We start from the raw sequence: 60,949 nt of genomic DNA on the forward strand, positions 1-60,949 counted from the left end.
GGGCTCCATTCAACCTGGACACTGCTTGAACTCGGCTTCTGTTGTGGCAGTACACATCACTCCCTGAGTGGGGCTGAGTTGTGTCAGGTGATCTCATTAACCTATCCTGGCTCTCCTGCAGGTACTTTAGTAGCTTAGCCCTCTAGCCAGACGCATTAGTGTCAAGGTCCTAATCTTGTGCTAAAGAGCTTGCTTACCACTCCTGTTCCTGACTTCGTGCTTCGTTCCTGGACTTCGTTTATCGCCTATCCTAGCCTGCCTGCATTGCCTCTCCTGTTGCCGACCTGGATTGTCTGACCTTGCTCCTGTGCTGCCTAACTTAACCCTTTGCTCGTCCTGACTATGTCTCTGCATCATCCTCCGGTTCCTGTCTTGTTGCTCCTGGTCACCACCCTGCCTGGTTTACTACGTCTGTACTTTCGGCACCTTCACAGGTACCGCCTGGTCTGCCTGGACCAGCTGTCACTGACTGTTTTACGTTCCAGAGTAGCCCCTGGCAACTACCGACGGTCAAGCCTATCCTCACCATCTGAGGCTCTAGTGAAATCCGGGTAGTTGCTTAGTTATGCCCCTCTGGAGTATGGCTAGTCAGTGGCACAGTGGGTTCACATCCACTGTTCCATGATACTGCCACATCACTACTCTGTGGTCTCCTCATGCTGCTGCCACATCACTACTCTGTGGTCTCCTCATGCTGCTACTACCTCAACACTATGTCAATGGGCTACCCTGTAGTCTCCTCATGCTGCTGCCACATCACTACTCTGTGGTCTCCTCATGCTGCTGCCACTTCATTACTATGTCACTGGGCCACTCTGTGGTCTCCTCATGCTGCTTCCACCTCACCACTAGGTCATTGGGCCACTCTGTGGAGTTCTCATGCTGTTCCCACCCTTCTACTCCATGACTGGGGCACTATTTTTAGCCTTTTTGGCCTGGTTGACATCATCATTTATTTGACCCTTCTTCTCATCTGTCAGAAGGAAGGAAAAATGAGACTCGCAACGGATCCTGTCTATGTAGCAGCTGTAAGACCTGTATGACATGGTCCCTATTTTGCATCAAAATTTGTTTATGATTTGGTAGCCAAAAGCAGGAGTGGGTACAAAACATGCAAATATTCTATTCACGTGTCATCTCTGTTTTGGATCCACTCCTGTTTTTTTGGGGGGCTTTAGCAATATTGATGGAAGGCGGATGCTCAACAGACAGGATTCATTATTTTTTTTTCTTTTGGGGGGGGAGGTTATAGTTCTAAAGGATCAGAAGAAGGGCAAAATAATCAGTGACATCAACACAAACTTACTGCTGACACCCTCTTCACTCTGTCGGGGGGCTCTACTTGTATAAGTGTTTAATAAAACAGGTTCTGTAGACATCTATGTGGAATCAGCTGATGACGGTGTAAAAGGAGTGCGCTTCTTCTTGACGCTAACATCGACCTGTAAGGCTCTGTTTACACTTGAGTTACTTGGTCAGTTTAGGCCCCATAACTGCGCAAATAAGTGAAGTGTGCAGTGATGCTAAGAGCGACGCATGTTATCTGTGTCATACTGACTCACAGTATTGTTTCTCTACCACAACAGACTCCCTATGCGTGTTACTGCAAGGCACTGTGTTCTACACCAATATACAGGCTCTCTGCAGCCAGGAAATAGCAAGCAAATAAATTCGGATCCAAACTTTTCGGAAAACACTCTCATAGAAAATGCCTCTTCTTGTCCGCAATTGCGGAACGGAAGTGCGGATCCGCAAATGCGGATGTGGACAGCACATTCCAGCCCCATTGAAAATGAATGGGTCTGCACCTGTTCCGCAAAATTGCGGAACGGATGCTTACCCATTTTGCGGACGTGTGAATGGACCCTCAGATTGTATTTCATTACAGTAAGTTAACCAAATCATATTTAAGCTACTCGGACCTATACTTGTGTAAATGCAAGACCAAGGGAAAACTGTTCCACATATGCCTCAAGTTTTGGAACTATTTTCTAAAATTTAATGAGTGCATACCCCTCCATTACCAGAGCTAGCTGTACTTGATCTGTCAATAGATAGGATCCCGTATGGATATAGATAGGTTGTTAATAGATTTCTCGCTAGCGCTTGACTAAAAACCAAATCAAGTCAGAAGTCAAGTTAGATCCTAATGGTGGACAGTGTTATCTCAAAAATGAATCAATATTACAAACTATGTATGTGGTATTACAAACTATATGTGGGTCCACCATAATACAGACTTATTCCTGCTTCACCAGCATCTTTGCTTCTTTTTCTTCCCCCCTCCTTTCTGATCTATGGAATCTGTGTTGCATGCTGGGCATGGGAACATGACATGTCATGAATAAGAAAGAAGTGAAAAAGAAGGTTACATAAACCTATTACGGTATAATATAGGCATTTACTTAAAAATGAAAAATCAATAAAAAAAGAATATCTGTCTTCATTATATTGATTATCCACAGATTTTAATGGCCAATATGTAAGGCCTAAGTAGTAAGGCTCATGTTCACGACTGTGGTTTGGGCCTGCATCCTCTCCACATCGTTTGCGGGTCGGATGCGGACCCATTCACTCTGTGCTATTCATTCCGCATGTCCGTTCTTTGTTGTCCCCAAATTTATAGAACATCTATTCTTGTCCACATTACGGACAAGTATAGGACTGTTCTATTAGGGGCCAGCCATTCTGTTTAGCAAAATGCTGAATGCACACAGCCGGTATCCTTGTTTTGCAGACCGCAAAACAGGCAACAGTAATGTGCATGGGCCCTTATTCAGATTACAGCTGATCACAGAGGATCCCAGCAGGATCAGCTGAATGTCATGGGGCAATTCTTAGGATACGACCACAGTGGTCGTGTGAACTGGTTGGTGAATTAGGTGGGTGTAATAAATAGGTGCGATCTAATTATTCAAGCATGTATAGGAAATATTAATGACTGGATTGATTCTCCTTTGCCCTGGATTAGCTGTAAGAGACTACATCTGGATAAGCATGGGACAGGGATCAAGGCCAGTTTTCCTCCACAAATTGTTTTTAGTGGAAAAAGAACAATTTGTTTTGTGAACGGAAAGAAATCATGTTTGCCTTGAACAGTGCAACCGCAGAGAGATTATATAAATACACCGGCTATGTTTGGCAGTGGGCTTAAGAAACCCGTGAAAATAGCATATCAGCGTTGTGTAACTATGGCCAGCCTTAAACCTGCGATGGGAGAGACAGTGTCTATAAAAAGTATTCATACCCCTTGAACTTTTCCACTTTTTTTTTCACGTTACATCTACAAAGGGGTTATCTGATGCCCCCCATATGCCTGGGGGAATCGCAAGTGACGTCACTGCCTGCAATTGGCTGACCCCCCCCCCCCAACACCGGATGTTATCATCCGCGCACGGGACCAGGAGCAACACGGGTGCTGCGGAGCAAATTAAGTATATTGTGTGTGAGGGGCCCCGGCATACGGAGGGGCATTTCAGGGGTCGGATAACCCCTTTAAATGTATTTTATTACTATTTTATGTGATAGACCAACACAAAATATCAAGTATGTGTGAAGTGAAAATAAAATGATACATGGTTTTCAACATTTTTTATAAATAAAAATCTAAAAAGAGTAGCGTGCATTTGTAGTAAGCCCCCTGTATGCTGATACCCCTAAATAAAATCCAGTGTGACTAATTGCTTCAGAAGTCACCTAATTAGTAAATAGAGTCCACCTGTGTGTAATTTATTCTCGGTATAACGTCCGCTATTCTGTGAAGGCCTCAGAGGTTGGTTAACATTAATGACCAAAGGGCATCATGAAAGCCAAGGAACACACAAGGGTCAGGGATAAAGTTGAGAAGTGTAAAGCAGGGCTAAGTTATAAAAACTCCCAAGCTCTGAACATCTAGCGGAGCACTGTTAGGGCAAGGAGAGCACTAATTAGATAAACAGCCAAGAGGTCTATGGACACTCTAGAGCAGTGTTTCCCAACCAGTGTGCCTCCAGCTGTTGCAAAACTACAACTCCCAGCATGCCTGGACAGCCTTTGGCTGTGCGGGCATGCTGGGAGTTGTAGTTTTGCAACAGCTGGAGGCACACTGGTTGGGAAACACTGCTCTAGAGGAGCTGCAGAGATCCACAGCTCCAGTGGGAGAATCTGTCCACAGGACAACTATTAGGCCCCTTTCACACGGGCGTTGCGGATTGGGGCCGAATGCGTTCAGAGTGCGTTCAGTGAAACTCGCACTATTTTGCAAGCAAGTTCAGTCAGTTTTGTCTGCAATTGCGTTTAGTTGTTCAGTTTTATCCGCGCGGGTGCAATGCGTTTTGATGCGTTTTTCACGCGCGTGATAAAAACTGAAGGTTTACAAACAAGATCTCTTAGCAACCATCAGTGAAAAACGCATCGCACTTGCACTTGCTTGCGGATGCAATGCGTTTTTCACGCAGCCCCATTCACTTCTATGGGGCCAGGGCTGCGTGAAAAACGCAGAATATAGAACATGCTGTGATTTTCACGCAACGCAGAACTGATGCGTGAAAAACAACGCTCACGTACACAGCCCCATTGAAATTAATGGGTCAGGATTCAGTGCGGGCGCTATGCGTTCACGTCACGCATTGCACCCGCGCGGAAAACTCGCTCGTGTGAAAGGGGCCTTAGTTGTGTACTCCACAAATTGGCCTTTATGGAAGAGTGGCAAGAAGAAAGCCATTTTTTAAAGCAGGCCATAACCCGTTTGCCATTTGCCACAAGCCATGCAGGGGACACAGCAAATGTGAAAGAAGGTGCTGTGGTCATATGAGACCAAAGTTGAACCTTTTGGCCTAAATGCAAAATGTTATGCGTGGCAGAAAACTATCACTGCTCATCACCCTGAACACACCATGCCCACTGTGAAAAACAGTGGTGGCAGCATCATGCTGTGGGGATGCTTTTTTTCAGCAGGGACAGGGAAGCTGGTCAGAGTTGATGGGAAGATGGATGGAGCTAAATACAGGGCAACCTTGGAGCAAAACTTGATAGAGACTGCATGGGCAGCACGGTTGCAGTTTCGAATCCGACCAAGGATAAAATCTGCATGGAGTTTTTATGTTCTCCCCGTGTTTGCGTTGGTTTCCTCCGGGTGCTCCGGTTTCCTCCCACACTCCAAAGACATACTGATAGGGACCTTAGATTGTGAGCCCCATTGGGGTCAGTGTGATTCCAATGTCTGTAAAGAGCTGCGGTATATAGTACCGCTATATAAGTGCATTAAATAAATAAATAATCAAAGACTTGAGACTGGGGCGGAGGTTCACCTTCCAGCAGGACAATTACCCTAAACATACAGCCAGACCTAAATCCCATTGAGAATCCATGACAAGACTTGAAAATTGCTGTTCACAGACGCTCTCCATCCAAACTGACTGAGGTTGAGACATTTTGCAAACAAAAATGTTAGCCTTTAGATGTGCAAAGCTGGTAGAGACATATACCAGAAGACTTGATGCTGTAATTGCAGTGAAAGGTGGTCTTACAAAGTATTGACTCAGGGGGCTGAATACAACTGCACACTACTCTTTTCAGATTTTTATTTATTAAAAATTTTGAAAACCATGTATCATTTTCTTTTCACTTTACAAATACTTTCTACTTTGTGTTGGTTTATCACATAAAATCCCAATTAAATACATTTAGGTTTGTGGGTGTAGCGTGAAAAAATGTTGAAAAGTTCAAGGGGTATGAATACTTTTTCAAGACACTGTAAGTGTGAATGTCCTTATAACAATTTCAGCCACAGCGTAGCCCAAGGATAACACCAAGAACAACAAAGCCAAGATATTGTCAGCCACAGTGTCATATTTGTTAAAGAAGCCATTAATATCAGGTCGGTGGGGGTCCAACTCCTGACATCCCCACTGATCAGCTGACTAAAGCTCACTGCTGCTCCATTTCATTCAACACAATGGAACTGAGCTGCAACGAGTCACAGCCACTATAAACTATATGGCGCTGTGCCTAGCAGATAATGAAGTGACTCTTCATTTACTGTGACCCCTTCATTCAGCTGATCGACAGGTATCCAGGAAGTTGGACCACCACCAGTCTTATATTGGTGTGATAACCTAATGGTTGACATATTTTAAAGAAGTAGTCCCATCTGGGACACTGATGGCATATACTAGCAATATGCCATCAATGTCATACAAGTGTAGGTCCCACGTCGGGACTCGCTTCTATCTTCAGAATGGGACCCCTCAAAATGGGGAGAGCACATTGCGCGTGAGCAGCTTGTTTTCTATTCAGTGCTAAGGTGCCTCCAAAAATAGCAGATCGGCTATTTTCAGAGGTCCCACAGCAGAGAAGGTCCACGCATGCATAACCACCTCAACATTCAGGGGCATAGCTAAAGGTTCATAAGCACAAGAGTTCAGCTTGGGCCCCCCTTCCCTCAGCGCTTTGTGGCCAGGGGGCAGGAAAGCACATAGCCTTCGTGCTGGTCTAATAATGGCACATCCAGAGACCACATTAGGACTAAAGGATTGACTGGTGTTAATAAATGAGATTCAAGGACTACCCACTGGGGAGGATTAGGGAAGACATAGATCCACTAATTGTTACAGTCGGGCTGCTAAGTAGTATTTATATAGATGGAGTACAGTCCCACCACTTACGAAGACGCATAATAGACCAGGATATACAAGGGCGTTTATATGCCCAGATAAACCGGAAGATCTTGTTTTTGAAAGGGTTTATGGGAAGAGCCCGGGATAGGGACAGGAAGTGATCAAATAGTACAGTTGAGGTAATGTGACCATTTTAACAGTGTGGATTCTTCCCATCCAGGATAGGGTATGGAAATTCCAGGTGGTCAATTCCTGGCGTAACTTTATACAACTTTATATAATTTGGGAAATGTGATATTTGTTGTGATCTAAATACTCTCCAGCTGAAGAGGAATCATTTAGAATGTACCAGGATATGGCCCCATGCCAAAATTATATATAAAATGAGACCCCTAACCATTCATAGCAACACACTGGGCTAAAAGGGTTGTGCAGTGGTGTAATATTGATGACCTATCTTCAGGATAGTTTATTCACTCAGACAGCAAGGTTATAGCAACGTTTCGACCATGGATGGTTTTTATCAAGCAATCAAGCTTGATGAAGACCAACCATGGTCGAAACGTCGCTATAACCTTGCTGTCTGAGTGAATAAATCACCATTTTACATCAACTACTGGCGAGTGCTGCGGATTATTGAAGCTTCTGGATGAGTCGGGACCCCCAGCCAGGATCCCTATCTGCGTGCACCACCCGGCTTGAAGCCTGTCTACAGGTCCGTACCCAAGTGTGTGGGATAAGTAGTGCTGCCAATCCCTGAGGTTTTTTATCTTCGGGATAGGTCGTCAGCATCAGATTGACGGGGGGCCGACTCCCGGCACCCCCATCGACCAGCTGTTAAAAGGGGTTGCTGTTCTCATACGAGGTCTGCATCCTCTTCAATGTATAACTGCACATTGTCTCCCTTGTAAACGGGCTGTAATTACAACTACAATGTAGACAGCGGACAGGTAAGTATTGAACAGGATGTAGTGCTCACGTGAGAGCCACAACCCCTTTAAAAAGCTGATTGGCAGGGTTGCTGGGAGTCGTACCCCTGCTGATCTGATATTGATGACCTATCCCGAGGAGAGGTCATCAATATACCACTGCACAACCACTTTAACTTGAGCAGGTCCTAAATTATCCACCAGAGCTCACAAGTTCTACTGCCAACTGCAGCCAGGCCAGGTTTCCATGCTGAGGTAGCAGAACATTGCCGTAACCGTAAGCACAGGTTGTAAGTGAGGTTTTTCAAATAGCGCCACTAATAGCAGCTTTAACGGTGAATCCACGTGGCCATCATATTGATGCCAAGCTGTTTTGTGGGTAAAACTGCAGAATTACTAGCAAAGTGGTATGGCTGATTAACACTCTATTAGAAAATCCCACCCACAATTTGTGGTTCTGGTTTAAAAAATGGAAACCTAGTCTAAAAAATATTTTTGAAATTAAGGCTGTATTAAATATTATCCATGTCCTGCGATCTGCGGACATAAGCTCTGTATTTCCACATAGGACATAGGCCTGGTAACCTCTTGAGACCATTGCCTCCAATGTTCTCCTGGTCACAATGGATAGCACACTTATGAACAATATGGTTATTGAATCAGGCCTAGCAGTAAGGAACTTTTTCCCCAGACATATGAAAGGTTAGCATGATTGCTTGTTACTTAACGCAGCCAGCAGAGGGCAGCACTAATTAAATCCAGTTTTAAAGTCAAAGCCTTGAATTACCCATTTTGAACTTGTCATTTATAGATATTTTCTCTGAGAAAATACGTTTCAGGCTACTTTCACACCTGCGCTTTCCCTTTCCACTATTGAGATCCGTCATAGGATTGCAATAGCGGTGGAAAGCGCTTCTGTTTTGTCCCCATTCATTGTCAATGGGGGAAAAAAACTGACCTAGAGGGAACGGAATGCATTCCATTCCGTTTAGTTGCAAGGCGCGTTTTTGAGTGCGTCCTGGGATGTAAAGCAAGATGGATCTGTCATGACTTTACAACGTAAGTCAATGGTGACAGATCTGTTTTCTCTGACACTAAAGAAAACTGATCCGTCACCCATTGACTTGCAATGGTTTTAGAGGTGTCTTGGCTGTTACTGGATCCGTTCACAACTAATGCAGACGGTTGTTGTATTATCATGATGGAAGCGTTTTCGCTGATCCATGACGGATCCATAAAAAAACGCAGATGTGAAAATAGCCTGAAATTATCAGAAACAGGTGAGCAAATCAGCAACAAAGTCAGCATTTTTTTTCACAGCATGTAAATGGGTTCTGTAAAGATCCTTTTGAAGAATTGTACTTTGCTTTGGAATCCACACCAAAAATCTTTTGCAAACACACCATGAACATTGCATAAAGTATACGAGGGCTATCAGATGCCCTTAGGAGTCCAATGAGAAATGAACGCATATTTTAGTTGAATGTATACTGTATTTTTCGCCCCATAAAACGCACCCCCCCCCCCCAAAATGGGGGAAAAATGCCCCTGCGTTTTATGGGGTGAATGCTAACATTTTTACATCGCTGGCTGCGATGTATGAGCGAGCGGGGAGGGACTGGGAGGAAGAGCTGGGGGCCGGCAATAGCGGCGGGGCGGTGCAGTCAGTGTAGTCCACCCCCGCCGCTCCAGTGCTGCACTATACAAATATAAAATGTCTCATTCAATTAAAAGTGATTACACATGCCCCCCCCCCACTCCTAATATTTCCGTACATCCGCAAGCCGGGCGGGCGGCAGCGTAACTTCCTGATGTCATGTGCCTGCGCCGCCTACTTTATGAATGAAGCTGGCGGCGCAGGCAAGAGACGTCAGTGAGTGACGCGCCAGCCGTCCGGCTTGCCTGCCTGCGTTGTACAGTCACTTTTAATTGAATAAGACATTTTATTAACAGTGTCTGTCATCCACAGATCCCCCCATAACTGTGCGTCATCCACAGATCCCCCCATGAGTGTCCTTCACAGATCCCCCCCATAACAGTGCCATCCACAGAAACCCAGTAATAGTGCCATCCACAAACCACCATTAGTTCCAAACCCACCAAAAGCACACCTTTTGGTAAAAAATTTTTTTTTCTTATTTTCCTCCCCAAAAAATAGGTGCGTCTTATGGGCCGGTGCGTCTTATATAGCGAAAAATACGGTATATTAGGGCTCATTCAAACGACCTTTTCCATTTTTGTGGTCCGCAAATTGCGGATCTGAAAAACACGGACACCGGCCGTGTGCGTCCTGCATTTTGTGGAATGGAACAGCCAACCCTATAATAGAAATGCCTATTCTTGTCCGCACTTGTTCTTGTTCACACATGTTCTATCTTTTTTGCATGGCCACGGAACAGAAGTACGGATACGGACAGCACACAGTGTGCTGTTCGCATCTTTTGCTGCCCTATTGAAACAAATGGGTCCACATCTGCAAATTGCGGAACAGATGCAGACACAAATATACGGTCGTGTGAATGGGCCCTAAATGTGAGGTGGGACTCACATCTATCAGACATTTATGGCATATCCTGTGGATATGAACAAATGTGGGAGAAAAGAATACCCCTTTTGGTGGGTTGAATATACAGTATATACTTTATAGGAGCCCATTTACCTGATGTCCTGCATACCCTTTTTCAACAATACTGAAAAGCATAGTTGACATTGACTGGCATATGCACCAAACGCATTGCGAATAGAGCCTTAAAGAGGACCTTTCACCGATCCTAACATTGTGAACTAAGAATACAGACATGTAGAGCGGCACCCGGGGATCTCACTGCACTTACTATTATCCCTGGGCGCCTCTCCGTTCTCCTGCTATGCCCTCCGGTATTTCCGGCCACTAAGTTATAGTACGCGGAGATTTCAGTCACTAAGTTATAGTAGGAGGAGTCTGCCCTTGTTCTGCTGTACGGCTGGTCAATCGCAGTGCAGAGCTCACAGCCTGGGAGGTTATTTTCTCCCAGGCTGTGAGCTCTGCGATGCGATTGGCCAGCGCTACACAGCAGAACAAGGGCAGACTCCGCCTACTATAACTTAGTGGCCGGAGATACCGGAGGGCATAGCGGGAGAACGGAGCGGCGCCCAGGGATAGTAGTAAGTGCAGTGAGATCCCCGGGCGCCGCTCTCCATGTCTGTATACTTAGTTCACAATGTCAGGATCGGTGAAAGGTCCTCTTTAACCGCTACCCGACCGCCTAGCGCAGGATTGTGCCCTGCGGGCGGCCGGGTCATTCCTCTCTGACGTGCCGGCGTGTCATCTCGCGTGAGGCGAGATTTCCTGTGAAAGCGCGCACACAGGAGCGCGCGTTCACAGGATCCGAAGGTAAACGAGTTCATCTACGACCTGCCAGCGGCGATCATTCGCTGGCGGCTGTAGATGCGATTTTTTTTAACCCTTGAAAAGTATATCAGACGCTGTTTTGTTAACAGCGTCTGATATACCTGCTACCTGGTCCTCTGGTGGTCCCTTTTGCTTGGATTGACCACCAGAGGGCACAGGCAGCTCTGTAAAGTAGCACCAAACACCACTACACTACACCCCCCACCCCCCTGTCACTTATTAACCCCTGATCACCCCCCTGCCATTGATTACCCCCCCCCCCCCCCCCGTAAGGCTCCATTCAGACGTCCGTATGAGTTGAATCCGTGGATCCGCAAAACACCAACACCGCGGATCTGCAAAACACGGACACCGGCATTTTGGGGATCCGCACATTGCCAGAACTATATACAGGGAGTGCAGAATTATTAGGCAAGTTGTATTTTTGAGGATTAATTTTATTATTGAACAACAACCATGTTCTCAATGAACCCAAAAAACTCATTAATATCAAAGCTGAATATTTTTGGAAGTAGTTTTTAGTTTGTTTTTAGTTTTAGCTATTTTAGGGGGATATCTGTGTGTGCAGGTGACTATTACTGTACATAATTATTAGGCAACTTAACAAAAAACAAATATATACCCATTTCAATTATTTATTTTTACCAGTGAAACCAATATAACATCTCAACATTCACAAATATACATTTCTGACATTCAAAAACAAAACAAAAACAAATCAGTGACCAATATAGCCACCTTTTTTTGCAAGGACACTCAAAAGCCTGCCATCCATGGATTCTGTCAGTGTTTTGATCTGTTCACCATCAACATTGCGTGCAGCAGCAACCACAGCCTCCCAGACACTGTTCAGAGAGGTGTACTGTTTTCCCTCCTTGTAAATCTCACATTTGATGATGGACCACAGGTTCTCAATGGGGTTCAGATCAGGTGAACAAGGAGGCCATGTCATTAGATTTTCTTCTTTTATACCCTTTCTTGCCAGCCACGTTGTGGAGTACTTGGACGCGTGTGATGGAGCATTGTCCTGCATGAAAATCATGTTTTTCTTGAAGGATGCAGACTTCTTCCTGTACCACTGCTTGAAGAACGTGTCTTCCAGAAACTGGCAGTAGGACTGGGAGTTGAGCTTGACTCCATCCTCAACCCGAAAAGGCCCCACAAGCTCATCTTTGATGATACCAGCCCAAACCAGTACTCCACCTCCACCTTGCTGGCGTCTGAGTCGGACTGGAGCTCTCTGCCCTTTACCAATCGAGCCACGGGCCCATCCATCTGGCCCATCAAGACTCACTCTCATTTCATCAGTCCATAAAACCTTAGAAAAATTAGTCTTGAGATATTTCTTGGCCCAGTCTTGACGTTTCAGCTTGTGTGTCTTGTTCAGTGGTGGTCGTCTTTCAGCCTTTCTTACCTTGGCCATGTCTCTGAGTATTGCACACCTTGTGCTTTTGGGCACTCCAGTGATGTTGCAGCTCTGAAATATGGCCAAACTGGTGGCAAGTGGCATCTTGGCAGCTGCACGCTTGACTTTTCTCAGTTCATGGGCAGTTATTTTGCGCCTTGGTTTTTCCACACGCTTCTTGCGACCCTGTTGACTATTTTGAATGAAACGCTTGATTGTTCGATGATCACGCTTTAGAAGCTTTGCAATTTTAAGAGTGCTGCATCCCTCTGCAAGATATCTCACTATATTTGACTTTTCTGAGCCTGTCAAGTCCTTCTTTTGACCCATTTTGCCAAAGGAAAGGAAGTTGCCTAATAATTATGCACACCTGATATAGGGTGTTGATGTCATTAGACCACACCCCTTCTCATTACAGAGATGCACATCACCTAATATTCTTAATTGGTAGTAGGCTTTCGAGCCTATACAGCTTGGACTAAGACAACATGCATAAAGAGGATGATGTGGTCAAAATACTCATTTGCCTAATAATTCTGCACGTAGTGTAGAAAATGCCTTTTCTTGTCCGCAATTGCTGTGTTCACATCAGGGTTTTGTCCCACGTTTAATGTAAACACATGATGTATATAGCATGTTAAACGTACATTCAGTGGCATCCATCACCATGGGGTTTGAATATAGTAAAAGTATCCATTTTACATATACGTATTTTTGCTGGACTGGATGGAGATATGTTAAATGTGGGACAAAAAACCTGATGTGAACACAGATGTGCACGACTGTATGTTTGGTCCGTATCCGATCCGCATTTTTTGCGGATTGGATGCAGACCCGTTAATTTTTATGGGTCCGCAAAAGATGCGGACAGCACACTGTGTGCTATCCGCATCTGCATGTCTGTTATGTGGCCCCACAAAAAAGATAGAACATATCTGTTCTACAGAAGTTAAAAAAATAACTTGTGGCATGCACTAGCTAGGATCCGTGTTTTGTGGATCCATGATTTACAGAAAACGCTTACAGCTGTGTGCATGAGGCCTAATCATCCTGTTCTGGACACACGCATGAGCCAAGCTTGTCTGTGTATAAAGAGGTCAGGAGAGACTGTCGGAAAACGGCACCGCTGCTATCTTATGTACTCTTTATGGCTGGTTTACTTGGCAAGATCCTGCCTGGGCGGGAGCTCATAAGGATGTCCAGTGTATTGAACGGATCCCTGTCATAGGCCTCTTTCACACAAGTGAGTTTTCCGCGCGGCTTTAATGCGTGACGTGAACGCATAGCACCCGCACTGAATCCTGACCCCCTCATTTCAATGGGTCTGTGTACATGAGTGGGTTTTTTCACGCATTAGTTCTGCGTTGCGTGAAAAACGCAGCATGTTCTATATTCTGCGTTATTCACGCAGCCCTGGCCCCATAGAAGTGAATGGGCTTCAGTGAAAAACGCATCGCATCTGCAAGCAAGTGCGAGTGCGATGCGTTTTTCACTGATGGTTGCTAAGAGATGTTGTTTGTAAACCTTTAGTTTTTTATCACGCAAGTGAAAAACGCATCAAAACGCATTGCACCCGCGCGGAAAAAACTGAACCCAAACACAGACAAAACTGACTGAACTTGCTTGCAAAATGGTGCGAGTTTCACTGAACGCATCCGGAGCCAATCCGTCACGCTCGTGTGAAAGAGGCCATAGGCTCGTGCTGGGACTACTTAGCAGTGATTTCGGCAAAACAATTGGGTCAATTCAAGAAAGTGACCTAACGTTTTGCTCAGTTTGTCATTTACTTAAAACTTTTACATTTTGAAGCACCACTAAATGAATATGTCTCAGACACCTGTCACTTTAATGCAATATTCGCTGGCGAAGACAAAACCCAGCAGGATATCTGAACAAGTGTCAAGACTCCTGCCACCGCCTGATCAAACCAGAGCAGCTTAGGACGCGGGTAATCCACCTTAATCTGGGTATTTCTGGATCTGAGCAGTGAAACTGCTAGAAAATGTATGTGTAAGAAAGGAAGCCACACATTTAAAACCCGTCAAGCTGTCACTAGCAAGACAATTATTTGCAGAAGGGCTATATAAATAAGACGCAACATAATGCGGCCATTCAGTAAAAGAGGACTGACTGATAAGAAGAGCTACATTACCCTTCTTCCTATTGTAATATCTAAATTGACTCCGAAATTAACTCCAATACCCCACTCTGTCATGTCATCCTGAGAGGGGTACAGAGACGTGAGATGTGCAGTTGTTTGAGAGGGGTCTTCACTATCGAGAGCTGGATTCAACTGATCGTACGGGTGACCAGCTTTCAGTATAGTCCATTATAGCAATACCAATGATTAAAGCCAAACAACACTTTATATCTCAGCTTCTCGGAACTTTATTAGGGTGAGATTCTGTTAGGCTTTAAAAGAGTTTTTCACATAAGTAACATGTATCACATACCCATAGTATAGGTTGATCATGTATGATCCCTGGGGGGCAGAAATCTGTGGTCGCCAACGATCACAAGAAGGAGGGTCCCCGACTCCTCTATTTGAATGCAACAGTGTTCGCTCCTATGGAACTGTCAGAGAGAGCCAAGCGCTGTCCCAAAGACAGTGAATGCAACGGTGGTCACGCACATGGACCACTGCTTCACTCACTCAGGGGACCCAGGAACCACCGTTCCTGTGATGAGTGGTGAATTCATAACCACATGAGAATGCATTTACTAGGATCTTGAACGTGGGTGTAGTTATAAATTGCACAGAGGCAGGTCACAAAGACCCTTCTGCTACATAAGAAGACCCCAGTATTATAAGTGGCACATGGGGGTTTCGATGCATTAGGGCTGAGGAACTTGAGGAGTTTCTTAGCCTCTTGTCAAAGTAAACTTTTCACTTAAAGGGAACCTGTCACCGGGATTTTGTGTATAGAGCTGAGGACATGGGCAGTATGATGGCCGCTAGTAGAGCCGCAATATCCAGTCCCCATAGCTCTGTGTGCTTTTATTGTGTAAAAAAAACGATTTGATACATATGCAAATTAACCTGAGATGAGTCCTTTATGTGAGATGATCCGGGGACAGGACTCATCTCAGGTTAATTTGCATATGTATCAAATGGTTTTTTTTACACAATAAAAGCACACAGAGCTATGGGGACTGGGTATTGCGGATGTGCTAGCGGTCATCTAGCAACCCATGTCCTCAGCTCTATACACAAAATCCCGTTGACAGGTTCTCTTTAAATCCTTGATGAAAGCTGGAGGTGAAGGGACCTTGGTCGTCACAAGTTGTTTGTTTTTCCTTATTACGCAGGTTGGCGAGGATGCCTAGCGATATGGAGATTAAAGAGCTCACTTATGTAAATGTTACAATGACATCTTTATCTAGTTTTAGGGTATAAATAATAGTTAACTCATTATGCATAGTAAGCGGCTGTGAGTCCTTTTGTCTTATTGTCTGTGAAGGTTCTTATTTATCCAGGTCATGGTATATCTGTAAAGAATAAATCAAGACAACTGGACGTACTGTAGATTTCTTGAAAACCTTTCACTCGTTCTTCCGAGTGAACAAGCTACAGTACGTCCAGTTGTCTAGATTTATTCTTTACAGCTTTTGTCTTATTGCTTCTAGTAAACACTATGGAACAATGGGGGAGAATTACCAAAATGGTGTAAAGTAGAACTAGACTTAGTTGCCCATAGCAACCAATCAGATTCCACCTTTCATTTTCCAAAGGAGCTGTGAAAAATGAAAGGTGGAATCTGATTGGTTGCTATGGGCAACTAAGCCAGTTCTCCCCCAATGTTTTTATGTATTGGGTGTATGTACCACCTCTCTATGTACACATAGCATCAGGCTTATTTCACATGAGAGATACGGAATCAGGGTCTGTTCAGGGAAAAACTGATGGTTTTGGATGCAAGTTGAGTTTTGTCTGCCATTACATTGATTGTTTCAGTTTTTTTCCACGTCGATGCAATCAGTTTTTGATGCATTTTTCACGCATGTAAAAAAAAAAACCTGAAGAATAACACTCAACATTCCTAGCAACCATCAGTGAAAAACGCATTGCAACCGGGTGCCTTCCATTTTTCACGCAAGCCCTATTAATTTTTATGGGGCCAGGGCTGCATGTTGAAATTCTTCCTGAACGCATAGATGAGCCATGAAAAACAATTGTCATGTGCATAGACCCACGGAAATGAATGAGTCAGGATTCAGTCCGGATGCTATCCGTTCACAAGACACATCTCATCAGGACGGAAAATTCACCCATGTGAAAGAAGCCTTATTCAGGTACTGCTGGCCCCTGCACCAACATCTTATACCACTGTATGGTGGCTTTGTAGGGTCTATTCTATTTCCATGGAGTGCCCCATACTTTTGGGATACCTAGAATAATTTCTATCTCTTCTGCAGTTCCGCTCATCTCATGGTCATATTGCACAGTTCATTTTTACATGATTTTTTTTTTAGGCACTAATGGAAAAGCAAAAGTGCAAACAGTTCATCATACAGGAATTTAAAGGGAAACTAAAGCCAGAATTTAAAAACACAAAAAGAACAACCAACTCAACTTACATAATCTCCTCCTTATGTGTCTTTATTTGCCCTTGTTTCATCAGATATAATTACAGACCATGAAAAATAAACTAGAAAAGCAGTGCATTGTTCTCTCTGGCTACAGCCATGTTCTCTCCCCCTCCTTTGCCCCCTCTCATGCTAGTGCACATAAGGCAGAAAGTATAGGAGGAGGGGGCTGGGTTTAGTTCGAATAATTTCTGTCTATGCAGTGAGTGTGTCTATTTTGTTGATAGGAATCTCCTAGTTACTAATAGTACATAATAGATTTGGTTACCACCATGTTAAGCTGTAATAGACTAGAGAGTACTAAATTTACCAAGATAAATCCTCCTCCTCATTCCTAAATAGTGTCATAGTTAAGCAGATTTGCCTTTCAGGATGCTGGAAAGCTGTTTTACAACCATGTGGAGCTATAATACAGACTACAGAATAGTAAATCCACCAAGATAAATCCCCCTTCCAACTCTAACATATACAAATATAACCCAGACAAGGGTTTGTAGTGACAGTCAGGGACAGAAAATGCCTGTTCTGACTGAAACCTTCCCAATCTGTGAGAAATCTTTTAGAGAAACAGTAAGGCACTCCAGCTCACCTACCGCTCGGGATCAATCCAGTGCACGGAATGTGTCCAATTTCTGACCTCAATAACTTGAAGAAGCAAAATCCAGCACCAATAAAATCCAATTGTAGCTTTATTCCATATTTGTAGCAATACAAGTACAGGGGACACGACACTCCGAAATCTATTAGCATTTCATCTCTAGTGACAGTCGTTATTACTCAGCATGTATGGTGGTGGTTTTGTTCCATGGCATTTTCTCACGTGGCATATGCGTTAAACGGCTGCTTCAGACGGATGTCAAAGAGTTGCTAGAAAAATGGACTGTTGTCAAGCGCTGCTGGAAATAAAGAGTCTGAATGTGTGGTTGTTTTTTGTTTGTTTTTTAAAAAGAGGACACAACTACAACTTCCAACATCTACGGATTATTATAGGGCATCAGTGGACATTATAGGGAGAGGGGTATAAGAGGACAGAAATGCAACTCCCAACATGTCCAGACTGTTATTATAGGGCATCAGTGGACATTATAGGGAGAGGGGTATAAGAGGACAGAAATGCAACTCCCAACATGTCCAGACTGTTATTATAGGGCATCAGTGGACATTATAGGGAGAGGGGTATAAGAGGACAAAGCTACAACTCCAATCATGACCAGACTCAGGGGAGTGGGAGAGAAAGTGGCTGTGGGGACCAAAGGCAGGGACTCCTAAAGCAATTCAAACAGTGTGGTTAAGCCCCATAGGACGGCGTAAAAACTTTTTTTGACTGTAATATCTCTTCTAAACTGTTTATGACAGCAGTTTGGGGGCATCTTGTAGACATAGCTCTGTGTGCGCTATAGACTAAATATATTTGTGTGATTTGTTTTTTCAGGGTTTAGTTCCTCTTTGGGGTGAATTACGAGCATTTTACACTAGTTTTTAGTGTAAAAGTCACAAGACCCCTTTTTGAGACTTTTTAAACACCGATGCAACAACAGTATGCTGCCCTCAGCATTTGGGAGAGGCTGGGGCCGGGACTTTGGCTCTTGCAAATATACTATCATTTACCCCTGAAAACAGGCATAAGAGGAGTAAAATCTACTCCAGTTGGGGGCTGGTGTAGTTTTCACTCTACGCTCATGGGCTGCCAGAGGCACATGCCTCGTCATCAATACGGTAAGTTGAATCCTCTGGCAGAGCATGGGAAAAACAAAGACCAGATTAAAAAGCCAGTCTTTGTTAATTACCCCCTATTGCTTCTTGTGTTTACATGGCATTTCCTAAAGTGTTGGTTTCTTGTTTGATGGTGAACCTGCTCCAACCTGTTAGATTATTACAGGAACAAACTAGTTGAGAAGTTTCTACAATCTGAGTCATGGCCTCTAGCTTTCAGTATACAGAGCGCCAGGAAGGATAGGCATCCTACATGATAGATACTGTACAACAATTACCTAATTTGTGAACCTAGTGATTGGGGTAAAACATCCAACACTCCCTGAGTTCATGATAGATACAACAAAGAAAACTGGTTTATCCAACAAAGAGTGTTTGACAAATCACCAACCTGAATAGAATTAAATGAGTTCCGCATCCTCTATATAGTATCATAATTCCCTGTAGTGCTGTATGTGCACAGATTGTATACGCTCAGCAGGCGGATAATGGACCCACATCACTGGCATTGTGTATTCGGGCTGGTGTCATACCAAAGTAGCCAGTGGGAATTATGGGGGTCATATATTAAGCCCCTGCGCTGGAGACGGATCACCGAAGTTATGAAAAGGCGCCGGCTTTACCATAACTTCGGCACACCCAGCACTGCTTCTAAATGTAAGCCAGCTTCCTAGCTGGCTTACATTTAGACCATTTTCTACACCTAAACGGTAAATAAGACAAGTCTCCCGGCCTGTCCCTTCCCCACCACGCATACTTTTTTAGACCTGGTGGGGAAAAGTTGCAGATTGCGAACCGTTACGCTGCAATCTGCGCCTGAAATATGCCTAATATAGGCATATTTCAGATTGATAAATAGCCTCCTATGTGTGAAGGATTTTTGGTTCTTCAGTTTAAAAGGTTGCATCTTTGATAGAAATAGTTGTCTCCAAGCAGATAGAAATCCCAGTGTGATACCAAAATAAATAGGTTTCGTACAACTAATCTCTTCCTATCAGGGATGGTGTAGTACTTACAATGTGAGGAAGAGGCACAGGGCAGGCTATGGTCAATTGGCAAAGTCAGGGACAGATTCGACATTTCTGGGGCTCTAAGCAAAGCTATGTCTGTCAGCTCTTGTTACAACACTAAGCTCTGCCCACATCCTCGTCAGCTTGTTAGGCCCTATTCTCAGTTTAGGCCGGGTTCACATCACCATTCTTTTATGTTGTTCTGATTTGTCAAAAGATCATAAAAATTAAATAAAATTAGATCCTTTATTGTGAGCATCCGTTGTGCTAATTTTGCATCTCTTTTTCCAGTTCCGTCAGAGATCCATAATTTTTGACGGGAGAAAAAGTCTGGGCAACCTGGGCACTTCTGCTACTACTCTACAGCTGGGAATGGCCCCTCCCTCACTGGGACCCTGTGCATCTGAAACATCTGCACAGGCGGTATGTTTGTTTGCACCTGGTTTGGTAATCTTTTTTTTAACCAGCAGGGAGCCCCCAAAGCTCTGGGGCCCCAAACATTTTTTGGGTTTGTATGGATGGTGGTAAAGTCCGCCCCTGTGTATAGTCAAGGCCGGTCCTAGTCAGAACCAAAGAAACTTAAAGGGGTTCTACTACAAAAGATAATGAGGACCTATCCTCAGGATAGGTCCCCATTATCACATCACTGGGGGTCCTTCTCCTAGCACCCCCACGATCAGCTGTTTCAGAGCTGCTCCGCTCACTGGAGCTCTGGTGAGCAAACCAGGCTCATGGCAGCTTTCCAAGCATAGTGCCATACATCGTATGCGTCTGTGCTTAGTGTTGCAGCTCAGACCCATTGACTTAAAGGGAACCTGTCATGTGGATATTTGATTATAATCTAACTAATTATATACAATCATTAACTACTAAACAGTACCTTAGATGTATTCACTTACTGGTGTGACAGATGGTTACCTCATAATATACACACAAAGATGCCGCATACTAATGAGCTGATTCGAGTCCGGCGTGATGTCATTGAGTCCGGCGTATATTTAATTCAGAGCTATAGCCACTCCCCTGCCCACCTGCTGCTGATTCATATGGAAAATAACTGTCATTCAGCAGCAGGTGGGCGGGGAGACTCAGGAGCTCATGAATATTCAGGACTAGGGATGAGCGAACTCGAACTGTATAGTTCGGGTTCGTACCGAATTTTGGGGTGTCCGTGACACGGACCCGAACCCGGACATTTTCGTAAAAGTCCGGGTTCGGGTTCGGTGTTCGTCGCTTTCTTGGCGCTTTTGTGACGCTTTCTTGGCGCTTTTTGAAAGGCTGCAAAGCAGCCAATCAACAAGCGTCATACTACTTGCCCCAAGAGGCCATCACAGCCATGCCTACTATTGGCATGGCTGTGATTGGCCAGAGCACCATGTGACCCAGCCTCTATTTAAGCTGGAGTCACATAGCGCCGCCCGTCACTCTGCTCTGATTAGCGTAGGGAGAGGTTGCGGCTGCGACAGTAGGGCGAGATTAGGCAGATTAACTCCTCCAAAGGACTTGATTAACTGATCGATCTGCAGCTGTGGATCATTGAGCTGCTGATCCTCAATTGCTCACTGTTTTTAGGCTGCCCAGACCGTTTGTCAGTCACATTTTTCTGGGGTGATCGGCGGCCATTTTGTGTCTTGTGGTGCGCCAGCACAAGCTGCGACCAAGTGCATTTAACCCTCAATGGTGTGGTTGTTTTTTGGCTAAAGCCTACATCAGGGTGAAGCTGTCACACCAAGTGCATTTAACCAGCAATAGTCTGTTCATTTTTTGGCCATATACAAAATCAGGGGCAAGCTGCGCCTGTCACCAAGTGCATTTAACCCTCAATGGTGTGGTTGTTTTTTGGCTAAAGCCTACATCAGGGTGAAGCTGTCACACCAAGTGCATTTAACCAGCAATAGTCTGTTCATTTTTTGGCCATATACAAAATCAGGGGCAAGCTGCGCCTGTCACCAAGTGCATTTAACCCTCAATGGTGTGGTTGTTTTTTGGCTAAAGCCTACATCAGGGTGAAGCTGTCACACCAAGTGCATTTAACCAGCAATAGTCTGTTCATTTTTTGGCCATATACAAAATCAGGGGCAAGCTGCGCCTGTCACCAAGTGCATTTAACCCTCAATGGTGTGGTTGTTTTTTGGCTAAAGCCTACATCAGGGTGAAGCTGTCACACCAAGTGCATTTAACCAGCAATAGTCTGTTCATTTTTTGGCCATATACAAAATCAGGGGCAAGCTGCGCCTGTCACCAAGTGCATTTAACCCTCAATGGTGTGGTTGTTTTCTGGCTAAAGCCTACATCAGGGTGAAGCTGTCACACCAAGTGCATTTAACCAGCAATAGTCTGTTTATTTTTTGGCCATATACTACATCAGGGGCAAGCTGCGCCCGTCACCAAGTGCATTTAACCCTCAGTAGTGTGGTTGGTCAAGCTGTGACACCAAGTGCATTTAACCAGCAATAGTCTGTTCATTTTTTGGCCATATACTACATCAGGGGCAAGCTGCGCCCGTCACCAAGTGCATTTAACCAGCAATAGTGTGGTTATTTTTTGGCCATATCCCAGTCTAATTCTGTCACTAAATCCATACCGGTCACCCAGCGCCTAAATACTAGGCCTCAAATTTATATCCCGCTAAATCTCTCGTTACCGCTGTCCTGTTGTAGCTGGGAAAGTTATTTAGTGTCCGTCAAAGCACATTTTTTGTTCTGGGTTGAAGTACAATTCCCAATTTAGCAATTTCATAATTTAGTGGTTTCTGCTATATCAGAGCTATTTGAAATCTATCCCTAAAAGGGTATATAATATTCAAGGTGCACATTGGGTCATTCAGAATAACTTCACACACACCCGCTACTGTGTATTTTCAAGTCTAATTCTGTCACTAAACCCATACCTGTCACCCAGCGCCTAAATACTAGGCCTCAAATTTATATCCTGCTAAATCTCTCGTTACCGCTGTCCTGTTGTAGCTGGGAAAGTTATTTAGTGTCCGTCAAAGCACATTTTTTGTTCTGGGTTGAAGTACAATTCCCAATTTAGCAATTTCATAATTTAGTGGTTTCTGCTATATCAGAGCTATTTGAAATCTATCCCTAAAAGGGTATATAATATTCAAGGTGCACATTGGGTCATTCAGAATAACTTCACACACACCCGCTACTGTGTATTTTCAAGTCTAATTCTGTCACTAAACCCATACCTGTCACCCAGCGCCTAAATACTAGGCCTCAAATTTATATCCTGCTAAATCTCTCGTTACCGCTGTCCTGTTGTAGCTGGGAAAGTTATTTAGTGTCCGTCAAAGCACATTTTTTGTTCTGGGTTGAAATACAATTCCCAATTTAGCAATTTCATAATTTAGTGGTTTCTGCTATATCAGAGCTATTTGAAATCTATCCCTAAAAGGGTAGATCATATTGAAGGTGCACATAGGGTCATTCAGAATAACTTCACACACACCCGCTACTGTGTATTTCCAAGTCTAATTCTGTCACTAAACCCATACCTGTCACCCAGCGCCTAAATACTAGGCCTCAAATTTATATCCCGCTAAATCTCTCGTTACCGCTGTCCTGTTGTAGCTGGGAAAGTTATTTAGTGTCCGTCAAAGCACATTTTTTGTTCTGGGTTGAAGTACAATTCCCAATTTAGCAATTTCATAATTTAGTGGTTTCTGCTATATCAGAGCTATTTGAAATCTATCCCTAAAAGGGTATATAATATTCAAGGTGCACATTGGGTCATTCAGAATAACTTCACACACACCCGCTACTGTGTATTTCCAAGTCTAATTCTGTCACTAAACCCATACCTGTCACCCAGCGCCTAAATACTAGGCCTCAAATTTATATCCTGCTAAATCTCTCGTTACCGCTGTACTGTTGTTGCTTGGAAAGATATTTAGTGTCCGTCAAAGCACATTTTTTGTTCTGGGTTGAAGTACAATTCCCAATTTAGCAATTTCATAATTTAGTGGTTTCTGCTATATCAGAGCTATTTGAAATCTATCCCTAAAAGGGTATATAATATTCAAGGTGCACATTGGGTCATTCAGAATAACTTCACACACACCCGCTACTGTGTATTTTCAAGTCTAATTCTGTCACTAAACCCATACCTGTCACCCAGCGCCTAAATACTAGGCCTCAAATTTATATCCTGCTAAATCTCTCGTTACCGCTGTCCTGTTGTAGCTGGGAAAGTTATTTAGTGTCCGTCAAAGCACATTTTTTCTTCTGGGTTGAAATACAATTCCCAATTTAGCAATTTCATAATTTAGTGGTTTCTGCTATATCAGAGCTATTTGAAATCTATCCCTAAAAGGGTAGATCATATTGAAGGTGCACATAGGGTCATTCAGAATAACTTCACACACACCCGCTACTGTGTATTTCCAAGTCTAATTCTGTCACTAAACCCATACCTGTCACCCAGCGCCTAAATACTAGGCCTCAAATTTATATCCCGCTAAATCTCTCGTTACCGCTGTCCTGTTGTAGCTGGGAAAGTTATTTAGTGTCCGTCAAAGCACATTTTTTGTTCTGGGTTGAAGTACAATTCCCAATTTAGCAATTTCATAATTTAGTGGTTTCTGCTATATCAGAGCTATTTGAAATCTATCCCTAAAAGGGTATATAATATTCAAGGTGCACATTGGGTCATTCAGAATAACTTCACACACACCCGCTACTGTGTATTTCCAAGTCTAATTCTGTCACTAAACCCATACCTGTCACCCAGCGCCTAAATACTAGGCCTCAAATTTATATCCTGCTAAATCTCTCGTTACCGCTGTACTGTTGTTGCTTGGAAAGATATTTAGTGTCCGTCAAAGCACATTTTTTGTTCTGGGTTGAAGTACAATTCCCAATTTAGCAATTTCATAATTTAGTGGTTTCTGCTATATCAGAGCTATTTGAAATCTATCCCTAAAAGGGTATATAATATTCAAGGTGCACATTGGGTCATTCAGAATAACTTCACACACACCCGCTACTGTGTATTTTCAAGTCTAATTCTGTCACTAAACCCATACCTGTCACCCAGCGCCTAAATACTAGGCCTCAAATTTATATCCTGCTAAATCTCTCGTTACCGCTGTACTGTTGTTGCTGGGCAAGATATTTAGTGTCCGTCAAAGCACATTTTTTGTTCTGGGTTGAAGTACAATTCCCAATTTAGCAATTTCATAATTTAGTGGTTTCTGCTATATCAGAGCTATTTGAAATCTATCCCTAAAAGGGTATATAATATTCAAGGTGCACATTGGGTCATTCAGAATAACTTCACACACACCCGCTACTGTGTATTTCCAAGTCTAATTCTGTCACTAAACCCATACCTGTCACCCAGCGCCTAAATACTAGGCCTCAAATTTATATCCTGCTAAATCTCTCGTTACCGCTGTACTGTTGTTGCTGGGCAAGATATTTAGTGTCCGTCAAAGCACATTTTTTGTTCTGGGTTGAAATACAATTCCCAATTTAGCAATTTCATAATTTAGTGGTTCCTGCTATATCAGAGCTATTTGAAATCTATCCCAAAAAGGGTATATAATATTCAAGGTGCACATAGGGTCATTCAGAATAACTTCACACACACGCTTCTGTGCATTTCCAAGTCTAATTCTGTCACTAAATCCATACCGGTCACCCAGCGCCTAAATACTAGGCCTCAAATTTATATCCCGCTGAATTTGAATACAATACATTGGGCCAAATAATATATTTGTTGTTGTGGTGAACCATAACAATGAGAAAAACATCTAGTAAGGGACGCGGACGTGGACATGGTCGTGGTGGTGTTAGTGGACCCTCTGGTGCTGGGAGAGGACGTGGCCGTTCTGCCACATCCACACGTCCTAGTGTACCAACTACCTCAGGTCCCAGTAGCCGCCAGAATTTACAGCGATATATGGTGGGGCCCAATGCCGTTCTAAGGATGGTAAGGCCTGAGCAGGTACAGGCATTAGTCAATTGGGTGGCCGACAGTGGATCCAGCACGTTCACATTATCTCCCACCCAGTCTTCTGCAGAAAGCGCACAGATGGCGCCTGAAAACCAACCCCATCAGTCTGTCACATCACCCCCATGCATACCAGGGAAACTGTCTCAGCCTCAAGTTATGCAGCAGTCTCTTATGCTGTTTGAAGACTCCGCTGGCAGGGTTTCCCAAGGGCATCCACCTAGCCCTTCCCCAGCGGTGAAAGACATAGAATGCACTGACGCACAACCACTTATGTTTCCTGATGATGAGGACATGGGAATACCACCTCAGCATGTCTCTGATGATGACGAAACACAGGTGCCAACTGCTGCGTCTTTCTGCAGTGTGCAGACTGAACAGGAGGTCAGGGATCAAGACTGGGTGGAAGACGATGCAGGGGACGATGAGGTCCTAGACCCCACATGGAATGAAGGTCGTGCCACTGACTTTCACAGTTCGGAGGAAGAGGCAGTGGTGAGACCGAGCCAACAGCGTAGCAAAAGAGGGAGCAGTGGGCAAAAGCAGAACACCCGCCGCCAAGAGACTCCGCCTGCTACTGACCGCCGCCATCTGGGACCGAGCACCCCAAAGGCAGCTTCAAGGAGTTCCCTGGCATGGCACTTCTTCAAACAATGTGCTGACGACAAGACCCGAGTGGTTTGCACGCTGTGCCATCAGAGCCTGAAGCGAGGCATTAACGTTCTGAACCTGAGCACAACCTGCATGACCAGGCACCTGCATGCAAAGCATGAACTGCAGTGGAGTAAACACCTTAAAACCAAGGAAGTCACTCAGGCTCCCCCTGCTACCTCTTCTGCTGCTGCCGCCTCGGCCTATTCTGCTGCTGCCGCCTCGGCCTCTTCCTCCGCCTCTGGAGGAACGTTGGCACCTGCCGCCCAGCAAACAGGGGATGTACCACCAACACCACCACCACCACCTCCGTCACCAAGCGTCTCAACCATGTCACACGCCAGCGTTCAGCTCTCCATCTCACAAACATTTGATAGAAAGCGTAAATTCCCACCTAGCCACCCTCGATCCCTGGCCCTGAATGCCAGCATTTCTAAACTACTGGCCTATGAAATGCTGTCATTTAGGCTGGTGGACACAGACAGCTTCAAACAGCTCATGTCGCTTGCTGTCCCACAGTATGTTGTTCCCAGCCGGCACTACTTCTCCAAGAGAGCCGTGCCTTCCCTGCACAACCAAGTATCCGATAAAATCAAGTGTGCACTGCGCAACGCCATCTGTAGCAAGGTCCACCTAACCACAGATACGTGGACCAGTAAGCACGGCCAGGGACGCTATATCTCCCTAACTGCACACTGGGTAAATGTAGTGGCAGCTGGGCCCCAGGCGGAGAGCTGTTTGGCGCACGTCCTTCCGCCGCCAAGGATCGCAGGGCAACATTCTTTGCCTCCTGTTGCCACCTCCTCCTTCTCGGCTTCCTCCTCCTCTTCTTCCACCTGCTCATCCAGTCAGCCACACACCTTCACCACCAACTTCAGCACAGCCCGGGGTAAACGTCAGCAGGCCATTCTGAAACTCATATGTTTGGGGGACAGGCCCCACACCGCACAGGAGTTGTGGCGGGGTATTGAACAACAGACCGACGAGTGGTTGCTGCCGGTGAGCCTCAAGCCCGGCCTGGTGGTGTGTGATAATGGGCGAAATCTCGTTGCAGCTCTGGGACTAGCCAATTTGACGCACATCCCTTGCTTGGCGCATGTGCTGAATTTGGTGGTGCAGAAGTTCATTCACAACTACCCCGACATGTCAGAGCTGCTGCATAAAGTGCGGGCCGTCTGTTCGCGCTTCCGGCGTTCACATCCTGCCGCTGCTCGCCTGTCTGCGCTACAGCGTAACTTCGGCCTTCCCGCTCACCGCCTCATATGCGACGTGCCCACCAGGTGGAACTCCACCTTGCACATGCTGGACAGACTGTGCGAGCAGCAGCAGGCCATAGTGGAGTTTCAGCTGCAGCACGCACGGGTCAGTCGCACTACAGAACAGCACCACTTCACCACCAATGACTGGGCCTCCATGCGAGACCTGTGTGCCCTGTTGCACTGTTTCGAGTACTCCACCAACATGGCCAGTGGCGATGACACCGTTATCAGCGTTACAATACCACTTCTATGTCTCCTTGAGAAAACACTTAGGGCGATGATGGAAGAGGAGGTGGCCCAGGAGGAGGAGGAGGAGGAGGAGGAAGAGGGGTCATTTTTAGCACTTTCAGGCCAGTCTCTTCGAAGTGACTCAGAGGGAGGTTTTTGGCAACAGCAGAGGCCAGGTACAAATGTGGCCAGCCAGGGCCCACTACTGGAGGACGAGGAGGACGAGGATGAGGAGGAGGTGGAGGAGGATGAGGATGAAGCATGGTCACAGCGGGGTGGCACCCAACGCAGCTCGGGTCCATCACTGGTGCGTGGCTGGGGGGAAAGGCAGGACGATGACGATACGCCTCCCACAGAGGACAGCTTGTCCTTACCCCTGGGCAGCCTGGCACACATGAGCGACTACATGCTGCAGTGCCTGCGCAACGACAGCAGAGTTGCCCACATTTTAACCTGTGCGGACTACTGGGTTGCCACCCTGCTGGATCCACGCTACAAAGACAATGTGCCCACCTTACTTCCTGCACTGGAGCGTGATAGGAAGATGCGCGAGTACAAGCGCACGTTGGTAGACGCGCTACTGAGAGCATTCCCAAATGTCACAGGGGAACAAGTGGAAGCCCAAGGCCAAGGCAGAGGAGGAGCAAGAGGTCGCCAAGGCAGCTGTGTCACGGCCAGCTCCTCTGAGGGCAGGGTTAGCATGGCAGAGATGTGGAAAACTTTTGTCAACACGCCACAGCTAACTGCACCACCACCTGATACGCAACGTGTTAGCAGGAGGCAACATTTCACTAACATGGTGGAACAGTACGTGTGCACACCCCTCCACGTACTGACTGATGGTTCGGCCCCATTCAACTTCTGGGTCTCTAAATTGTCCACGTGGCCAGAGCTAGCCTTTTATGCCTTGGAGGTGCTGGCCTGCCCGGCAGCCAGCGTTTTGTCTGAACGTGTATTCAGCACGGCAGGGGGCGTCATTACAGACAAACGCAGCCGCCTGTCTACAGCCAATGTGGACAAGCTGACGTTCATAAAAATGAACCAGGCATGGATCCCACAGGACCTGTCCGTCCCTTGTCCAGATTAGACATTAACTACCTCCCCATAACCATATATTATTGGACTCCAGGGCACTTCCTCATTCAATCCTATTTTTATTTTCATTTTACCATTATATTGCAAGGCTACCCAAAGTTGAATGAACCTCTCCTCTGCCTGTGTGCTAGGCCTAAATATATGCCAATGGATTGTTGCAGTGGTGGCTGACGTGAAGCCTCATTCTCTGCTATGACATGCAGACTGATTCTCTGGTGACATGAAGCCAGATTGTCTGTTACGGGACCTCTCTCCTCTGCCTGGGTGCTGGGCCTGAATTTATGACAATGGACTGTTGCAGTGGTGGCTGACGTGAAGCCTGATTCTCTGCTATGACATGCAGACTGATTCTCTGCTGACATGAAGCCAGATCCTCTGTTGCGGGACCTCTCTCCTCTGCCTGGGTGCTGGGCCTAAATTTATGAAAATGGACTGTTGCAGTGGTGGGTGACGTGAAGCCTCATTCTCTGCTATGACATGCAGACTGATTCTCTGCTGACATGAAGCCAGATCGTCTGTTACGGGACCTCTCTCCTCTGCCTGGGTGCTGGGCCTAAATTTATGAAAATGGACTCTTACAGTGGTGGGTGACGTGAAGCCTGATTCTCTGCTATGACATGAAGACTGATTCTCTGCTGACATGAAGCCAGATCCTCTGTTACGGGACCTCTCTCCTCTGCCTGGGTGCTGGGCCTAAATATCTGACAATGGACTGTTGCATTGGTGGCTGACGTGAAGCCTGATTCTCTGCTATGATATGAAGACTGATTCTCTGCTGACATGAAGCCAGATTGTCTGTTACGGGACCTCTCTCCTCTGCCTGTGTGCTAGGCCTAAATATATGCCAATGGATTGTTGCAGTGGTGGCTGACGTGAAGCCTGATTCTCTGCTATGACATGCAGACTGATTCTCTGGTGACATGAAGCCAGATCCTCTGTTACGGGACCTCTCTCCTCTGCCTGGGTGCTGGGCCTAAATTTATGAAAATGGACTGTTGCAGTGGTGGGTGACGTGAAGCCTGATTCTCTGCTATGACATGCAGACTGATTCTCTGGTGACATGAAGCCAGATCCTCTGTTACGGGACCTCTCTCCTCTGCCTGGGTGCTGGGCCTAAATTTATGAAAATGGACTGTTGCAGTGGTGGGTGACGTGAAGCCTCATTCTCTGCTATGACATGCAGACTGATTCTCTGCTGACATGAAGCCAGATTGTCTGTTACGGGACCTCTCTCCTCTGCCTGGGTGCTGGGCCTGAATTTATGACAATGGACTGTTGCAGTGGTGGCTGACGTGAAGCCTGATTCTCTGCTATGATATGAAGACTGATTCTCTGCTGACATGAAGCCAGATTGTCTGTTACGGGACCTCTCTCCTCTGCCTGGGTGCCGGGGCCTAAATATCTGAGAATGGACTGTTCCAGTGGTGGGTAACGGGAAGCCAGATTCTCTGCTATGATATGAAGACTGATTCTCTGCTGACATGAAGCCAGATTGTCTGTTACGGGACCTCTCTCCTCTGCCTGGGTGCTGGGCCTAAATTTATGAAAATGGACTCTTACAGTGGTGGGTGACGTGAAGCCTGATTCTCTGCTATGACATGAAGACTGATTCTCTGCTGACATGAAGCCAGATTGTCTGTTACGGGACCTCTCTCCTCTGCCTGGGTGCCGGGGCCTAAATATCTGAGAATGGACTGTTCCAGTGGTGGGTGACGGGAAGCCAGATTCTCTGCTATGGAACCTCTCTCCAATTGATTTTGGTTAATTTTTATTTATTTAATTTTTATTTTAATTAATTTCCCTATCCACATTTGTTTGCAGGGGATTTACCTACATGTTGCTGCCTTTTGCAGCCCTCTAGCCCTTTCCTGGGCTGTTTTACAGCCGTTTTAGTGCCGAAAAGTTCGGGTCCCCATTGACTTCAATGGGGTTCGGGTTCGGGACGAAGTTCGGATCGGGTTCGGATCCCGAACCCGAACATTTCCGGGATGTTCGGCCGAACTTCTCGAACCCGAACATCCAGGTGTTCGCTCAACTCTATTCAGGACTCATCATTATCAGCTGGAGCTTTTCAATACAAGATGTTGGCAGATTGACTGGGTCAATTAAAGAAAGTGACCCAGCATTTTGCTAAGAGAATCAGTCACTTATTTATGTTGCCCTTAGTTAGGACACCATAAAACTGGTGACAGGTTCCCTTTAAATGGGGCTGTGCTGCAACTGGTCGATGTGACCAATGTACAGTGATGTCACGGTCTAGAAAGAGGCTGTGGTGCTCATAGAGTGGCCGGCCTCTTATAACAGCTGATGGGTGGAGGTCCTGAGGGTAGGTCATCAATATCTTTTCCCGGATAACCCCTTTAAAGAAAGTTACAAAGGTAAGCAGTCAGCAGCATGTTTAACAAAGTAGTAGTGCTCATTCATAGGCTGGGCAGAAATCACCTGGTGCACACTGGTCTCATTAGAAAGCAGTGGGGCAGTACGAGTGTGACTATAGTGATAAGGTGCCTATTATATATAACATATCCGTTTCTGTTCCCAGTGGGAGTCCATTATATTATACACATCAAATAGACGGGTATGAATGATACCCCTAACAAAACACGCCAGACAGCATTGGCCATTACACTTTTAGGACTTTCGGATATACTGCCTCAGACAACTACTGTTCATACACATTTACCTGCACAAACAAATGAATCACGTATGATTGTCTGACAACGTCATACACATGCCATTGCAGATGACAAGCAGCCCATAAAATGTGCCCATCCAACTTTTCATCGGATGTCTGATAGGTGATGTGGCAAATGATCTGTCACCTAATATTTCTCCAGAACCATCAGAAGTCGAATTAATTAGGCAGCACCATTTTTATAGGAAGCCCCTTTAAGGCGTTACCCCACAAAAAGTATTACTATCTAATGAATAGGGCATTTTAAAATAAGTTTTATTGCAATAAACATATACTTTTTTTTAATAAACATTACATTTTTCTTTCTGGTAGCGCCCCCTGCTGTTTGTCCTTATGGTCCACCTTCACCTGCATTCAGAGGTGTGAAAGAGGCCTAACCCTGGGTTCACACCTGAGCGTTTTACAGCGCGTTCAAACGCGCTGTAAAACGCTTAAGACATGAAAACCAATGCTTCCCTATGGGAAGGGTTCACACCTGGGCGTTTTACAGCGCGTACGAACGCGCTGTAAAACGCCCGACGCTCAAACAAGTACTTGAGCTTCTTTGGGGCGTTTTGACGCGCGTTTGTGGCCATAGGACACTGCAGTCAATGACACAAACGCGCGTCAAACGCGCGTTTACTATTACAAAAAACGCGCATAAAAACGCGCGACTAAAACGCGCGTTTGAGGAACGCTCAGGTGTGAACCCAGGGTAAGGCTTTAGCAGAGTGGAGCGGGTGCAGGCACCCTGCCAGTACAGCACTCACTGCGGCCCCACAGCAGCATCCATATGCCTGTACACCGCTGACATATCATCTGTGTATGGATTCCAAGCGCTATAGACACCAGAACTAGGGTGCCTAATTTGGAAGTAAAACAGAGGAAAAAAAGTTCATAAAAAAAAATTATATGCCATTTAGATTAGTTTATAATAAAATTATTCAAAAGGTTAGGTAGAGAAGATACTAGTGCCAAAATGCTGGACACTACTATACAGAGGTGTCACACACCTGTCTCCCATAGACTTTTTGCCAACTACTTAATGACAGATTGCCCGGATATTAAAGGGAACCTGTCAACGGGATTTTGGGTATAGAGCTGAGGACATGCGTCGCAATACCCAGTCCCCATAGCTCTGTGTGCTTTTATTGTGTAAAAAAAACGATTTGATACATATGCAAATTAACCTGAGATGAGTCAGAGCTTGAAAATACAACTCTTCTCTGGTCACACAAGTAAGATATGACTCTTTTATGTTAATTTGCATATGTATCAATATTTTTTTTTTTTACAAAATAAAAGTACACAGAGCTATGGGGACTGGATATTGCAGATGTGCTAGCGGCCATCTAGCAACCCATGTCCTCAGCTCTATACCCAAAATCCCGGTGACAGGTTCCCTTTAAGTCTCCTGACCTCAGCAAATAGTTGTAATTCTTGGTGATGCTAATAAATTATGCCAGAACACACCCATAGCTGCTGCCTCCAGATTGACCTGGGTCACATATATCAGTATCTCAGAGAATCTCCTGGATTAGATTACATAACCCCCTGTGTCCTAAAGCACAGACATCAAGCCAGATAAATCTGCCTTCTGTTCCCTCAGTTCCTGTTACAGCAAGGTTGGCCGGATTATCAATGTCTCTAAAGCAACCTCAACAGTGTAAATCTATTCCCCCTCCCATAGAGCCCAACCCCACGCTCTTCACCCTACTAATTAGGGTATATCTAATGATTTCTATTTCAAGATTTGGGCACATTCCCATCCTTTGGCTCCTTGTCATGTCAGCATAACTCAGAACACCCCTCGTGCAAATTCTTGCTGACCTTTTAATGTCCACTCAGGAGCACAGTTCATTCATGTGCTCTCAGTTTGAGATCAGAACATTCCTTGGAAGAAGTGCCAGGGGTGTTACCGCCTGCAGTCTGTACTAGACTCCTGCCAGAACTAACTTGTCTCTCCTGCCAGAACACTACACTGCAGAATAATTGTCAGACTGATCATCTTTTTCCTCCATGATTAATATTATTCATTGAAACTTAGTACAAAACACAGACGCCCAATGGTCAGATTTTCCCCTAAGCAGTCATAGCTACGTTCATTCACTGCTCTGTCCCATGTATCTATTTACCCAGGTCAAGGCAGGAAGCGGCACCCTTTGGAGATAACGTGTTATAATCGGAATACACCTTTAATGTATTTAAAGGGAGTCTGTCACCACATGTCTTCCAATGAAACCTCCTTCTGCTTCTCCATCTGTCCTGTACTGCGTGTGCGCTGAACGCACAGCTGTAAGACTTTAGGGCCAGCCACCATTACAAATACAATGTCTGGCCCTATCAGTCAACAGTCAGTCCCTGGCAAGGAAAAGAATCTGAACTCCTGGGTGTAACAGCAACACCTTCGTTGCACCAAGGGGCTCTTTAATATAAACTAAAAACAGTTATTTATCTAAGGGCTCATGCACATGAATGTATGTGCCCCGTGCCCGTGGATTGCAAATTGTGGTCCCCAATGCAAGGGCACCTTGTGCTCGCTGTTTGGGTCCGCAAGAGATGGTCCACACCACAAATAAAATAGAGCATGTGGTACAGAGGCACGGACCAAAATCCCACAGAAGTGCTTCGTAGTGCTTCTTTAGGCATTCAATCCGTGCCCCCAATCCGTATCTTGCAGATTGTGGACCCATTCAAGTATGGAGTGCACAGTGCCAGTGCCCGTATACTGCGGACCCGCTGTATGCAGGCCACACATGTTCGTGTGCATGAGCCCTAAATAGGGGCTATGGATCAAGATGGCACAAAGTGTATTGGAATCGGCCGAGAAGCACACATCTATACAGGAGTGTTTCGTTGGAAGGTATTTGGTAAATTCCCTTTAACAGTTTTCTGTATTAGAATGCCTTGTGGAAATTGTACATTAGGATTCATGCACGTGGCCATATTCATCCGCTGTATAGATCCATTAGAAAGCTACAGGTCTATAATTTCCCTCATACTGTGTGTTGGAAATAAAATCATGGTATGCTCTACCAAGTCATTTTTTTTTTTTGGGCTAGTTACATTCCTTATAGTGCGATATATGAAAATATAATGGTGTTACTTTCATTCAGCCGTTTCTTATAAAAAGGAAGTTTTATAATATGTAAATTTGGTCTCTACCAGCAAGTAGGGCGTCTACTTGCTGGTAGCCGCCGCAAAAAACCGCCCCCTCGTCGTGTTGATTGACAGGGCCAGCCGCGATCTCCTCCTCCGGCCGGCCCTGTCAGCATTTTAAAAATCACGCGCCTCTGTTCATTCGGCCTGCGCCGATGACGTCTTCTCTTTCGGTGATGTCATCGGCGCAGGCGCACTGAGAGAGTTCTGAGGAGACGAGCCTCCTCATCTCAGAGCCCCTGCGCCGAATGAACAGAGGCGCGCGATTTTTAAAATGCTGACAGGGCCGGCTGGAGGAGGAGATCGCGGCTGGCCCTGTCAATCAACAAGAGGAGGGGGCGGTTTTTTGCGGCGGCTACCAGCAAGTAGACGCCCTACTTGCTGGTAGAGACCGGATTTGCATATTATAAAACTTCGTTTTTTATAAGAAACGGCCGAATGAAAGTAAGTAACACCATTATATTCTCATATATCGCACTATAAGGAATGTAACTAGCCCCAAAAAAAAAAAATGACTTTAGTGGGGTGACAGAAGCCCTTTAAGCAAGATTTAAAAAACAAACAATAATAAATAAAAAAAACTTTGCATAGTTCTGTTAGGCCTTCTTTGTTTACATGCTGTGGGGGGCTTATAACAACAATCACTGAGCTCTCCCTCATGAATATTTTTGGGTGTGAGCAATCTACTCAGCCCCTCTCCCCCTGCACTGCAAATGCAAATAGATGTGTGTGTGTGTGTGTGTGTATATATATATATATATATATATATATATATATGAGAAAAATGGCGGCACTGGCTATAATCAGAAAAAATTGGGTGCACGTTCCCGGGGAATCGACTTCTTACCCCACCAATGTATCCAGAAACGGGAGCCGAAACGTTGCACCGGATGGTTGAATAAAGGAATCACTTAATTTCATCAAACTGGAGTGCCGTCCATTTTCTGGATATATATATATATACACACATCTAATATATATATATATATATATATATATATATATTCTTATATGCACATAGAATTACCTATATGCGTCTGATCATGGGGGCTTATGGGGTGGATCACTTGTGACAGAACCGCTGTTTTGAAAGGGCTGCCGCCGCACTGGTGAGAGATCACGTGTGCGCAATTCCTCATAGGAGCCGGCTGGCAGCAAAATGCTGAGGGGGCGGACATAGAGGCTCTGACGTTTTGTGTACAGAGCGGGCCACTCCCTTAGGCAGGGATAAGCCTGTACACGAAACGTCACCAAAGGAGCCTGGTAGATGACGTCGAGAGTCACGTGACACGCAGAGCTGCGAGTGAAACAGGACCACAAGAAAATAATAAAGTAATTTACAAAATGACAACCCCTTTAAGGCCTTTTTACATGGACAGATTATCAGGAACAAATTCTCATTCCCGATAATTGCCCTATGTAAAGGCTGATGCGGCAATCGATTGTCGGGAAGGAAGTGTTCCCTCCTGGAAATCACTTACTCACTAGCAGAGGAGACTGCTGCTATTATATGCAGCGATCTCCTCTGCAGCATGAAGAGCAGCGATCGCTATGCAATAGCTCGTCACCATGCTGTCTAGTGGTTTGCCGGTGGCAGATCACTATTAGACAGCGCGATCAGCCGCCGGCAAGCGCTGATGTTTAAATATGCTTAAAAAAGAAAAATCTGAATTGTCAGATGAACAAGCGTTTGCGCATTCATCGGGCAATTGGCAGCAGTATTAGGCCTTATGCTCACGGCCAATGTGTGGCCGTTCCGTGCCGTGGGGACCGCAATTGCAGTCCCCAATGCACTGGCAATATCAGTGCAGCGGGCCAGACTCATTCAACTTGAATGGGTCCGTGGTATGTCCGCACCGCAAAAAAAAAAAATACATGGCATTTTTTTGCAGTGCAGAACCACGGAAAGAAACACCACGGAAGCACTCCGTAGTGCTTCAGGTGTTCCGCATCTCTGGAATTGCGGAACCCTTTTAAGGCTACTTTCACACTAGCGTTCGGGGCTCCGCTTGGGAGTTCCGTTCAAAGGCTCTCACAAGCGGCCCCGAACGGATCCGTCCAGTCCTAATGCATTCTGAGTGGATGCGGATCCGCTCAGAATGCATCAGTCTGGCAGCGTTCAGCCTCCGCTCAGCAGGCGGACACCCGAACACAGCTTGCAGCATTCGGGTGTCCGCCTGGCCGTGCGGAGGCAAACGGATCCGTCCAGACTTACAATGTAAGTCAATGGGGACGGATCCGTTTGAATATGACACACTGTGGCTCAATTTTCAAACGGATCCGTCCCCCATTGACTTTCAATGTAAAGTCTGGACGGATTCGTCTGAGGCTACTTTGACACTTAGAATTTTTTACAATATAATGCAGACGGATCCGTTCTGAACGGATCCACCGTCTGCATTATATGAGCGGATCCGTCTCAGACGGATCCGCTCTGAACGCAAGTGTGAAAGTAGCCTAAGTGAATAGGTCCGCATCCATGATGCAGGGTGCACACAGCCGGCGGCCGTGGATTGCCGACCTGCCGTTTGCATGAGGCCTTACACCGCAAGATGATCACTAATGAGTGCTCATGTGAACGCTGAAATATCAGCCAATTACCTGATGAACAAACAAATGCTCCTTCACTGGGTGAAAGAATCTGATGTGGAAACCAAAATCATGGTTTCTGAGCAGCAGAATGTCCCATGTTTACAGGGATCTACTGCCCAGAAACAATGAATCTGGAGGGGGATGTAAATGCAGCCATCACCTCAGGTAATTATCAGGAACGTTTGGTTCATTCCTGAAAATTACCTGTGAATCAGTACAAGTAAAAAAGCCTTTACACATTGATCTCTGTGGACATTGTGCACCAAGGCAACCTGCTAAACAACAGGCACCTCAGTGGTGCTAATGACCTAGTTGACGTGCTTATCTGTCTTCTCCCTGAATAAGCAATCACCTTGTTTTTTGTGCTAGTTCACATGTATTTTTTAGGTTACACTAAGGAAGTGCCCATATAATAGCAGATCCTAATTGAGTCACTCATCACTACACCCTCCATAGAAATGAAACCTGCATCCCAAGCTATATACCAGTATTTGATTTTTCTATTAGTCATTTCTCAGAAGTTCTCTTCCTTTAAGAAAAATGCATGCATGCCCAGGACATATGACTGCATTATTGGGGCTGTAATAGGGCACACAGAGGAACTTTATTTCCTCTGCACCTCTAATACTGCAATTTTGTCTTCCGTACAGATCCAAAAAGGTACAGAAGAGAGAGCACTAATGTGTCTCATTGGTTTAATAGGGCTTCCAATAATCAAAAATGTTGTACATCCACCGAGTTATTCATTAAAATGTATTTGTATAGAGCCACCTGCTGTTTGTTCTTTCTTATTTCTTTGTCCTGCTCACCGAAAAGGCCGCACATGCTCCGTTTCATCCTTTAACTGCCTCCTGAGCTGTAATAGCTCAGGGGGCGTGTCCATGCTCTCCCTATCATCGCTCAGGGGGCGTGTCCATGCTCTCCCTATGATAGGGAGAGCATGGACACGCCCCCTGAGCTGCAGCAGAACAGACACTCCCCTTGAGCTGTCAGCTTGATATAAATCTAGCAGAACAATGAATGGGGAGATCCCTGGATCCATGTGAGGTACAGGGCTGGTTCTAGCTTTGCTAGAAAGAGATGGTCATCTACTACAGTATATGATGTCTGATATTCATTTTTTTCATTAATAATGGTATATACCCTTAAATTGGACTGAGCTGCACAAAGGCCAAGGAAGAGGCTGCAACCCCTTCTAAAGGGTCCATTCACACGTCTGTAGGTGTTTTGCGGCTCCACAAAACATGGATACCGGCAATGTAAGTTTCACATTTCGGAGGACCACACATCGCTATAATAGAAAATTCCTTTTCTTGCCCGCAAGCTGCAGGAAGCCATTAATATATTTGACAGAAAACCTTTAAAAAGGGGTTCTCTTGGAATTTACATATCAATATCAGTTCACGAGTGCCCACGGCCTCTTCCTAGACCACCACCATTAATAGGAAATGGGTTTGACAGCATTTTAACTATTTAACGGTGGTTTTTACCTCCATTGTGGCAACCTATGTTAATAAAATTAACTTTCACAGATTACTTCATGTGATTACTTATCTCTTTATAAAATTATTGCATTGGTGTTCTATCCTCAGGATAGGTTATCATCATCAATTCCTGGACAACCCCTTTAAAAAGGAAAAAACTAATTGCATTACACCCATAAAAAAAAAAACAAGCCATGTGCTGATTTAACTATTAATATATACATTTTTATTTTGCTTAGATTATAAAAATCAAAATTCCCTAAAACATATACATATATCATTGTGCTATTGGAAAGGCAGTAAAATACACTGCTATCACACAGTAGATAAAAATAAGTATTCAATATTTAGACAGTACAAGGTTAATAATTTATTACATCAATAACTGCACAATATTAAATAAGTTCCTTTGTTGTAAATAAGTTAATTATGTATGAGCGTCCCATTTAAATAGATATAAATAAAGAGGGGTTTGTGCAAAGTCTTGATGTGGTCCGATTTGAAGGTGCATATTTCTGGTGCTCCGATCCATAGGACCGATGATATCAGTGGAAAGTCCATGTATGCGTTACTGCACAGCTCGACGCTTAGCTGCCCGTAATGAGACGTCCTGCTGTCCATATGTTCTGGCTGCTTGGTTTTCAAATGCTGTGACCATCTGCTTGGCTACCTCATCGAAAAAGACAGTGGCCAAATGAGAATGGAGAAGAGATTTGAATTCAAATGACACCTGAAAGATAAAATATAAAAACAAAATTGTAAACCTGGTGGAGAAATCGGTTTGCAGGCTATGGTGGGTGTTGTAGTTTGCATACTACTGTAAAGTGGCAAAAGCTTGTACATAGTGTCATAGCAAACCCCTAGGGGCCTTACTTCCTTTGATTTTGGTCAACAGATCAGATTAACACCAGAAACCACACTGAATTTATATATGGCCTTTTTCACATCATATTCGTGAGGTCTGCTCTCCTGTAATCTTTTTAATTAAGAAGGGGCTCGCCTCTCGTCAGAGTTGAGATCCGATTCCCTTTTGATAAGAAAAGACACCTATGGGGGAAAGTAGATCTCCTAATATGTATGGGTACCCCAACACCAAAGAAGACTAATCCTAAGAGCAGGACATTTGTATACCCAGGGCCACAAATCTGATTGTGTTTCATAGTGGGTGCAAAGTAGGGCTACACGACAATAAGTTGCGCGACACATAGGGGCACAACTACACTGCAACAATTTTTATGCTAGTCTATGGTGTCGCATCTTAGATGGATTTTTTGCTACTGTAGTGTCGCAGCGCGACATCATAGACTATTAAAAAAATTGTCACACGACACGCCGTCGTGTAGCCCTAGCCTTATACATTTTTACGTCAGATATTGTATAATCACTTACAAAGAAGTCAAGTGTGCAAGTGTCCGGTCGTCCAGGTAATCCTGGCCCAAATCTCCACACCGTCTCAAGGTGACTAAACAGCTTCCCATCACTGCAGACAGCCTGTGCCAAGAACAACGGAATATTAAATACAGCACGGAAAAATGTAGACAGTATTCACACATTTATGTAATCTAGGAAATGGGTGTGGGAGCTTTGTTTTATGGAGTTTCACCAAGATACTAAAGACTCATTTAAAAAAAAAAAAGAAAAAAAAAAAAAAAAAAAAAAAAGTTCACTGACTCCTGAAGCTCTCTCCAACAGACAGGAATTATGAAGAACAAAGGTCGCACCACATGGCAGACCAGGAACGGTTGGCAGTAAAAAGTCCAACTACACAGAAAGACAGCCTGTTCTCCGGAATCTTACATCATCACCTGCCTTTCACCTCAATGCTATTAAGGGCGTTTATGCCAATGAAAAGGCACAGGCTAAGATAAGGGTGCCATGGAATAAAGAAGGGCCTCAGACTAATTTTCTATTAACCCTGGGCAAAGTAGGTAACAAAGATATACATCAGAAGAATAACTCACTCGAATTTGATGGTTGGGTTTTACGAATATCTCAGATATGTAGCGTTCCACGATGGGTGGGAAGCCCACCTCTAGCTCAGCGCGGGTCACTCCATTGCGGCAGGACAAGACCTTCGAACTGTTGCACCAAGGTACAAACATCTTGTAGTCTTTCACATTTGCAACAATGTCAAACATCTGATCTATTGAATACCTGCGGAAAGCAAGACGTTCATTTTAGAGATAAGCCCGTCATGTACTTGGGAAAAACACAACTACATATTTTGTTCAGCAGAGTTGTGGCTTCTAAATGGAGGACATCTATCAAGACACAGATGTACTTTTCTACGCCTCTTTCTAGAAAGCTCTGGCGGCAGATTATCTTCCGTAAGAACTAAGGATCAGGCATGTTAAAAAGCCATAGTCTGATAAATTTAGTAGACAGGCCTGAGTGCAAGTGAAGCAGATATAAAAGATTACTATAACACAGCCTGACTTTCTGAACATGATTTTATGACTATAGTACTTTTCAGGTACTTTTTAGTTCTTCTTAGGCTACTTTCACACTCTCGTTTTGTGCGGACCCGTCATGGATGGATCCGTTCAGATAATACAACAGTCTGCATCCGTTCAGAAAGGATCCATTTGTATTATCTATAACATAGCCAAGACTAATCCGTCTAGAACACCATTGAACGTCAATGGAGGACGGATCCGTTTTCTATTGTGCCAGAGAAAACGGATCCGTCCCCATTGACTTACATTGTGTGCCAGGACAGATTAGTTTGGCTAAGTTTCATCAGACTGACACCAAAACGCTGCGTTTGGTGTCCGTCTCCAAAGCGGAATGGACACTGAACTGATGCATTCTGAGCGGATCCTTTTCCATTCAGAACGCAAACTGATCCGTTTTGGACCGCTTGTGAGAGCCCATGACAAATCTCACAAACGGAAAGCCAAAACGCAACTGTGAAAGAAGACTTCTAGGGCTTGATTCTCAGTTGATGGGATGATTCAGGATCAAATCAAAATTGGCATAACCCATGATGGGTGTGGAACTCTCTGGTATCGGTTTATTGCCTCCACAGATCCACTGTATTTGATTATATCATGACTCAAACACTTACCCTAAGACTTTGGACTCTGTATAGTCTATCCTTTTGCTCCCCAATATGGGTGCCACAAGGTTAAGGAAGGACCTGGTCTGCACATGGACTGGAGATGGTAGAGGTAGTCGTGTACATTGTGAAGCGAGAATTCCACAGGAGTTCAAGTGTCTGAAATGAAGAAAGAGATAAAGGACGTCAGAGAAAAACCCTGTAGAGCTCACAGGTCAGTCTTAAGAATGTGCTTTGGTAAAAATACCTTAGATACCTCCATCATGAGGATAGAATTTCATTAGCATTAACAGCATGGCTCATAGCGTTTAACAGCCTGCTGCTCTGGACAGACTCGTTTCTCCTCGAAATTGGTGAAGTTCCACTACCTCCCCCCTCAGAACCCCTAGCTCACAGAATGGCTCCTTCACACCCTATTTATGACATTTGTTACTCTCTACTCTGCCAATTAAACCAACATTGCTACACCGAAAGTCTGCATCCTGTGAAGCCACAACTCCTAGCTGCAGTTGGTTAGCACATGCTGGGAGTTGTGGTTTCACAACAGTTGGAGTGCTGCAGGATGCAGACCCCCGGTCAATACATCAAGCTCAATGCTTGCAGTTACAGAGTCTGGCACTGTAGTCATTTACTCTGCATAAAAGGCATTTCCCTGTACAGAAGGCATTGTTCTCTCTTTCTGTATGAGTCACCACGTCCGGACAGAGAAGAACGCATTTCCCTTCCAGGAAAAGGTTAACACCTTATCATCCAATAGACCAGGCTCTGAATGTGTCTGTCCATCCCCTGGAAAGTGCTAGATATCCAATAACAAAATGGCATAAAAATATAAGTTCTCATGCACGTTTTTGCGGATCAGATGCAGACCCATTCATCTTAATGGGGCCTAAAAAGATGCGGTCAGGACACCCGTGTGCCTGGACTCCGTAACTCCATTCCACGGCCCCGCAAGAAAATTGTACATGTCCTATTCTTGTCCATATTGCAGACAAGGATAAGACATTTCTAAAGGAGTAAAAATACCGGCTGAATCTCAGCCGGTAACTGTGCTTTACGGATCTGCAGACCGCAAAAACGGCTACGGCCGTATACTTTAGTCCTAATGGAAAGATTTGAGCCTGTTCTGTGTTATGGACTCATAATCACTGAAGCCTTGTTCACGTTTCCGTTTTTCACTGAAGTGCGCTGTCCGCATTTTCCTCAGACAGCACACATGCGCATTTGTTTAAATGAGTCTGTTCACAGTTCAGTATTTTTTTTACTGACTGGGCAAGAAAAAAAATAAAAAAATCACGGGGACATGCACTACTTAGATCCTTAATGCGAACCAAGCAAACCCATTGAAGTCTATGGGTTAGTGAAAAATCACTGGCACAACACGGACGACATCTGTGTTGTGTCCGTTTTTCACTGAAGACTAATAGATTCTTTGGAAATTAATTTTCAGCTGAGCAACTAACATGAATTACGAATGTCCGTTTTTATCATCCGTGTGTTAGACTGACTAACCACGGACGAAACATGTACGCTTTTATTTCACGGACGTGACACTGACACAAATGTGAACGAGGCCCGACTGTGTGAAAGCGGCCTTAAACAATAAAAAAAAAAAATTTTTTTTTTTTAATTGTTAATTTCAGTAGAGTAGTTTATCAAAACTGTTAGAATTTAGCTAAATTTTCCCACTGAAACAAAAAAGGGGCAGGGAGAGAGTTGTAGTAAAACTTCCCCGGCAGTGGCCTCATCACATGAGAATCACGGGTTTTAAAAAATGCAAGTAGCCTGCCGAGTTCCAAGAATCCTCCACAATCACCCTCCCCGCCCATCATGAGCTCACAAAAGAAATGCCTCTTATCTGACGTGCCCTAATCCAATGAAAGTGAATGGTGAGCCCCCACCTCACACATGGCTATTGGGGGGCAAGACAATAGCGCTCAGTGTTTTATCATTATCTGCTAATTACCGCAATCTGACTTATCAAGCCGGACAGGACTAGTCTATAGAGGATTAACCAGAGTAAAAGGAGGCCATACACACAGAGCTGGAGGATGGTTGAAGAAAATATTGGAAGAAAATATTAAACCCAGCCAACTTTTTGTCAGAGGAGGATGGTCTGTCATCAGTTACGTTTCACCCGATAAACATCAGTTTTGGTTGAAATTGACCATTTTGATCAACTTTAAAACTAATGTGTACGGCTGCCTTAAGAAAAGCAGCAACAAACCTGTAGGACAGCGGTTGGCAACCTCTGGTATTCCAGGGGTTGTGAATACAACTCCCAGCATGCACATTTGTTCAGCTGTTCTTGGGACTGTCACAGAAGTGAATGGAGAATGCTGGGAGTTGTAGTGCCGGAGGTTGCTGATCCCTGCTATAGCCAGAAGCCCATACACCTATCTATTAAATCCCCAGATAATGTCCAGTATCAGATCACAAGCGGCAGCACCTGTGCCATGCAATGCCAGGCAAAACTGTAACACCAAAGTCACATGACTCATCCCCGGGGAGATCACGGTGAATACCACCTGAGAGAAGCGCTTCTACAGGGTGACAGTCATATGGAGTCACTTCCAGGGGGTGACATCACAGGTGAATTATGGGATACACCTTACACCAAATAAATTCCTTTCAGCAGAAGTCAGATCACACGGAAGCAGCCTCAGGTCAATAAAGTAACCATGGCGGTATTTAGGGGTAACCGTCAGGAGCCATCCCACACTACAGGTGACATGGCAGCCTAATAGACTCCTTCCATAAATGTCAATTGAAATTGTGCAACAAATGGTTAACATTTTCATTGTCTTCTATGGAAAGGGGGAGACAATCTGGATAAAAGTGACATTATATAATGGGCATCATATGGCCAAATATCAGACATCACCCATTTCTAATATAAAAGAAACCTGAAGTCTATTAAGACCCAGGAAGATTTATTAACCCTTTCTCCCCCACACTGGACATTCATTGTATAGCCGCAAACACAAGCTCACATTGACTCTTCATTACATATGGCTGCAGCAATACAACAGTAAAAGTAGTAAGTAGCACACTAGTATTAGTAGTAAGTAGCACACTAGTATTAGTAGTAAGTAGCACACTAGTATTAGTAGTAAGTAGCACACTAGTATTAGTAGTAAGTAGCACACTAGTATTAGTAGTAAGTAGCACACTAGTATTAGTAGTAAGTAGCACACTAGTATTAGTAGTAAGTAGCACACTAGTATTAGTAGTAAGTAGCACACTAGTATTAGTAGTAAGTAGCACACTAGTATTAGTAGTAAGTAGCACACTAGTATTAGTAGTAAGTAGCACACTAGTATTAGTAGTAAGTAGCACACTAGTATTAGTAGTAAGTAGCACACTAGTATTAGTAGTAATAGCACACTAGTGGGTACTGCGCTCTCACCTCAGTCCATGCTGCTTGCCGGCTCTCCTCAGCGCTGCATGGCACGGCCCCCTCTCAGCCTCCAGCAGGGCTCGCAGTAGGGCAGAGGTGCTTCTCCCGCAGTGTCCGGCCATTGCTAGTACCTGGCAGAGCTCACTTGTTCCCGGCTTCAGCGTTAATGAGCCGGTTCTTCCTCAGCAGCTCAGTTTCCTTGTATGGAGAAAGAGCGGGCGCTGACGTCACGGGGGAGGGGCGGAGCTCCCGAGGTCTGACCTTTTGTCAGGCGGCGCCAGTGCTCTGAGGTAGACTAGCCTGGGAAGTCTGTGCTCGTGTGTGTGCACAAGGTGATGGCGTCACGTGGAAGCGGCTTCAGTGCTATATATGTGCAACCTAATCCAGAAGTATTTAATAAAACCCGTAAACGCTGCACCAAGGAAATGCTCACATTTTTATTTAAATAAAGCCAAATTGCAGGAGTGGATCATAAAAGGAGTGAAAGTATTAAAGGGGTATTCCGGTTAGAGAAAGTTATTAAAGGGGTTGTCCAGCTGTTAATATTCATGACCTACCGTGAAGAGGAGGCAGCGCCCCGAGCACTTAGTCTCGGGGGTCCAGTGTAATACAAGTACCCGCTCCTTCCAAGTGAATGGAGCGAGTACTTGTAGTGATACCACCGCTCCAGAGGAGACGAGATGTAGTGTCATGACGAAGAAGAGGCTCGACAACCCCTTTAAGATTGGTGAGGGTTCTGCCGCTGGGACCCCCGCCGATCACAAGAACAGGGGCCCATACCCTGAGGAGCCCCCATGAAATGGACAGAGTGGCTAGTCGGAAATTCGTGCCACTCCATTTCTGTGGGAGCTCCAGAGAAGAGCTAGCTGAATACAGCGCTCCTAACATTGGTAAATGAGCTACACAATCAACAGGGAAATATTATTTACTACTAAGGATAAATCTAAAAAATCTCCCATGCACGGAAAGTTATCTGCAAAGAAACGGAAAACTATCGGTACTCGTCTATTGCTCCCTGTATGCACCACTAGCCCAATACCAGTACGACCTCTGCAGACCAGTGACAGCCGGTGGCTCAACTATTGTTCTCATCTCACTATTTGGAAAACAAGGGACAATTGTAATTATCCGTAGTCGGCTGCTTTCAGATCATTGTGATACAGGTGGGCCTCTAGGTTAAAGAAGATGAGGGTTGTTGCCTCAGGCGTCCAGTTTTATTTGGTGGCCACCTGCCATGGAAATGTAAAAAAAAAAAAGTCTCAGGAATTTATGGTAATGAAGCGTTGTTAGGTTCATACAAGTGCTGATAAGGCGGCCATACACATTCAATGGCTGTTGGTCAAATAATCATTTGGCCAAACAGCACCCTCTCCCGACTCCCCCAAACAGATCCAGCAGGCTGCTCTGTGCCGAAACAGCCTGCCGGATCTCCTCTACTTCACCGCCGATCCCCATTGACTTCAATGAGGTCTGACACTGATCCGGCCAATTTCCAGCATAAATGCATGCAACGGTTTATGTCTAGTCAAACCCAGAAATCAGCCAGACCCCAAAGCAGTCAATGGGGATCCGCAGGTGAAGTATAGGATCCGGCAGGCTGCTCTGTGCCAAAACAGCCTACCAGTTCTCCAAATGGCTATGTGAAGGAAGCCATACATGTCCGGTATGTGTATTTAATGGGGAGAGAGGAGAAATCCGCTGCCAGACACTTCTGGCTTTGACTTATCTCCATGGAGAACATAAGGATCAGGTGAAAATATTCACTTCTCAGAAAAAGGTTAACAGACAGTATATAAATGGTCAGTAAATCTTACTCTCAGGTTGCACATGTAACATAAGCGATCCAAATTCTTCCTTAGGGCTCATCTGCATCCATTCCGCGTTTTCGGTGGGTCTGATACGGACCCGTTCACTTCAATGGGGCCTCAAAAGATGCGGACAGCAAAGGGCCCGTTCGTCCATTCTGTGGTGTCCGCAAAAATATAGAACATGTCCTATTCTTGTCCGCATTGTGGGCAAGGATAGGACAGTTCGATTGGACCGGATGCTCTGTTCCACAAAATGTGAAACGCACATGGCCGGTATCTGTGTTTTGCGAACTGTAAAACAGGCTACCGCTGTGTGCATGAGCCCTTACCAAGTCCGTAAAAAGTAGTAGCATCAGCATCCAAGAACATGAATGCTGGTGCTACTCCTTTTTACAAAAATATTCACTTCACCCCGATCTTTTTCTCCTCCGTCATCATCTGTCGAGGAGAGTGGGGAGCTCCCCATACACCTTATACCAGGAATGGTGGGTTCGGCCAACAATACACTGATGTATATGGGGAACTTTTGAACCTTTGAGATTCAACACAGATTTTAACCCCTTAGTGACTGCCAATATGCCTTTTTACAGCGATCACTAAGGGGCCTTAGCCTAGCCCTGTGATGGCTACCCTCCGGCATTCCAGCTGTGTTAAAACTACAACTCCCAAGAGGCACACTTGCTTGGCTGTTTTTCAGAACTCCATAGAAATGAATGGAGCATGCTGGGAGTCATAGTTTCACTATAGCTGGAGTGTCGGAGGTTAGCCATCACTGGCCTAGGCCGATTACTTTTTACGTCCGTGCAGCAGAGAGCAGAAACTCTCTTTCATGACAGCCAGGCTCCTGCTTTCACGCGCCGATCCGTGCTGTGTAACCCCTTAGATAGAGCAATAACAAATGCAACATAACTGATTTAGAGGGAGGGAGGATAGGTCATCATTATCTTTTCATGGGTAACCCCTTTAATCTTGATGGGCCTCATAGTTAGCAGCAGAGTAAACCCATGTTTTCCCCGCAAAGGGATTCATTTATTAAAGGACGTCTGGAATAAGAATAGTCGCTAAGGACATTTTTGACAATATTTTATCACACGGACGCTTTTACACCAAGTGTGACAGATAAATAGGATAGGGGCCAAAGGAGGGGTTGTCAGGTGCTGTGCCAGGCTGTCTTGTATGCACCTAATTTATGACAAGGCACAAACCTTGTCATAAATTAGCCGTATATTATGGCAGCGCAGGGGGGACAACTAAGACCGGCGTAAAAAGTAATCTTAGTAAACGTTCCCCAAAATTGGAATCAAAGTATATGCACTATGGGACTAAATGTAGACAGTTATAAGGGAAAAGTGTTGAATGAGGGACAGGGCAGAGCGGGATGGGGCAGAGCTTAGCTCTAGGCCAGGCATCCTCAACCTGCGGCCCTCCAGCTGTTGTAAAACTACAACTCCCACAATGCCCTGCTGTAGGCTGTTCAGGCATGCTGGGAGTTGTAGTTTTGCAACAGCTGGAGGGCCGCAGTTTGAGGATGCCTGCTCTAGACCAAAGAGGGGTTGGGAGTCCAGAGCTAATACAAAACCTCATTTAAGACAAAAGGTTAGTGTAATTGTTGGTACTAATTGATTGCTACTTCTCCCATTTTAATTATTCAGTAGTGCCCGGTAGGGAAGAAGACCCCAATCAGCTGCACTGTACTCCGCATACTAGACAATATTTATTTTTCTTGTGGTCATTAGGTTTTTGCAGAAACAGCAGACTTGAATGTTATCCTGTTACAGGTAAGGCTACTTTCACACTGGCGTTTTGGCTTTTCTTTTGTCAGATCCGTTCAGGGCTCTCACAAGCGGTCTGTTCCGTCTCCATCCCGCTTTGGAGGCGGACACCAAAACGCTGCTTGCAGCGTCTTGGTGTCTGTCTGACCAAACGGATCCGTTCTGACAGACAATGTAAGTCAATGGGGACGGATTCGTTTTCACTGACACAATCTGGCACAATAGAAAACAGATCCGTCCTCCATTGACTTTTAATGGTGTTCAAGACAGATCCGTCTTGGCCATGTTAAAGATAATACAAATGGATCCGTTCTGAACGGATGCAGATGGTTGTATTATCAGAACGGATCCGTCTGTGCAGATCCATAACAGATCCGCACCAAACGTGAGTGTGAAAGTAGCTTAATATACTTCTTGAAGGTATGTCAATTCCATCTGGCTTTGGCAAGTCCTAACCGAATATAGTAGGTGCAAGGGCTGTCAAACCACTTCTTGTCCCACGCAGGCTGTCTTTAGGTTGCAAGTCATGCTTGTGAGAACCAACACCTGCAGTACTGGGACTATGAGGAGAACTGTATACAGGGTTATTATAGGCCACCACATATGCTTTTTATCACCATTGGCAAAAACATTTTCTACAGGTGAAACATATTCCTCATAAAGACCGAATTTATACGTGTGTATTTGTTTATCCTCTGCACTGTCATAGAAATCAGCTAATTTATGACCAGGGGTGTGCCTCATCATAAATTAGGTGCACCCCTGGTAATTTCCCCTCAAATTAGGCGCACCTCTAGCAGTCCATGTGCCAGACGTGAAAGCGAACCCAGCCCCAGACTAGAGTAGTTTTTGCCCAACATTTACATGTTTAGGTTTAAGGCTAGGTCTACACAACGACATTTGTCGCGCGACAATTTTTATAATGGCAGTCTATGGTGTCGCACTGCAACATGCGACATGCTGCGACAGCGACGCAACAGTCGCAGAAAAATCCATCTGGATAAAAAAATCCCTGTTGGGAAAATCTTATAGTCATGTTCATTGCATGCGCTGTTTAAAGGGGTTGTGCAGGAAGTTTATATAGATGACCTGTCCTCAGTATCTCAATATCTGATCAGCGGGGGTCTGACACCTGGCACCCCCGCCGCACAGCCGTTTGAAGAGGAGGCAGTGCTCCATGTGAGCTCTGCTTTCTCTTCATTATAGTGCCCGTCGTCTCGGAAGTGCAGTATAATTACAAGTACTCGCTCCATTCACATGAATGGGGCGAGTACTTTTAATTACACGATGCTGCTGCTAAGGAGAGCCATTCCAATAGTCCACCTATTCTAGTTTTTACTTTAGTTGCCCTCCTCTGAGCCTTCTTCAGCTCTGCTATGTGTTTAGTGTGTACAGGATCCCAAAATTGTATGCAATACTGTATAGGGTACATTTGCTAAAACCTCTTTTTTTATGTCGGTCTTAGTTCCCCCCTACGCTGCCGCAAGGTATGTCTAATTTATGACGAGAAGTGTGCGTCATCATAAATGTGGCGCATCTGTGGCAGTCTTTGCGCCTGGCAAAAAAAGAACGCCTCTTTCTGGCCCTGGCTCGGCCCCCGACATGCCCACACTCCACCTCTGTCCCGCCCAACCAGGCCAGTTAAAAAGGGGACTATTTTACACCTAAAATAGTCGCAAGACCCCTTCTAAATGTGCCCCAATGTGCTGCCTGACTAGCGATTTGTAAAGTGGCAGGACTATGTTCTCATCACGGGCATCTATGCCCCTTTTGATGCAATACATATTCTTATTGGCCTTTGCAGCAGCTGCCTGACACTGGTTGCTACAGTTAAGTCTGCTGTCAACTAAGGGCTCATGCACACGACAGTATTTTGCGTTCAGTATACTGGCCGTTTTTTGAGTTCAGTATGCGGTACATATACCGAACCCTTCATTTCAATGGTTCAGCAAAAAAAACTGAAGTGTCTCCGTGTGCATTACGTTTCAGCATTTCCGTACCGTGAAAAGATAGAACATGTCCTATTCCTGTCCGCAAATCACGGTGCTTGGCTCCATTCAAGTCAATGGGTCCGCAAAAAAAAAAACCGGAACACATACGGAAATGCATCCGTATGTATTCCGTATCCATTCCGTTTTTGCTGAACCATCTATTGAAAATGTTATGCCCAGCCCAATTTTTTCTATGTAATTACTGTATATGGCATACGGAAAAACGGAACGTAAAAACGGAAAGGAAGCGTAAACACAACGGAAACAAAAAACGGAACAACGGATCCATAAAAAACGGACCGCAAAACACTGAAAAAGCCATACTGTTGTGTGCATGAGCCCTAAAATTAAGTTTTCAAAGTAATTTTCCATGTTACCCAGTGTTTTACCATTTAGTATGTACGGGTGACTTGCATTATTCCTTTCCATGTGCATAACTTTACATTTGTCAGTGTTAAACCTCATCTGCTACTTCTCTGCCTAAGCATCCAATCTATCCAGATCCCTCTGTAGTAGTATACTGTTCTCTTCCGTGTTAATTACTTTACACAGTTTAGTGTCATCTGCAAAAATTTTACTGTGCAAGCCTTCTACAAGATCATTAATACATTTATTGAAGAGAATAAGGCCCAATACTGACCCCTGAGGTACTCCACTAGTGACAGTGACCTAATCTGAGTGTGTTGTAGTTGTAGTAGGCACACCTCCACCTGTCATCACTTGGCTCAACCACTATATAAAACAAATACAGGTCCTTCTCAAAAAATTAGCATATTGTGATAAAGTTCATTATTTTCTGTAATGTACTGATAAACATTAGACTTTCATATATTTTAGATTCATTACACACAACTGAAGTAGTTCAAGCCTTTTATTGTTTTAATATTGATGATTTTGGCGTACAGCTCATGAAAACCCAAAATTCCTATCTCAAAAAATGAGCATATCATGAAAATGTTCTCTAAACGAGCTATTAACATAATCATCTGAATCAACTAATTAACTCTAAACACCTGCAAAAGATTCCTGAGGCTTTTAAAAACTCCCAGCCTGGTTCATTACTCAAAACCGCAATCATGGGTAAGACTGCCAACCTGACTGCTGTCCAGAAGGCCATCATTGACACCCTCAAGCAAGAGGGTAAGACACAGAAAGAAATTTCTGAACGAATAGGCTGTTCCCAGAGTGCTGTATCAAGGCACCTCAGTGGGAAGTCTGTGGGAAGGAAAAAGTGTGGCAGAAAACGCTGCACAACGAGAAGAGGTGACCGGACCCTGAGGAAGATTGTGGAGAAGGACCGATTCCAGACCTTGGGGGACCTGCGGAAGCAGTGTACTGAGTCTGGAGTAGAAACATCCAGAGCCACCGTGTACAGGCGTGTGCAGGAAATGGGCTACAGGTGCCGCATTCCCCAGGTCAAGCCACTTTTGAACCAGAAACAGCGGCAGAAGCGCCTGACCTGGGCTACAGAGAAGCAGCACTGGACTGTTGCTCAGTGGTCCAAAGTACTTTTTTCGGATGAAAGCAAATTTTGCATGTCATTCGGAAATCAAGGTGCCAGAGTCTGGAGGAAGACTGGGGAGAGGGAAATGCCAAAATGCCTGAAGTCCAGTGTCAAGTACCCACAGTCAGTGATGGTCTGGGGTGCCATGTCAGCTGCTGGTCCACTGTGTTTTATCAAGGGCAGGGTCAATGCAGCTAGCTATCAGGAGATTTTGGAGCACTTCATGCTTCCATCTGCTGAAAAGCTTTATGGAGATGAAGATTTCATTTTTCAGCACTGACCTGGCACCTGCTCACAGTGCCAAAACCACTGGTAAATGGTTTACTGACCATGGTATTACTGTGCTCAATTGGCCTGCCAACTCTCCTGACCTGAACCCCATAGAGAATCTGTGAGATATTGGGAAGAGAAAGTTGAGAGACGCAATGACCCAACACTCTGGATGAGCTTAGGGCCGCTATCGAAGCATCCTGGGCCTCCATAACACCTCAGCAGTGCCACAGGCTGATTGCCTCCATGCCACGCCGCATTGAAGCAGTCATTTCTGCAAGAGGATTCCCGACCAAGTATTGAGTGCATAACTGAACATAATTATTTGAAGGTTGACTTTTTTTGTATTAAAAACACTTTTCTTTTATTGGTCGGATGAAATATGCTAATTTTTTGAGATAGGAAATTTGGGTTTTCATGAGCTGTATGCCAAAATCATCAATATTAAAACAATAAAAGGCTTGAACTACTTCAGTTGGTGTGTAATGAATCTAAAATATATGAAAGTCTAATGTTTATCAGTACATTACAGAAAATAATGAACTTTATCACAATATGCTAATTATTTGAGAAGGACCTGTATATTCATTAAAACAAAATGATATATGATAGCAGCAGCAGGACCCTTGTTTGGTACCCAAACCCGAACTTCTTCACAGAAGTTCCGGTTTGGGTTAGGTGTTGTGTAGATTGTATTATTTTCCCTTATAACATGGTTATAAGGGAAAATAATAGCATTCTTAATACAGAATGCATAGTACAATAGGGCTGGCGGGGTAAAAAAACCAAAAAAATTTAATAACATTAACTCACTTTAATCCACTTGTTCGCGCAGCCCGGCTTCTCTTCTGTCTTCTTCTGTGAGGAATAGGACCTTTGATGATGCCACTGCTCTCATCACATGGTCCATCACATGATCTTTTACCATGGCGATTGATCATGTGACGGACCATGTGATGAGCGTAGTGACATCACCACAGGTCCTTTTCCTGTGCACAGCAAAGATGAAGACAGAAGAGAAGCCGGGCTGCACGAACACGTGGATTAAGGTGAGTTAAATATTTTTTTTTTTAACCCCTCCAGCCCTATTGTACTATGCATTCTGTATTAAGAATGCTATTATTTTCCCTTATAACCATGGTATAAGGGAAAATAATAATGATCGGGTCTCCTTCCCGAACTTCTCCTAGCAACCGTGCGTGAAAATCGCACCGCATCCGCACTTGCTTGCGGATGCTTGCGATTTTCACACAGCCCCATTCACTTCTATGGGGCCTGCATTGCTGTCATGGTCTTACCTTCTTGCTGTTCTCCTTCGTTTGACATGTGCTGGCGGCCATCTTGGTTTCTGGGTTTCTTGTAGCCGCCCCATTCACTTCTATGGGGCCTGCATTGCTGTCATGGTCTTACCTTCTTGCTGTTCTCCTTCGTTTGACATGTGCTGGCGGCCATCTTGGTTTCTGGGTTTCTTGTAGCCTCCCACCCTGCGGCTTCTCCTTCCCACTGGGAGGAGCTGGATGCCTAGCTCATATATATAGGAGGTCCGTGGCTTCAGTTCCCTGCTTGGTCCTCCTGTGTTCACATGCCTCTAAGACTGCTGCTGCTTCTGGTTCCTGATCCTGGCTTCGTCTGACTACCCTGCTGGTTCCTGATCCTGGCTTCGTCTGACTACCCTGCTGGTTCCTGATCCTGGCTTCGTCTGACTACCCTGCTGGTTCCTGATCCTGGCTTCGTCTGACTACTCTTCTGGTTCCTGACCTCTGGCTTCGCAAGACCCTGCTTCGGTTTAGCCATCCGCTTGGACTTTTGCCTTACAGCTTGATTTAATAAAGCCATCTTATTTTCACTTATCTCTTATTGTACGTCTGGTTCATGGTTCCATGACATTAGGACCAAGCCATGAATTCTGACGGTACAGGGCCATCCTCGCTACCTACGCTGGTTGCCAGACTTGATCAGCAGGATCACCTGTTGGGTCGGTTCGCTGTGGCGTTGCAAACCCTGCTTGAACGCACGGCTCATTTAGCTTCCGTTGCCGATGGGTCGGTTGTCGCTCCTGGGCCCGCTCCTACTGCCGCTCCGGTTGTTGCGCCAGAGTCTACCCCGACACCTGTTGCTGCGCCTGCGGTGTTTCGGGGTATGACTGGTTCTGCCCCCCTTCCACAGCGCTTTGGGGGAGAGCCAACTCAGTGCCGAGGTTTCCTTAACCAGGTGGGCATTTATTTCGAGTTGCTGCCACATGCCTTTCCTACTGAGAGATCAAAGGTGGGCTTCTTGATCTCGCTGCTCTCGGACAAGGCCTTGGCCTGGGCCAGCCCTTTATGGGAGAACAACAATCCGGTGGTTGCCGAGTTTTCCGGTTTTGTTGCTTCTCTTCGGAAGGTATTCGATGTGCCGGCTCGTGCTGCCTCTGCTGCGAAGCTCCTTATGTCCATCAGACAGGGTTCACGATCCGTAGCTGAATACGCCATTGAGTTTCGTACCCTGGCAGCAGAGGTGGGCTGGAATAATGAGGCTCTGGTCGCTGCTTTCTCGCATGGTCTCTCGGATGCCTTGAAGGATGAGGTTGCAGCTAAGGACCTACCAGTGGAGCTCGAGTCCCTTATTTCTTTCCTGATTTTGATTGACACCAGACTCAGGGAGAGACCTTCCTTTAAGGAGAGCCTGCGGAGGTCTTCTAACAGATTGGCGCCTACGTTTGCTGTCCCACCCGTGCCTCCCTCTCCTCCCACGCCTCCTGGGGATGACTTGTCTGGGGGTGAACCCATGCAGCTGGGGTTTGCTCGCCTGTCCGAGGGGGAGAGGGTACTCCGGAGACGCGAGGGCCGATGCATGTACTGTGGTCTCGGTGGGCATTTTCGGTTGGCATGCCCGAACCGTCCGGGAAACGCTCGCACCTGAGATCCTGTCGGGGGCAGATCTTGGGTGGAGTCTCCTCGTCCCCGGTTTCCCGTGTTGACAAACCACTGATTACTGTTGTCCTCTCCTGGGTCGGGGGCTCGGTGACGACCCAGGCGTTGGTGGACTCTGGTGCTGGTGGTTTGTTCATTGATAGTGTGTTCGCTGCCGCCAATTCCATTCCTCTGCAGCCTCGAGGTTCCCCACTGGCTCTTGAGGCGATAGACGGCAGACCCCTTCTGCCGCCACACGTGACTCAGGAGACCCTTCCAGTGGGGATGGCCATTGGTGCCGTTCACAGAGAGTCGGTCTGTCTCCAGGTTATTTCGTCTCCACACTACTCGGTGGTCTTGGGGTACCCCTGGCTCCAGAAGCATAATCCGACTTTCGATTGGAGATCGGCCGAGATCCTCTCGTGGTCACCGCAGTGTGGGGCTAGTTGCATCCATGGGCCTGTCAAGTTGCTGTGTACTTCCTCGGACTCTCTGTTGCCTCCTGAATACGAGGAGTACCGGGATGTATTCGATAAGGTGCGTGCGGTTGCCCTACCTCCGCACCGCCCATACGATTGTGCCATAGAGTTACAATCTGGTGCCGTTCCTCCTCGTGGCAAAGTCTATCCACTGTCGGTAGCGGAGAATGAGGCCATGGAGGAGTACGTGAGGGAGGCGCTTTCACGCGGACACATTCGCAAATCCTCGTCCCCGGCAGGGGCTGGATTTTTCTTTGTGAAAAAGAAGGGCGGTGAGTTGAGGCCTTGCATCGATTACAGGGGTCTCAATCGCATCACGATCAAGAACGCTTACCCGATACCCTTGATTTCCGAGCTGTTCGATCGCCTCAAAGGGGCCACGGTCTTTACCAAACTCGACCTGAGGGCGGCATATAACCTGGTAAGGATCAAGGCGGGCGATGAGTGGAAGACCGCGTTTAACACCAGGACCGGTCATTATGAATCCTTGGTTATGCCCTTTGGGTTGTGCAATGCGCCCGCAGTCTTCCAGGAATTCATCAACGATGTTTTCCGTGACCTGTTGCAGCAGTGTGTGGTGGTCTATTTGGATGACATCTTGGTATATTCTGAATCCATGGAGGCCCACATTCTGGATGTCAGACGAGTGTTGCAACGCTTACGAGAGAACAAGCTGTTCGGTAAGCTTGAGAAATGCGAATTTCACCGATCCCAGGTAACCTTCTTAGGTTACATCATTTCCGCTGAGGGGTTCTCCATGGATCCTGAGAAGGTTTCGGCTGTCTTACAGTGGCCCCAGCCCAGTGGTCTTCGTGCCCTGCAGCGCTTTTTGGGCTTCGCCAATTATTATCGGAAGTTCATCAGGGACTTTTCCATGCTAGCCAAGCCTCTCACGGATCTGACCAGGAAGGGCATCCGAGCTTTTGAGGCTCTAAAGTCCGCCTTTGTGTCGGCTCCGATTCTGTCGCATCCCAACCCTGGGTTGCCTTTTGTCCTCGAGGTGGACGCGTCTGAGACGGGAGTAGGCGCCCTCCTGTCTCAGCGTAGAACACCAGAGGGTCCTCTGCTTCCTTGTGGGTTTTACTCCCGGAAACTGTCTTCCGCGGAGTGCAACTATCAGATTGGTGACAGGGAGTTATTGGCCATCGTGCAGGCCCTTAAAGAATGGAGGCACTTGCTCGAGGGCTCGGTGGTTCCGGTTCTCATCCTGACGGACCACAAGAATCTGACCTACCTCTCTGAGGCCAAGAGATTGACACCACGTCAGGCCAGATGGGCTCTGTTCTTGTCACGTTTTAATTACGTGGTCTCCTACCTACCCGGTTCCAAGAACATCAGAGCGGATGCCTTATCACGGCAGTACTCCGAGCTGTCCGGGGAGGAGTCGATTCCGACTTCGGTCATACCTCCGAATCAGATCCTGGCCGCTATTCGCACCAGCCTGACCTCTCCCCTGGGTGAGCAGATTTTGGCGGCTCAATCTGGTGCTCCCTCTGGGAGACCCAACGGCAGATGTTTTGTGCCTGAGGAGTTGCGCACTCGGTTGTTGCGAACCTACCATAACTCCAAGGCCGCGGGGCATCCTGGAAAGAATCAGCTGTCCTGGGCTGTTTCACGTCTGTTCTGGTGGCCTTCTCTACGTTCCGACATCGCCGCATATGTAGCGGCATGCTCCGTTTGTGCCCAGAGTAAGTCCCCTCGGCACCTTCCGTTGGGCCTTTTGCAACCCATAGCCACCGGGGAGCGTCCATGGTCACACCTGGGGATGGATTTCATTGTGGACCTCCCTGCATCCCGAGGCCATACGGTCATTCTCATGATTGTGGATCGGTTTTCCAAAATGTGCCACTGTGTTCCTCTCAAGAAGTTACCCTCTGCACAAGAGTTGGCCTCGATTTTTGCCAGGGAGGTCTTCCGGTTGCACGGTTTGCCCAAGGAGATTGTGTCGGATCGGGGGAGTCAGTTTGTGTCCAGGTTCTGGCGCGCCTTTTGCTCCCAGTTGGGGATCCATCTCTCTTTCTCCTCGGCCTACCACCCTCAGTCCAATGGGGCCGCAGAACGATCCAATCAGGCCTTGGAGCAATTCCTTCGTTGCTATGTCTCCGATCACCAAGACAATTGGGTTGACCTCCTGCCTTGGGCTGAGTTTGCCAGGAACACGGCGGTGAACTCTTCCTCTGGGACGTCTCCCTTCATGGCCAATTATGGGTTCCAACCTGCCGTGTTACCGGAGGTATTCTCTCCCCAGGATATTCCGGCTGTGGAGGATCACCTTTCCGTCCTACGTGCTTCCTGGGTACAGATCCAGAGGTCCCTTGAGGTCTCTGCGCAGCGCCAGAGACTCCAGGCTGATCGCAGACGAGCGCCCGCTCCTTCCTACCAGGTCGGAGACCGCGTATGGTTGTCCACCCGCAACCTCAACCTTCGAGTGCCCACTCCCAAGCTGGCGCCTCGCTTTGTTGGTCCCTTCCGAGTGCTTCGCAGGGTAAACCCGGTAGCCTATGCCCTTGCGCTTCCTCCTGGCATGCGGATCTCCAACGTGTTTCATGTCTCCCTGTTGAAGCCACTGGTGTGTAATCGTTTCACTTCCACGGTTCCTCGGCCTCGTCCGGTCCAAGTGGGCAATCGTGAGGAGTATGAGGTGAGCAATATCCTGGACTCACGCCTGGTCCGCGGTCGGGTGCAGTTTTTGGTCCATTGGCGTGGTTATGGTCCAGAGGAGCGTTCCTGGGTTCCCTCCGCAGATGTCCATGCTCCTGCCTTGCTCCGAGCCTTCCACGCACGCTTCCCTCAGAAACCGTTCGTTACTCCGCGGAGGAGGGGCCCTTGAGGGGGAGGTACTGTCATGGTCTTACCTTCTTGCTGTTCTCCTTCGTTTGACATGTGCTGGCGGCCATCTTGGTTTCTGGGTTTCTTGTAGCCTCCCACCCTGCGGCTTCTCCTTCCCACTGGGAGGAGCTGGATGCCTAGCTCATATATATAGGAGGTCCGTGGCTTGGTCCTCCTGTGTTCACATGCCTCTAAGACTGCTGCTGCTTCTGGTTCCTGATCCTGGCTTCGTCTGACTACCCTGCTGGTTCCTGATCCTGGCTTCGTCTGACTACCCTGCTGGTTCCTGATCCTGGCTTCGTCTGACTACCCTGCTGGTTCCTGATCCTGGCTTCGTCTGACTACCCTGCTGGTTCCTGATCCTGGCTTCGTCTGACTACTCTTCTGGTTCCTGACCTCTGGCTTCGCAAGACCCTGCTTCGGTTTAGCCATCCGCTTGGACTTTTGCCTTACAGCTTGATTTAATAAAGCCATCTTATTTTCACTTATCTCTTATTGTACGTCTGGTTCATGGTTCCATGACAATTGCGTGGAAAACACACAATATAGAGCATGCTATGATTTTCACGCAATGCACAAGTGATGCGTTAAAATCACCGCTCATGTACACAGCCCCATAGAATTGAATGGGTCCGGATTCAGTGCGGGTGCAATGCGTTCACCTCACGCATTGCACCCGCGGGGAAATCTCGCCCGTGTGAAAGGGGCCTGAAGATTACTGGATATATAGTTTTTGTTGGTTATGGGTATTCAACATATCAGATGGTAAAATTGTAGCAACTTATGCCATACAATGTTGCAACATGGATAGGATTTCATTGATAGAATAGCTGTATGTGTTTGCGTGTTCTTACCAGCCTGGGCAACTGTACCAGACTTTCAGTGTTACCGGTTAGGTCTGTCTGCTCGGAGCTCTGCATGGGTGATATAAAGTGCTTCCTCCTCAATGATAGATGCGATAGTGGGGGAGGATCATGTGTCCCCGGTAGCCGCAACACCGGCAGCACTCTTTCAGCGTGCAGGAAGAACATGGTACTCCTTCATAGCTTGCAGACCTCCCGATGCAGACACACACCGGTGGCTCGCGCAGATGCATGTGGGAAGGGGTATAAACAGCAATTCCATTGTATTAGAAATCCGGTTATGTTGTTTCCAACCTCAGACGCGTTTCAGAGTAAGCCACTGTGGAAGGAGTACGTTACTCCGAAACGCGTCTGGACGTATAATACTATTGGAAACAACATAACCGGATTTCTATACAGCCCCCTTTTACCCATAGGAATATGGCAGAAAAAGTGCTGTAGCATTCTCAGACTCCGTATCTACAGAGGTATTCTGCTTTTGGACTCATGCACATGAGCGTAGGCGCGCAGTGCTCGTTCTGTGGACCACAAATTGTGGTCCGCAATGCACAGGCACTGACGTGTACACTCCGTTTGCGGATGCGGACCCATTGACTTGAATGGGTCCATGATCCACAAGATACGGCCAAACATAGAACATGTTCAATCTTTTTGCGTTGCGGAGGCATGGATCAGAAGCCCATGGAAACATTTCATAGTGCTTCCGTGGGCTTCCGATCCGTGCTTCTGCTCCACAAAAGACAGGTGAAGTCCTATCTTTGGTCGTATCTTGCGGATTGCGGACCAATTCAAGTCAATAGGTCCACATCCGCATTGCTAATGCTCATGTGCATGAGCCCTTAGGCTGGGTTTCGCTCTCCATTCCTCAGATCTGTCAGTAAAACTGAAAAAAAACCCAGAAAAAAAAACAGAAAAAAAACCAAAAAAAAAAACGGTTTCAGTTATTTTGAGCATTATTTAGGCTAGGTTCACATGTGTGCTTTTAATTCCAAAAGTCTGTTCTGGCGGAGGAACAGACTGCTGGAATTCACTGTATGTGGTGTACATGCCGGCTTTCGGCCAGACAAGCCAGGGATTTATGCCGGAAAGCGGCCAGATCCCTGCCGGATCCCATTATAGTGCCGGAGCTGCCTGATCATGAAATCCGTATGCAAACAGATATCATTTGTTTCCAGATCCGGATGCGAATCCGTCTGACAAATGCATTGAAATACCGGATCCGTCTCTCCAGTGTCATCAGGAAAAATGGATCCGGTATTTATTTTTTCACATTTTAAAGGTCTGCGCATGCGCAGACCGGAAAACCGGATCCATCAATGCGACAATTTCCTGAACACTTGGTACTGGATCCGG

The 60,949-nt window shown here is 45.8% G+C and overlaps 1 protein-coding gene across 1 annotated transcript; it reads right to left on the minus strand.

Moving 5' to 3' along the window:
* Positions 1-38,931: 38,931 nt before the first annotated feature.
* On the minus strand, positions 38,932-45,371 carry LOC122941302 (coenzyme Q-binding protein COQ10 homolog B, mitochondrial-like). The gene is made up of 5 exons (XM_044298423.1): positions 45,199-45,371; positions 41,802-41,951; positions 40,696-40,888; positions 40,124-40,225; positions 38,932-39,464 (listed from the first exon to the last, which is right to left on the minus strand). Exons 1-5 carry the CDS (start codon positions 45,309-45,311, stop codon positions 39,303-39,305), a joined length of 720 nt encoding a protein of 239 aa, XP_044154358.1. The 5' UTR covers positions 45,312-45,371; the 3' UTR covers positions 38,932-39,302.
* Positions 45,372-60,949: the final 15,578 nt, after the last annotated feature.

The sequence above is a fragment of the Bufo gargarizans genome, chromosome 6 (genome assembly GCF_014858855.1).
Source record: "Bufo gargarizans isolate SCDJY-AF-19 chromosome 6, ASM1485885v1, whole genome shotgun sequence".
NCBI classification, from domain to species: domain Eukaryota; kingdom Metazoa; phylum Chordata; class Amphibia; order Anura; family Bufonidae; genus Bufo; species Bufo gargarizans.

Coding starts and splice junctions, on each gene's coding strand:
- LOC122941302 (XM_044298423.1), bottom strand. CDS start 45,311: ATGGCCGGACACTGCGGGAGAAGCACCTCTGCCCTACTGCGAGCCCTG. Junction 40,226..40,695: donor AACCCAACCATCAAATTCGA/GTGAGTTATTCT, acceptor TTCTTGGCACAG/GCTGTCTGCAGTGATGGGAA. Junction 39,465..40,123: donor CTTGCACACTTGACTTCTTT/GTAAGTGATTAT, acceptor TTTATCTTTCAG/GTGTCATTTGAATTCAAATC.